Below are 72,089 nucleotides of genomic sequence, written 5' to 3'. Positions count from 1 at the left end.
AATCTTTCTAAACACATTTACATTCTCATTTCTGAGACGCTATAAGTGACTGATTGTGCTGACAGTGACGTCTTGTGAGTTTACTGTGTTGGGACAGATCTGTTGTTTCAACCGTTCATTCAAACGAATCCGTTCAAAGGAGTCAGTTTGCGAATCGGACGCGCTGTGTTCTAATCCAGGCTGAGCAGCGCAAAACTGTAAACAAAGTGTTACTGTAACAACACAAAAACATTTCCTTTGTGGATATGATTTGGTCTTCCGACCTTTCGCCATCGAGTCAGTTTTGTTTTGAGTAATAAAAGCAGGGAGACAGAAAGCGTGCGCGCGCGGCTCTTCTCTCTCTGTCACGCAAACAAAACTCATCATCACTCATTAATCACATGAAATGAGCCTAATCTTTGCACGGACAGTGCACCGCGAGACATAAGCCCGTCGCGCTGTTGTACTGGCTGCTTAATTCGCGCGATCCCGCCATCATTTAGTAAAGCTGTTTGTGAACAAGGCACGGCTGCACACACACGAGACGGGAGCGATCTGCTTGCAGCAAGAGGCAGCGTCACGAGTTCTACAACAGCGCTTAAGTGCCCCGCAGATGCGCCTGCCTATTAATCGGCCTAATTTTGCAGCAAAATCGGCCAAGGCCGATTTTTTAAAATATGCCAAAAATCGGCCAATTAATCGGCCGGCCGATCAGTCTGCATTTGAAAGTCAATCTGCATCTAATCTAGCTAAATCGAGCACTATTACTCAAAGTCATTTTAGGATGCCATAGTCAAGTTTAATCATATAAAATGTATTTTACCAGCAACAAAATTGTGGCCAGTGAAAATGCTGAGTGGGTAGTAACTTTGGAAAACAACTAGCCACTTTGGCTGGTGAGCAAAAAAGTTATTGTCAAGCCCTGTACGCAACAAACAATAAAACTCACATTTGAAATAAAAAAGCTCATAACACAAAAAGACATGATGAGAAAACAGCAGTAAGGCTTCAATGTAAATGTATGGTTATTTTGTCAGACAATTATAAATCGAGTTTATATATCAGGATTTCAGCAGAGTTAAAGGAACAGCTGGTTGGATTAAACTCAAGGTGTGACTGGATCGTGTTAACTCACTACTTTATAGTCGACTCGTTTTATGTCTGACAACAGAATAGATAATAAAAAAAAACAGGATTATTCACTCCAACAAATGCATCATTTAAAATTTGTTTATCATATAAACTTATTATTAACTAACATTGACGAACAATGAATGAGCAAATATATATATATATATATATATATATATATATATATATATATATATATACCTACCCAACCAACCCCCCCCCCCCCCCCCAAAGCTGTAAACCTAGGGGAAACACTGTACGCCAATGTCATTCTAGACCAGGACTATTCAAATCTTACCCTGGATGGCCAAGCACTGCAAAGTGTAGATTCAACCCTGATCAAACACACCTGAGCAAGCTAATCAAGGTTTTCATGATCACTAGAAAATCACAGGTGGTTAAGTTTGATTACGGTTGGAGCTAAACTATGCAGTGCTCGGCCCTACAGGGTAAGATTTGAATAGTCCTGGTCTAGAATGACATTGGCGTATCTCCATAAACATGGCCGTCATCAGCCAATGAAGTTTGAGGACTGATTTGACAGGGTTAAGGAAGGTTGTTCGTATACTGCTCCTGAAGGTCTGTAAGAATTATGGTGTCATTTGAATAGCCCTGTTCTAGAACCTCATGAAACAGACAAATACAATAGGTTTTCACTTTGTGCTCGAAACCCTAATTACAGATTAAAATAAAAGTAAGAATAACCAATAGGCTCCCGCTCTACAGGTGGCGACAAGTCTGGTTTGCAAACAACAAACATCACAAGAAGAAGGTCGCGCTCATGTTTGGCCAGCTGTTGGCAAACCAGCTTCTCAGTGGCCATTTCTCAATGTCAAGGATACTTCCATGGCTGGACTAGTCCTTACAAGTCACTTCCTTCAGAGGCTAGGCGAGGCTCCTCTTTAGAATTTGGAAAACACGTAAATGGAACAGGCTAGTAAGTGCATGTTATTGCATCATTACGTCAGTAAAAATGTGTGCATCATTTTAAGTGAAATGATATCCTCTTTCATTAACAATAATTTAAGGATTATTAGCAAGATTTATGTGTGGTTAATTACGTGACGATGTGAAGGGGGATGAGATTTATACGTGCGTCAGGTGTAGTTGATAAAACACTTCCGCATAGGATACACTTGTATCCTTGCTCATGACTCCTCAGAAAGCCTCCTAACTCCTCGTTCCTCACCTCCTCGCGGTGCAATTAAAGAATTAAGATGTCCTACATGATGGAGGAGCTCGATCAGTTTCCAAGTCGTAGGATTTAGGACGTAGCGAGGAGATGAGGAAGCATATTGAGAAGCACCCTTTGTCAAACAAGGGACTCAGTCCTTGGTTGCATTTCCGAGGATCCTCAACATTGGAACAGTCCTTCGACGGATGTCGTTGATGTAGCATCCTCGAAATTCTGGCTTCCGAGGATCCTTCCTTAAAATTGAGAAACAGCCAGTGCCTCCTGTAGAACAGGAGCATTTAATACGCTATAATCGTGTTGTTAATAACTTTCAATTTCTTGCAAAATCGATTTGCTTCACAAGATGTCAATATGTCACCAGGAGTCATGGGGATTACTTTTATATAGCGTCGCTGCCCGATGAAACTCACGTATGTCCAAAACGGTTACTTTTCAGGAAGTGAAAAAAAACACTGTATATCAAAAGAAGTTAAATGTAGCGTTGTCATACTTGGTACGGCATCTTTACATGTAACCATATTCTTGCCAGTGTAATGATATAATCCTCATTTGACCAAAATTGAGTTTAAATGGACATGCGTGCATATTTTACAGTAAAGGTGGTCGATACGCGTTCTTCCGATAATTAATTAGAATGGCCAAGTCGCGTTTCATATTGACAGATGAATATGCTCAGTTTATATTAAATAGCCTTAGTTAAATACGCTTAGTTTATTTTATATTAATTATAAGTGTATTAAATGTCTCTTGCAAACCATTAAGGGACAATGAATCAATACACTGACATGGTAATGCTAGACAGCAGGGGCGTCAGTTTGTGTTGAAACGTGGTGGGAAAGATCAGATGAAAAACATTACAGCAGGACGGGAAAAAAATATTGAATAACGGCGCATCAAAAATGGGCATAGCGTTGGCCAGTCAACAACAAGAAAATACCCAGCATAAAACCCTCAACAATGTCGACTGCACACATGCAACAAACTCCCTGCAACACCAGCTCAACCAAACAATACCAAAGCACCATACCATAGAAAACAGCACCGCGTTTAGTCAATGATTAATTACATTACATATGTAAAAGAAAACACACCATAAGCATTAGGGCTGCACGATTACAGGAAAAATGATGATCACGATTGTTTTGCTCAAACTTTTGATCACGATTAAAAATTACGATCATTCTTTTAGTGAAGAACTTCTATTTACTTCTGTATTTTTAACACATTTTACAGCCATGTGTATAATATTATATATATTTTATATCCCTATATTATAAAATATTTTATTGTTTTGTAATATCCACAGCTCCCATTCTCTTATATCTTTTTAAAACAAGAAAAGAAATGCAAATGAAATGTGCAGAAATAACAGAAAAAGAACTCCTTACACAGATTCCTTACAGCTGTACTACTATTGCAGCAATTAAAGCAGTTCAGTTTTAACTGTCAAAATCATAAAATATCTTTTATTTCTTACATTTTAGAGCCTTTTTTGTTTGTTAAATTAAGGTTTTTGATAATGACCAAGCGGTTAGCAGCCGACAGCTAACGTCATTTTGACGACTTGTTTGATCAGTTAAGCCTCTCAAATCAACACTTCACTTGCCTACAATAAGATCTATATAAAATATATATTTTTAGCATATAACAATGTTAGTTTAAATGTTTATTATCAACACACTATTTTTTTTTAAAGCGGAGGGAGGCTGCTCTGTTGCTCGCAGTTGCGGCGGGGTGCAGAAAAATAATGAATCAAAACAAAACGAAATAAACATGAAACGAAATAAACATGCAGGTTGCCTTACCTTACACATTCGCTATGCATCAATTAAAATTCAAGGCTTTACCATAGAACATGGTTATTCGTGTATCCAACAGTTAAACTAAGAAAAAAGTCTCTCAAACAAGAAAAAATGACACCACATTTTTACATGACTACAGAAAGATGTCTTTTAAACATTATGCGCAGTATTTAAGGTTTTAATTCAGTTCTCCATTTTTTACATGACTACAGAAAGAAGTTTTTTATAGATTATGCGCAGTATTTAAGGTTTTAATTCAGTTCTCCATTTTTCCTGATGCACTGAAGGTCCTGCTGCTGGCGGAGATGCTAAACACCGTTGCAACAGGTGCATTGTGAATGTGCGTAGTGGACTCGTGCAATAGGTTAAACGTCTTTTAAAATGTATCAATGTCTCAACATTTCTTTTAAGTAAATTAAAATATAAAAAGGTGGAGAAGCCTAAAAAATCCAGAGGCCTGGCCGCATATCAACTGTGATGTTAAAATTTGTCTGAAACCCGACCCGAGGGGCGTAAAAAGGCTGAAATGCAGGGCTCTAATATACATATTTATATCAAATTAGAATTAAACTACAATAAAAACAAATTGTGGCAATAATTTTTTTAAACCCCTTGCTGCTCACGGTGCTTATTGACACATATCTTTGGCTAATTTACATGATAAGCGATCCCTTATTGTTTTATGTGTCGTGGATGGTCAGGGATTTTTTTATGGTTGCGGCTTAAACTTTTGAAACTTTTGATATTTCACGTTTGGACGGAACAGGATCACAGTTTGCACAAGACGTATCTTACCTGATCAGCATCACTTTCCTCAAATCCGAAATATCCAAACAATGAGTGCGTTTGCATGCACAGTCTTACGCCGATTATGCTTAATAAACTGATAACACGTGGGGTCATGTAAACGCGTAAATCGGTTTTCTTTAATCGGGGAAAGCCCATAAACGGCGTAAGCAAAAAACGATCGGCACAGGTAGTTTTTTGCTTATTACGCCGATTTCGCGTGGCATGTAAACACCTTAACCAGCTTTCTCACGGTTTTGTCCATGTGCGCATGTCTCCGCGTATGAAGGATAAACGTCACACGCGGAAGTAAGCGCAAAGTAACGCATAAAAGTCTCTGCTCGACTAAAGCAGTTGGCAGAGAAACTGTTAAAATAGCAGCTCACGTTACATTTACAGGTTCTGCAGACACAAGAAGAGATACAACAGTACAGCTTAAGACAGACATGCCGTTGACTTTTTGAACGCCTATTGTGTACTATAGGTGGTGACGTCACTGCCTGCGAGAAAACTGATAATTCTGCAAGTCCCATGTAAACGCAGTTGTCTGCATAGCCGGCTTATTGATTTGCATGTAAACGCATGAAAACAGTTTTCTGTAATAAGCAGATTTTTGATAGTTATCCGCTCATGCTGTGCATGTAAACGTACTCATTGTAGGTAGGCCTATATGACCCTTTTTGGGAAATAACCATACATATTTCTGGACTTTCTTCTTGTTGCTCTGCCTTTATTCTCGTTCAAGGTGAATGACCGCAAATCTTGTGATGCTAACGTATTTCTACCATAACACAAACTGCGCTTGCAAAAACACTCGGTTTACTCTGACTCCGCCCATAACAAACACATTGCTTGATTCTAGACTGTCTGTTTTGTGCTTGGTCTTTACACATTAATCGTGACGATTGTCCTTAATAATCGTGGGGCACGCATATCGTTATCATGATAAAAATACGATTAATCGTGCAGCCCTAATAAGCATACAACACAACATATGTGACCCTGGACCACAAAACCAGTCTTAAGCATCGTTTGATTTTCAGAACATTTTAACCAAATGCTTTCAAAAAGTGGTGGGATGTCCCCAGCGTCCCCGGTGTAAATAACACCTATGCTAGACAGATACTTTGTTTGCACAGTCCTACCGTAATTTAGTCACTCCTAGACGTACGTCTGGCATCAGGGGGAACGTTTACCTCGATGAAGGAAAGTCATTGTGTCACCAGGCCATGTTTATTCGGCTATATCCAGTGCTGAGCTTCGATGAAACTTTACGAGACGGCGAGATGCTTCACAGGCGGGAGATATGCGGCATGATTGGCAGCTTTGACATCAAATGGATATACGTGAAAATCAGATGACATGATTTCACAACTTTTCATTGGCCATTTAGGTATGTGACGCATACTGTATACGGAAATGAACCTGGACATTCAATCCGTCGGAAAATCTAAAAATCGGCAAATTGGACATGCGTGGTTTTCATCGGACCGCGACGATAGGATATCTGCTTTTGTAAAACTTGCAGCTGTTGACTGAATTAACGTTTATTCATTTTGCAGATTAAAACTTTAAATATGGAACAACTTGTTTATTATTATTATATGCACAATAGGAATCGTTACACAGGGCATCTGTTTTTGTTAATTACATAAATAAAGTTTTGTCCATTGCACAAATAATACTCTCTTTTCATATTTACGTTCGTCACTATTATACGTTATATCTGCCGCGTGCGAATACCATATGGGTCTGATGTCGGTTGCTTTCATACAGACAGTGTTCTATTCAGTGTTGGGTGTAACTAGTTACTAAGTAATTAGTTACTGTAATTTAATTACTTTTCCCTTGAAAAAGTAAAGTAAGGGATTACTCTTATTTTTCTTGTAATCTAATTACAGTTACTTCTGATGTAACTAAATACTGTGTATGGACTCTAAAACAATTGTATACTATAATACAATAGTGGATTTAACATGGTTTAAGTTTACAATTTTCACTATTAGCTTGATTATTAGCATTAATATTAATGAGATGCTGGCTGTCTATTTATACTTAAAAGCACATATTAATGCCTGATTCTGCTAAATCTTACTCTACGTCCTTAACCCTCCCCATTTCTACCAATACTTAAAATTAACAACTTCTTTACTATTAATAAGCAGTAGTTGGAGTATATTGAGCTTCAAAAGTAGTTAAAGGCGGAGTCCATGATGTTTGAAAGCCAATGTTGATATTTGAAATCACCCAAACAAACACGCCCCTACCCCAATAGAATCTGGACCTTCTGTTGATAGACCCGCCCCACACATACGCAACCCGGCATTTGATTTGATTTTATTGGCTATAAGTGTGTTTTGGTAGTCGGCCCGTCTCCTTTTCCAACGCGTTTTTCAAACATCGTGGACTCCGCCTTTAATAGTTAGTTAATAGAGAGAATTGGACCCTAAAGTGGGACCAGAACAAATGATGTACTTTTATACATTATTTTTTTCGAGCCATTTCAAGCCTATCCTTGTATCATGTACTAAAAAGGATTTAGAAAGTAATTAGTAATAAGTAATTAAATACTGTTTGGAGAGAGTAATTTCTAAAGTAATCTAATTACATGATTGAAGATGTAATTAGTAACTAGTAATTAATTACTTTTTTTGAGTAACTTACACAACACTGGTTCTATTTGTGTCTGTAATTTGCTCTCTGAAGCAGGACATTTCCAGACTCACACTTGTAAGTAAATGCAGTTGTCACTACCAAAATAGACCTTTGGCGTGTTTGCAAACAGAGATGACGATTTTTGTGGGCGGAGCCCAACTGGTGGCAGAAAGTGAATGCTTCTCAATAGCTGTGTGAAGTGTTTTAGCATTAAACTGTGATTTTTAAGGATCCGGTGTTCTATAGAAGTCTGTTTCCCCTATATTTCTCTTAAGTGTAATGTTTCTTATAACGTTTTCACCAAGTTATGTTTATTTTTTAAATCAATTAAAAGTTTAAATGGCTTGGCTACTAATTGTGTGCATGTATGTAATGTACATGTATTGTTCTTTATTGGTAAATCAATTATTTACAGTATGAATCGCTGAAGTACTTATAAGAGCAATACTATCATGTATTCTGTATAATATCATTTATTTAATATTTCAATATTTTCCTGTTTTCAATTTCTTCCTTATGTTTATAGCCTACGTGTTTGATCTAAAACTATTATGTTTACATACAAATTAATTTTTATAGGCCTGTTTATATATTATTAACACTTTACATCGTGTGTGTGTGTGTGTGTGTGTGTGTGTGTGTGTGTGTGTGTGTGCTATGTTTATATATTTATTAGTAAACACCATAATTTAGAACAAACAGGAAGACATGGGCTAAGATAGAAGGTAAAAAGAAGTAATAGAAAACGAAAAAAATACGAAAACTTTAATAAATGGTAATATTATTACTAATTCAAATCTTTAATCTTTCTAAATAAATTATAAACGTAACGTGATGAAAACGCTATAAGAAACACATAGAGGGATCAGACTTCGACAGAACACCGGATATCTTCTCTAATTATTTTCTATTCTAGTTATTAAAATATTTTTAGATGATTTCATCACTCCAGTCTGTCCGGTTGAGGGCTTTTATTGCAACCATAAACACCTACGTTTATCTTCAAATGGTGTCTTTGACGACGGTATACTATGAAAATGAAGGTCATCTATTTTGGCATTCCTATTCCGACACTCAACAGCACAACAAAACATTTTCTAGTGAGTTATATTGTTCGTTTCACTCGTGTTTCATTCATTTCCACTGTTTTTCTGCCACCACATACGCGCGTGACGTAACTGTGACGTCGACTCGCAAAAGGTCTATTGTGCCGTGAGAACGCACCCTACGTGTTCAATACACGCCCTGCGTTCCAGTTTTTTTTTTTTATGAACTTCCCTCGCTAACTTTCGTCAGCCTCGTTCACTCGGATGTACTTCATTGCTTACGTTGTACAAGTGCCCACTACTGCTAGAACACTTGAAGTGGGTTCAAATGGATCGCCCTAAGCCCTTGATCACATGGAAAGTGGAGACCGCCCCCTCCATGTGCAAAGCGCAAGTTGCTGAAGTGACGTCACAATCGTGTTGCATTGTGGGATATGAAGCTATATGAAGTGTACATATGAAGCAGACTCGCTCCCTCTGTCAAAATGTTGACAGGGATTCCCCCGAGGGGAAGTGCTTAGGAAAGTTTGCGAGTGTGTGTCTAAAACTGGAGTGGAACGCACCCAAGCTCTTTTTACTACCTGCACTGCAGCCGCATAAGCTCAGTTAAGACGCATTTCAGACATGAGACGCGCAAGAATCGACAAGGTGGTGACGTCAAAGTATCGCGACAGCGAGTCAAACTAGACATCTTCCTATTATTTCTCTAATTGCTCTCGCGGTACTTTGACGTCATGACCCTGTTGGGTCTTGCAGTGCCACAAAAAGTTAAATAAGTCATTGGAAAGCAGCTACCCCATAGGACGTCATAAAGCATTTTAAAACATAGTTCATTGTGTGATCTAATCAGCATTATCAATCACGATTACATAAGGTTAAGAATAAACATGTATGATGTTTTGCCATAGTCGTGCAGCCCTACCGTAAGGGTTTTAATATTGCCAATAAATGTATTTATTAATAATAAGTAAAATGAAGAGTACTCCCTGCTAAAGGGAACGAGTGGATGACTTTTATGTATGTACATTTTGGGCCCTATTTTAACGATCTGAAACGCAAGTCCGAAGCGCAAAGCGCAAGTGACTTTGTGGGCGGATCTTGGGCGCTGTTGCTATTTTCCCGGCGGGAGAATTAAGTCTTGCGCCGGGCGCAAATCAATAAGGGGTTGGTCTGAAGTAGGTTCATTATTCATAGGTGTGGTTTGGGCGTAACGTCAAATAAACCAATCAGAACGCTATCCAACATTCCCTTTAAACGCAAGGGCGCAAGTTCCATGGCGGGTTGCTATTATTATGACGGATTTGACAGGCGCACGCCAGGAGCGGTTCACAGCCGAGGAGACCGACGTTCTTGTAAGAGCAGTCAAAGACAGAGAAGTTGTTTTGTATGGGGATGGGAGAAACCCGCCCAAATCAGCGCCGGTTAAACAGGCGTGAGAGGAAATAGACGCAATTGTCTCATCAGCTGCGCCAAGCACTACAATGATGTCAGGAGACGGGGGGATCCCAAGCTTGCCAGCATAAATCGGGCACGCCGGGCACACAGGAGGACATCGCTGCGTCCACCCTCACCGCTGAAAGGGTTTGGGGGCTTTGAAATCGGACACAAGAAACGCAAGCAAGGTCCAACCCCAAAGTACACTTACAAATCAAGTTCACATACATGAAGGTTTCTTATTAAAACATTTTAATTATTATTTAGATAAAATAAACGTAATACAGCCACACAACAAACTTCTGAAAATATTTTAATCGTTATTTGCATGAGAATTTTTTTAACGCTGCCACACAAAATAAATAAAAACTATCACCACAATGCTCACCACAATGATTTCCCTTATCTCATGTATAGGGCTTATTCGCAAACACCGGAAGTCGCTAGCCGCGGCCATCTTGTTGACATGACATCTGTCCTGCCCCTAGCCGCACATAGATTTGAGTCGAGGGGAGCAGTAGCCTAATGGCTCAATCTCGTCTGTATTAAGAGAAGATGAGCTTGATTATTGTGGAACAATATCAAATAGACCCAATAGGCTTAAGTAAAGATCCGTCCTTATTGCCAGCCGTAACTTATCCGGATATTTATAGCTATATCGTTCATACAGTATCCGCATTCATCATACAAGCACTGAAGCGCCGTTCACATTATAACGATAACTATATCATTGTCCACATCACCAAACAATACGTTTATGCTAATTCGCTCACGGCACTCGCGCAAATCACTTGCCTTTAATAGTGCTTGTAATAAAAACTTTTGCAGATGTCCTCAACACGCTGCGTTTCGAGTAACTCTAAACAGTGAATCTAATAGTTTGTGTAATCTCTTACCTTTTGGCATAACAGTTAGTTAATGTAATAGATTAAAAAGCATTACGTAGTCAATTTTCACAGCAACTGGAGGTAATCTAATGTTATAGAGCTCAGCAATGAGCTTCACTGTCATTTTAAGTGGCCGTGCACTTGAAGTTCAAATAGATTTTAATGCTATCAATGGTTTATCCTTCATCAGGTGGGAAAATCGCTCAGAAAGTGATCCCAATGATGTCGTTCATTGTATCTGTATCGTTATAGTTTTGGTGTGAGCTCCGCTATTCTGTTTAATATAAAACGATTTTCAAAACTATGTGAACGGCCCTTAATTCCCTAACTAGTATCAATGCCAGACCTATTATTATGTTCATATAGTTATTAATACTAATTTAATAACACTCTCAATTTATGGCAGCTTATTTGAAAGAGCAGTTTCAGCCACTGCTTACAGCTAACCAAATGTGATCAAATTATGGGGACAGACTTTGCTGTTGGGAGTCTCTCCTTCGCTGGTTCAACTCCTCTCCTTTCATGTTTTCTGACAGTCGGTATCGCATAAAAAGTAATTCCGGGGTCTTTTTGCTGTTGTTAGAACATCCGTGTATTACACCACACACCATCGCGCGGTTTAAAAAAAAATTACACCGATAATACCATGCATAATACCCACGCTGCCTCGCTTGTCAATTGACAGACTGGCAGTTTTATGTCAACAATATGGCCGCCGCGAACATTGATGACGTAGATCGAATAAGCCCTATTAATATTTTTTATTGTAACAATTTATGATTTAATGATTTCCCTTATCTTATATTTTTTATTGTAACAATTTATGATTTGCAAAAATAACTGTTGCATCTGTGTAGATTAGATAAGCAATGCGCGTTGTGCACGCTATACATTATGGTCAAGCATGTGCCCTTAAAATAGCATAATGAACCACGTGCAACGCGCCACTGACTTTAGACTAGTTTTTTTTGGTTAGTAGCGCAATTGTTTTTTGAAACTGCAAAATAGCATAAGAGATGGTTTGCGCCGGAGCACGCCTCCTTTTTTGCGCTGAACCGCCCAGAGAGCGCAAGTTCATTCCCTAGTTTGCCGACGTGCGTCTGTGAAGGGAAAAACCGCCAGTGCAAAATACGAAATGATACATGCGTCACTGACAAAGTCAATTGAGCTGGGTGCAAGATAGGGCCCTTTGTCTTTATTTTAGTTGACCCTCGACATACTACTAGCTACCAATACGACTATCGGTACAATAAATCCGACCACTACAAACATTATATCAATCAATCCAGTAAAATAAGAACGAAGCAAAACGCTTACCAGGTAAAAGCCAATTTATACTTTTGCGTCGGGGTTACGCCGTAGGGTACGCCAGACGCTACGCACGTAGGCAACGCCGTCATAAGCATTTATACTTCTGCGTTTGTGTTGCTCTGCAGTTACACCGCCGAAATGCGTAGGAGGAAACACAATGCATTCACGCCGACCAATCACAGATCTTGCGGTCCGCGTCGTTTTGACGTGTAGTTACATTTTTGAGGAGGTGCACGTCAGGTACTGCGAAGGCTACGGCGACAGGGTTCGCGTCTATGCGTATGTTACGGCGTACCTATAACGCGCACCTAACGCAAAAGTATAAATTGGCCTTAAGCCTTACCTGCTTCGGCGTTTGAAAACTTTGAAATATTGCAAACCACGCATCATGTTGGCTGGAATGGATTTTCTTCTTCTTTCATTTGGCGAACTGGTGATCTGAGCACATAGCGCCACCTACTACTTATTCCCAGCAATTAATACATCCGTAACGATATGATTTCCCACATAACTCTTCATATAGGAGTTGACTTCACAGCTCCTAAGCATATTCTGAGCGCTCTATAGGCCTACTGTATCTTGTCCAGCCGATTGAAAAGTGTTCTTGATGACAACATAAATTATAAAACCATAATCCAGCACTGATCTTATTAAAGTTTGATATATTGCCAACAATGCTACTCGTTCTGTTCCCCACTTTTTGCTAGCTATTGGATTTAAAGTCTTTCTACATTTATTATCAATTTCATGATAACTGCTAATGGCTACGGGGTTTCTTCTTTCTTTTATGGATTTATCTGCGGGTCGCATACAAACTTTTTAGTGCATTCCGCCACCACCTGGGCTGGAGTGTAAAGTGACTTCAGCCTAGGCCCTATCAGGGCTTGACATTAACTTTTTGAGCAACTTGTCCTTCGGACAAGTAAATTTGTGTTTCACTTGTCCATGCACAAAAGTCACTTGTCCGGATAAAGATTTATAATATAATGTATTTTTTATACATTATTTTATTATAATTTTTATTTTTATACTTTTAAGTATTATAGCGTTAATCACAATGATGTATAACATACAATTGCTACCATACTTGAATTTTAATGAAAATGAATTGAGATTAACATACAATTTATAGTCATAATTCAACCTCATGTTTTTTTAAACTATTTAATCAAATAAAACTTTTGAAATTTACTTTGAAACCAGGATTTATATCTCCCATTGCTGAAAATATAGAGACCAGAAAATCATGTGAATTTTGTAGGCCACTGAAATGTACTAAGATTCATTTGGCTGCTTCTTGCTACTCTTTCTAAAGAATGATGCTATATCTGCTGCCTTTCTCTTCATTTTTCCCACATTTCAACGATTGTAGAAAAGTGTCACCTTTAATAAATGGACTAATCCTGTCACCCCTGTTATTAAGTGCGAAATGGGCTGTTCCAAAACTTTCCGCTAGAGTCTGCGCAGTGTCGGAGAATAGAGCAGGTGAATGATAACGGGAAAGGAGATCGGCTGAATAGTGTAAATAGTTATAGTTTAAATAAGCAGGATTGATTCAAATCAAAGGAGGTTTTGTGGACTGTGCGTGCATTATACTAACCACACATCTATGCACATTTAATAAAGTCAACGATTTGAATACTTTGAGTGAGACATACTTGTTCTAACCGGACAAACTGTAGCCTTCAACCAAACCCGGACTAGCAATTAAAGCAAAATAATAGAAGATTTTTCAATGATTGTCTGACATTAAAACACTAAAGCAAAACATTACCATGTTTTAAAACTTATTAGAATAGATGTATCTAGATTATCTGTTATATATATAAAATCAATCTTAAACCTAGCATTTACGCTGTAATGTTCGTGTGGGATTTTTAATGTACAGTGACGAACTCTGTCAGATTCAAATTGTCTGTCGCGCAGCGCACACACACATATAGGCGCGCTGAAAGAGATTCTCGTTATAAACCAGATTTTTAAACAAGATTTTAAGCCCATTATGTGTTTTTACCGAACGTTAGAAAAGAAAAAATATGGACTTAAATCGGCTTTTTTGACACACAGTGAAGTCATTTATATTCACGCCGGAGCCTGAAGAAACATCACTCTCCACTCCACTCCATGCCGTCCTGCGACTCCCGCCCCTTCGCATTCGTCGATCAGGTGCGCGCACAGCTTGTTTAGTAACAATAACAGTACATGTAAACGTGTGTGTCGGCGTGCCGCGCTCTCTGTTCAATATTCTGCTCTGTGTTTGCGCTGCGCGTTCTGCTCTGTCGTTAACGGCACATAACGTTAAGTAACATTGATTGAAATTTAACTTGTCTAATTTTTTCTTACACTTGTCCTACAAAAAAATCCACTTGTCCCGGACAAGCGGACAAGCCTTAATGTCAAGCCCTGCCTATACATACTGTATGTTAAATGATGTCTTTATTCAATCCTTAAGACCACCAGAGGTGTAAAGTACTTCAGTAATTTTACTTGATTACTGTACTTGAGTATTATTTTTTTGGGGGGATTTTTACTTTACTTGACTACAATTAAAAATCAATACTATTACTTAATTACATTTTTTTAAGAAAAAAGTACTTTTTACTCCTTACAATCTTATTTACAGTCAAAAAGTACTTCTATTTTACAGATCTATTTTCCCTTGCTCTATCAAACCAATTGAATTGCGCTGATGGCCAGTTTAATTTAAATGTTATTTATTCTGGAGTCTTTGGACCACACTAAGGAATTGGCCAACAGTTCATCTAATGATAAAGATTTGTTCGCGTCTTTGAAACAGACAACACATGAAGTGTGACATGTTCCCTGCTATTTGCAGCCTCTCTATCAAGACTAATACCTTGTTCACACTGTCAGTCCAAAACTGATTTTAGGGCATTTCTAATTTGACAGACTCACTGTCCACATTGTGTATAACAACTGTTCAGATTCGATCTGTGCGTCCTGTAGCCGTTTTCCGGATTATCTGCACTTTCTATGGCAATGACGTTGCGTTGGCATTACAATCTGCCTTGACATCTGACATGTTTTATGTGATTGACAGCATGACGTAACCAAAAAGCTGCACAAATGGGATCAGGGTGGTCAGACTGAAATTGATTTCTGGAAATGCGATTTGAAAAGGATTTCAAACCAGCTCTGGATGTAGCCTGAAATAGATTATAGAAAAAAACTGATTTCATGTGGTTTTTGGCCGTTCACACGTTCTAAATGTGATTGAATTCCTATCGGATATGCACCAAAATCGGATTTGGACGGACTGTATGAACAAGGTCTTATACACCTCTTCCTGCACCGGCTGCCTGTGAGAGGCTTGATAGAGCTTAAAATTTAAGTTAAATTCGAGGTTTTACAACTTTGAGTAGCATGTTGCATACTGAAATTCATTGTCACGGATCACCGCATTTTTCTGTGTCTGTACCATGGACTTTCTTTTCCGTGTCAGTTTCATGTAGTGGTTACTCAATTGTTTTTCATATTTTCTTACCATTTTCGCGTGGGTTTGGGGTTAGAACGACTTTCTGTAACATAAAATTACATCCAAACTCCCAACCCTAACGTCAGGTGACAATTTTAAAAGTCTGGAAAAAATAGTATAAACCAATAGTTAAAGTGACATCCTAACCCAAACCCCAAATCTAACCCCAAACCCACGTGAAAATAGTTTAAAAATAGGAGAAACAATTAAATACGTAAAACTGGAATCAATACGTGAAACTGACACGGAAAAGAAAAATGCGGAGATCCTTGACAATGACACGAATAAATGAGCAAAAATTTCTGTGATTATCCCACGGAAATTTGTGAGATCATGTTGAAATTAGGTAATAGTTTGATAATGAAATACAATTACATACAAACAGTTGTAAAGCAGGATAAAACCTTGTATGTGGTTTATTCACTTCATGTTTTTAGAGATTAAAAGCTTAAACAAGAATCTCTCGTTTTCATTCTTCCTGTTACTTTTACTTTTTTAATACTTAAGTACAATTTTAATGTGGTACTTTTTTAACTTTTACTCAAATATAATTTTGCCCAGATACTTTTACTTTACTTTCACTCGAGTAACATTTTTGAGTACTTTTTACACCACTATGCTTAATGCATTTTAATGCGGACCTCACAATTTAATATAAATGTAATATGTTTTTGATTGTACATTCCCTGTAGCTCTCTTATTAACTCATTCCTTTCCTGACAGAACAACAACACATGCTAACCGGTTTCTTTTACTTGGCCTATTTCGCATTATCTTGTACCATGTAAATAAAGTGCCCATATAAGTAACAATATAAAGTTTAGAATTAAGTTTTGTATGGCCCACCCTAGTCTTGTTACAATGATGTTGGCTGGACCTTCTTCAGTTATTTATTGTTGGACGTCAGTTCATACAGCCGTCTAGCAGAATAATTGTTATACACCAAAAGTCTTGACAATTCACAAAATCTAATATTGATTTCCAGATAAAAACAATGCCTTCTTTAGGGAATACCAAAATAAAAATAAAAAAACAATACTTTCTTTAGGGAATACCAGCAAGTGCAAACCGTCCTGTCATGAAAAATGTAAACCAAGTCTTAATAGGCAGTACAATTTACTTACATACATTTTCTATATTATGTGGGTGTACCAAAATATACACAACATTTTTAAGCTTCTGGTTTTAACATTAGATCGCTGGAGTGTGTGTGAGTGTAGAGAATAAGAGACTGCCATGCTGTCATGTAAATAAGATAACATATGTCTATTAAGTTTAAAGTTTAATAAAAGAACAATGGATGGACCTCTTTTATAGGTAACGAAACCTTAAATGACTTCTGTTGTGATCTGGTGCTAAATAAAAAATAAAATAAAAATACTTTTACTTCACCTTTATGGGGGGTCTGCAGTTAGGGGGCAGGACGCCCCTTAACATAATAAAATGGAAAACACCACACCTAAATAAAATTATACACTCTAAAAAATTGTGCTAAATAGTAGCATACTAAAAGCACGTAACCAAGGGAAACATTTATCGGTATAGGTGATTTAGTACTTAAAATGGTTTCCATATGATTAAGAGCAAGTGAACAACTTTTAGCACCATTCTTTTAGTGTGTATATCTGAATCAGTGTTCATTCTTCTAACCAACCAAAAGCATCTGTTAGAAAATAAACTGGCCAACAAGTATAATCTATTTGAACAATCCAATTACAACACTTTTATTCATGAACAATTAAAAATATGTAAGGAATAATTGACGACGGGCCGATGAATTATTGGAAAATAATGCACAACTAAGGTTACACCACGGGTGTTTCAGAATTTTCAAATAATTCAAAGGCCCGGAGTCAATTATTCTGCTTATCCCACAGTGACCACAAACATTGCTCTGGTATTTATTTTAAAGGGATAGTTCACCTAAAAATTCACTCATCATTTACTCACTCTCATGTTGTAACCAAATGTATACATTTCTTTGTTCTGGTGAACACAAAGGAAGATATTTTGAGTAATGTTTGTACCCATACTGATCATGAGCCCCATTCACTTCCATGGTAGGAAAAATAATACTATACACGTTAATGGGGCTCATGAACAGTTTGGTTACAAACATTACTCAAAATATCTTCCTTTGTGTTCATCAGAACAAATACGTTTATACATGTTTGTTATAACATGAGTGTGAGGTAGTTTTGGGTAAACTATGCCTAAGACATTTGAAAGGTTAGGTGTGCGTTTCACAGAAAACATAGACAGATGTTGTATAATCAACATCTGTGGAGACTGGAGACTTATCTTATTTTGGTGTTTATTTTCTACTTTTCTTGGATACAAAACTGTTTATTAAATAACATTTTACTCACATTATTTTTAACAAATGTTAAGAAAATTTTTAAAATGTTGCACTAGATGGCCAAAACTATTACCCTATAAACTATAAAATTATAAAGCCTCAATTTACCAAGTGTGGCTTTTTAATTTTAAATAGTAGAACATTCTATTTTAAATAAAAAGAAGATACTGCCCAAACCTAAAGCAGCTGAATTACTAGATCCCTTAATAAAATTAAATAGTCAATAATTATGGGACTGCATTGTTTTTGCTATTGTATTTTCAGTATACTCAATATTGCAAACTATTTCAAATATTCTTAAATTAGCATGGACGCAAAATCCAGGAGGCAGCTTTACACAAGGCAGTGGAAATGTGCCAGGAGGTCACTGGCTGAAAGGAGCATCAGAGAGCGATTAAAATGCAACCCAAAAACACCCCAACAACTTCAAGATCTTAATAACTTCACTGAAAGAAATCACCATGACAGGAACATCCGGAGTGCTTTTGAGTGTGGAGAGATTGGAGTCAGTGGAGTCTCAGACGAAACATGTAGTTCGGGAAAAGAAAGTGTGGAACATAGGACCAGTGAAGAAAACTGCAATTCAGGACACGAGGGTGGAAGTTATGCAGTCAGTGAGGAAAACTGTAGTTCAGGACCTGAAGATGTGGAAATGCCCCCAGCCTCACTTACAATGTTTCTGCAGGAGTGGAGTATGAAACACCTTATACCACATAATGCCATTGATGACCTCCTGAGGGGACTTAAACATCATGGCCATCCAGAATTACCATTAACAGCAAGAACCTTGCTGAGAACTCCAAGGCAAATCGAAACTGTTAAAATGTCAGGGATGGAATGTGTTCACTTTAACTTAAGAGAGAGCCTAATTGAACAACTAAAGCACTACCCAAAGGAGATGACCGAACAAATAGGAACACTGGAGATATCATTCAATATAGATGGACTGCCAATTTTCAAAAGCAGCAGGGTACATCTTTGGCCCATTCTCTGTGCCATTCATCTGACACCAACCAGAGTCTTTCCTGTGACTTTGACACTTGGTCCTTCCAAACCTACAAATCTGGATTTCATTGAGAAAGCTATAGGAGATATTCAGGAACTCATTGAAAATGGATTAAAGGGAAAACAAATCACAATTAGATGTGTTGTCTGTGATGCCCCCGCAAGAGCAATGGTTAAAAGGATCAAGCAATATTCGGGTGATTATGTGTGTGACAAATGCACACAGAAGGGCAGATGGATTTCTGGGCGCGTGACCTACCCGCAGGTGGACAATCTCATCTTACACACCAATGAGACATATCGTGCTGAAATGGCCAGACGGCAGCAAATTGATGACATTCCAATGTCTCCTTTTTTGAGGCTCCCACTGGACATGATAGATCAATTCCCAATTGACTACATGCACCAAGCCTGTCTGGGTGTGATGAAAAAACTCATCACAGAGTGGATTAGAGGAGACAGAAAGGTGCGAATGTCTGCTGGTCAAACACAAGCGGTAAGCCAAAGGCTGCTGTCCCTCAAGGCGGCCATTCCAAGCTGTTTCCCCAGAAAACCAAGGGCTTTAGAGGACATAGACAGGTGGAAGCCAACTGAGCTGCGTCAGTTTGCTGTGTACACTGGCAAGATTGTGCTAAAGGGAATACTGTCTGACCAGCTGTATGACCACTTCATGGGATTCAGTGTCGCTTTGAGCCTGCTTCTTTCACCCAGCTTGGCAGTGGACTACAACAGCTACACCTCTGACCTGATGAATTAATTCGTCACAAAAACAAAAGACCTATATGGCGAGCAATTCATGGTGTACAACATCCACTCAATGACACACCTTCCAGCAGAAGCGCTGCGTTTTGGCAGTCTTGATGCTTGCAGTGCATTCCCATTCGAGAATTTTCTTGCAAAGCTCAAGCGACTCGTAAGGTCAGGGAAGCAGCCACTTGTTCAAGTCACCAAGCGGTTGATGGAGATTTCAGTCTCTCCACAGACCACGTCTGTGCTGGCCACAAAGGGCAAATTGTCAAGACCCAACAATGCCTTCATTCTTGGCCAAGAAAAATGTTGTGAGGCCATTGAGGAGAGGACTGAGTTAAATGAATCTGGATCCCCTGTGGTATTATGCAAAGTGTTCGAAAAATGTGAACCACTTTTTGAAGACCCATGTGATTCCCGGATACTTGGCTGTTACAAAGTGCAGGCAAGGCAATACACAATGAAACTTGTGCCAGAAGAACAGCTGACAAGTCCTGCCATAATGCTGGAAGAAGCACAGGAGACTCTCTCACACACACACTTTCTCTCTCACACACACTCTCTCTCTCACACACACACACACACACACACACACTCACACTCCCTCTCAATCTGAATTACTAAAAGTAACATTTAAACTGATGTCATGAGAGGCTACACAGTTTTCAGCAGGATGGTTCAGTCCATGTAGATTGTGGCCAACCCAATAATAAGCCCTTCAGGTAAGGATTTTCAACAGCAAGGTTTTCCAATGTTAAGTGTCTTCAGTTTTTTGTGTTCCTTCTCTAAGGCTATGTTTACATTAATACGTTTATCCTTTAAAACGCGTTACTTTTGCTACGTTTACGCCTTTCATCTACACTACATCACCGTTTTCGACCCTCATAAACGGATTCGTTCGCAAACGCTGAAGACCCTGTTTTAGTTTGAGAACTCAGACGTTGCTCTGAGTGTAAATGAACGTAGACGGAGTCTTATGTAAACGAACAGCTGATGTTAACGTGACAGCGCATCATTTTCAAAGAAAAAATATTTTTATGCAGGTAAATGGAGGTTTGCAACGGAGGTTTTGCCAAAAATAGTAGGCTAAACATCTACCAACCAGCTATTATAAACGCTATATCGGATTGTTTTAACATGCATCCTTATAGATAATGACAATGTCGGTTTTATATTTATGTTTGAGTATTGTTGGGTTTAATGTGTTTATGTTTTGTTTAAATTTAGTTAGCTTACGAAAGATAGACTGTAATTTTAAACGCCATATAGGGCGTTGCAAAGGCCAATATGAAGGGAGAATTGTAATGGGTCAGACATTATTTTCCAGTTTAATGTAAGTTTTGTTTGCTACTTTAAAATGAATTTCGTTTCAGATAAATTGTCTCTTAATTTTAATCGATGTTTTGTTGATAAGTTTTGTGAATATAAATTAATAAAAACAATAAACTCAACGTCATTAATATAATGCTTGTTTAGGCGCTTGCGCTTTTATTTGTGTGTTGCCACCGGAGGACGTGCACAGACCTCGCACACTTATAAAAATTAATGCAATAAGCATTTCGGGTAGGCTAAAGCAACACTTCACCTCTTACTATGTTTGATTGAAGTTTGCATTTGCTGAAATTTATTTTTGCTTTAAGTTTGCTACTATTTAGTACTGTTCACTTGAATGCTTTCTTTTTAAATCATAAAGACCTTTCTGTTTAGTTATAAAATCAAAATTAACCTATTAATCATATTAATATGTTGTAGGGGGAAGATAGAACAGTATAAGTGTTTATGTTTTGTTTAAATTTAGTTAGCTTACGAAAGATAGACTGTAATTTTAAACGCCATATAGGCGTTGTAAAGGCCAATATGAAGGGAGAATTGTAATGGGTCAGACATTATTTTCCAGTTTAATGTAAGTTTTGTTTGCTACTTTAAAATGAATTTCGTTTCAGATAATTTGTGTCTTAATTTTAATCGATGTTTTGTTGATAAGTTTTGTGAATTTAAATTAATAAAAACAATAAACCCAACGTCATTAATATATAATGCTCGTTTAGGCGCTTGCACTTTTAGCTAACGTTATTCTGTGTTGCTAGCGGAGGACGTGCACGGACCTCGCACACTTTTAAAAATTAATGCAATAAGCATTTCTGATAGGCTAAAGCAATACTTCACCTCTTACTATGTTTGATTAAAGTTCGCTACTGTTTAGTACTGTTCACTTGAATGCTTTCTTTTTAAATCATAAAGACCTTTCTGTTTAGTTATTAAATCAAAATTAACCTATTAATCATATTAATATGTTGTAGGGAGGAGATAGAACAGTATAAGACTTTCCCAAACACATTTCTATAGGTTCAAAAATAGTGTCTGTTATAGTTGCTAGCAAAGGACCCATGTATGACTTTTTGTCAATATCGCACACCCCCTAGGCTGCGTAAACGCGCAAAGGTAAGCTATTATTAGAGTAATAAGTTATTTTACACTTTTATGCGCATGCCCAGTTACATGATTGGTCATGTTTCATACGTTTATGGTGGTGTATAGTGTGGATGAAGATTCTTTTTAAAATGCCAGTATAAACGAGGATCGTTTTCATTTTAAAATGCCGTTTTAAAACGCAAATGCTCTAATGTAAACATGGCCTGAGAGTGCAGCTTAGAGTTTTATTCCCCCCCCCCAGATCCTGATCAGTCCCAGGTGTGTGGGAATACTGATTTATTTGAGGGGTGGAGTTCCCGACAAGCCCAGCAGATGAAGCCATAGCTGTTTGTGATTGAAGCCATCTCAGGGAAATGCACCATCCCTCCAGGACACAGCCTCTAGTGACATCACAAAACAACAAGCAAAGATAAATAAATAAAAGAAAAATTAGGTAAAACAAAGATAACACATTACTGTTATGACACAGAAAATTGTATTGTATCAAATTTACGTTAACAATTAGTTTTAGTGAACACTTTAGTTTAAACATTTAAATGTTTAATGGGGGTTGGGGTGGGCATGTAACAATATATTTATATTTACTGGTTGTTAATGTGGTTGTCCCTTAGCTACAAATTCTGCATCTATTAATGTCTATTCTGCTTTTTAACCAAGAATAATCCAATGTTTTTCAATTGAGGTACAGCTTTTAAATTGAGAAAATATGGGGTTCATTTTGGGAAAATATTTATTTTGATCATTTAATATTTGAGGACGTGTAGTTTTGTTTCTACAACTTTTATAGTGCAATGTGAACAGAGTCTGTCCTTAGGCCTGTCTCTCTCTTACTCCCTCTCTTTGTCTCTCTCTCTCTCTCTCTCTCTCTCTCTCTCTCACACACACACACACACCACGTCAAACAAACAAACTACAAAACATTGTGAAATTCCCATTTAATGATACAGAATTCATCATGGGAATCAGGTAGGCCGATACATTCAAGCCGTAACAATAATGTAATTATTTTCAATTTTCAATGCTTTTTTCAGTTGCTTACAAACATTGTTCAATTCTGATTTGCTTTAACACAAACCAATGGAAGTATTGTGGCAAGTGTGTGACCCGCTCTGGCGAAATGAGTCGGAAGTCGCAATGTTCCGTTTTAAGATATGAGCCGATAATGTGGAAAAACAATGAAATTATCAAAAAAAATATTTTTAGCTAATATCAAAGAACAGACATTAAAAAATAATCTCCCAAAGTTTCGTAGTCCAAATGATTGAGTAAAGGTGTTTAAATGACTATTAAAGTTGAAACAGTTTTACTAAATTCGCTGGAAATGAACATTGCTTTTCTCAAATCCTCCCGTCACCTCCAAGCATTTCCCGAGGATCCCGTGAAACGTCACTATCTCTCCAAATATGGTGTTACACGTTGTTTTAGAGCCAATAAGAAATCTTCATAAAGGCTGATCATTTGTCAATGGGAAACCCCGGGGCACCTGATTGGTCCAGCCAATGCAGCCATCCTCCTGTCATACTCGCAGCACTCTCCTCTCCTATTTAACTCCTTTTTGAATTGGTTACACTGTTATTGTCAACTAGCCTACACAACGATTGCTTGTCTCTCTGCCTCTCAATTTCTCTCACCCGCAAACGCGCACGCACGCGAACACACACATGCGCGCACACACACACACACACACACACACACACACACACACACACACACACACACACACACACACACACACACACACACACACACAAACACACATTGTTTTGTGGGGACATTCCATAGACGAAATGTTCTATTCCCTTCCCCTAACTTAAACCCCAACCATCACAGAAACCTTTCTGTTACTTCACATTTTCAATAAACATCATTCTGTTTGATTTATAAGCTATAGTTCCTGGTTTACTGTAATGGCATTTATATTAATGTCTTTGGTCAAATTAAGCTGTAAAATAAATCATTTATCCATTTAAAAATGCAATGGATTTTGAAAGATATCTACAAAAAACGGGCAAAAAACTGTAAAGGCGTTTTTCTCAGGTTTTCAGTTGGAAAAAGAGGACAGACAACCTTAATTCAAATGTCTATATAATTAAAACCATTCAAGGTATGACTTTGACTAGGATATCATTTGAAAGCTTCTCCATTGATACCAAAATCTCAATTTTGAAATTTGGGTCACTGTGACTCATTTTGCTGGATCAGGTCACATATTTTGATAAGTAATGGAGATTACACAATTGATGGTATCCAATGAATTACATAGAATTTGTTTTTCCTACTATGGAGGTCAACGGTTACCAGCAGTAATTTATCAAAATATCTTGTTTTGTATTCATCAAATTATGACAAATTTTCATGGGTTTAGTGTTTCTTTAAGGCATCATCAAGCTTTTAATGTAACTGCACAATGATAGTTATCTAATCATATTTATTACAGGTTTTTTTCCGATTGCTAAACGACAGTGAGCACAACTGGAGCTACATGTCAAAACTTTAAAAACTCTTTATAAAAACCTCATCTGTTGTTTTATCAAGAACAAACATTCTATTGATGCAGTTGTTGAATGGTGCAGATTTGGTTACACCCTCAACTTGTTTAATTCCCCTCATTTCAAAAAACAATCACTTTCACTTCTGTAAACAGTGTGATGAGTGCAAAACAGGACATTATTTGGAATAAATACAATTTAATTTGCTAAAAATTTGTCATAATAATGACTACAAAATGCACAAAGTTTGTTTTGAACCTAGAGTAAACAATTGGTAAATATGCAGAAAAATTTGTTTTGTATGAAACCAGTGAAAAATGATTTACAGTTTTGTCTGCATAAACTTCTGTTTCACTGTCTGTCACTGTGTGTGAAGAGTTTTGAAAATGTAACTTCAGTATTGACTCCAATGCATGTTAGCAAATAAAAAACAAACAAACTATAATTGCTTTATTTATTTGTCTCTCAACAGATGGAGAAAAAAACTTTTGCAGTAACTGAATTTGCAGATGACAATTCAGTAGAAATTGTCCCAAGTACTTGGTTGGAGGAAACCACTGAAGTATGCCGTCTTAAAAAAACTTTAAAGTAACATAACTTAGATTATTGAAATCTGATCTAATGCATTTTTTTACAGGGAACATTTTGTTTCTGGACCTTCACCAACACAAGACAGCTAGTAAAAAAAATGCCTTGCCTGACAAACAAAAGTGGAGGCGCTTCCCTGTAAAAAAGATTTGGCTACAAACAAGTAAATGTTACAGTACTAAATATGATTCTATACTGTAGTATGATTCTATATTGTAGCATTTCAGGTTTATTTAAATGGTTGTATTGCCCATGACTCATAAAGATTGTGTTGTATGTATCTGAGATTTTTATAAATTTTAGTCCTGGTGGTAATTTGAACATTTGATTACACTTCTAAATATTGTTACAATAACTTTATAAAACATAATATTTTACAACAAACTTTCCAGACTCATATGAAAAGGCATTCCATAAATGCCAAGAAGCAGCTGAAACATCAAATATCGAAACTGACACATCCCTTAAAAAGAGGCCACACAAAAAGCCCAAAAGATATGAGTCCGAAACTGACATTTCATCAGATGGTAAGTGTTCATAGTATTTGCAATAAAATATTTTTATAAATATTACTTCTTAGTTTTTACAATTACAATGTTTTAATTACTTTTGTACACTATACTTTTGTATAAGAATTACTGTAAGTAAAAACCTGACATATAGGGTCTCTGCCAATAAATGCAGCTCAGTACAGCATAATAAATCCAAAATCAAAACTCTGCTGTGTAAAAATCAATTTGAACAGATTATCCATGTTCTTGTTCTTTTACAATTAGACTATTGCAATTCACTTTTTTATGGAATAAATCAATTGTCTTTAATGTGCCTTCAGGCAGAATGCAGCTGTAAGAGAGTTGACAGGCAGAAAAATGTTTGATCATATCTCTACGATCCTCATTTCCCTTTATTAGTAACCAATTAAATCAATAATTATTTTTCAAATCTTTGTTTTCAAACCAAGCACCTTCTAATATATTCGAGCTAATCAGTGTTCACGGGCCAAAAAATCTTTAAAGTCTGGTGACCTTGGTCTCCTTATTGTTCCTAGCTGGGCTTTGCCACAGAGGAGATTGAGCTTTTGCTATCTCTGGTCCGACCCTATCAAATAAGCTCCCAATGGCTGTTAGAGCTACACCCTCCCTACCAGTTTTTAAAAACCTGCTTAAAAATCACTTATTTATTTCAGGATTATAGTAACTGGGAGAACAGGTTTTTTTGTCTCTTTATATATATAGTTGTATGTTACTCTATGTTACTCTATGTTACTCTAAAAAGAAATGGTGCTAAAAACTTTAAAAGCTTGTAAAATGTTTGAATGTTTGGAAGGGAAACTGGCTTATACACAGTGGTGGACAGTAACGAAGTAAATGTAATTCGTCAAACCACCAATCAGGGTACAGCACGCGCTTCGGTTTGAACTTGTTTTGGTTGCCGCGGTGGAAGGCGGCCCACGCAAGCGACGCGAGCGCCACAGCCAGCCCGCCGCCCGGAGAATGAAACCGCACTCAAAAACAAGGGAGGAGACAACCGACCCGCCACAACAACAATGGCCTTGTTTGCGCGAGTTTTTTAAGTCCTGGAATAAAAGAACGAGTCATTCGTGTCTTCTCTGCCTGCCTTGAAACTGTGCTATTTCTTTTAACAAGAATACTCCTTCAAATCTAAGGAAATGCGTAGAGGTAAGGCATTTTTATTCTGGTTATATTTTTAAATGAGCAATCTTAACAGTAGCTTGCAGAAAACTGTTTCATTGTGTAGTTAAAATATATACGACATTATCATGAATGAATTTTAAGCAAGTTAGCTATGCAGGCTGGAGCTATTTTTAGCCGTATAGTTAGCTGTTTCACTTAAGTTCATTGTGAAGTACTCAGTACTGTGTTATTGTGAAATGACAATTAATCGCTATCAACAGTGTTGTAAAATATAAATGACATTTTGACTAGCCATGCAGTGTATGATGCTTAAACAGACAGGTGGATTGGAGTGCTCCTTAAAACTGAGATTGATATTTTCAAAAGTTTTGCTTCCAAAATATATGAATACATTTATTTATGTATAACAACAATATACATATGACATGCTGAAGCACATGAAATGTTTCTTAAATTATATTCTGTAAGGCTTGTTGTTTTTGTCAAAGAAAGGGAGACTGATTTCTAGATATGTATTTAATGTTTTGAATCTTTTCTTTTGCAGAGCAAAAGCATGGTAGCCACATTAAAATCTATGTTTCTGTAACAGCATCAAGGAAAAGAAAACTGGAAAGTGAGGAAGTTTTTACTACACTTAAACTGTTAAATTATTCAACAAATAAATCTTGAAATGAGACTTCCTGCTCTCAAATGCATTTGGTGCTGAAGGAAATCAAGGTAAACTTTATTATCCACAAGTAGGAAATTCATATGGTAACCTTACATGCTCCAAACAGTAAAAAAATAAATATAAATGCAGAAGACATTAAAACATTTAAACATTGAGAACATTAAAAAAAGGAAATGTTTTGGCTTTAAGGTTTTAGGCTTATGATAATTTTAATAGACATCAGTGTCTGAATAATTAATGTCCTTCTATTAATAGAGTTTCGTGACAATATGATGCAGACATAATAAATCACAGTACTTTTGTACTTAAGTACATTTTGAGGCAGATACTTTTGTACTTTTACTCAGGTAAAAATTTTAAGGAAGTACTTCTACTTTTACTTGAGTAATATTTTACCCTGGGTATCTTTACTTTTACTCAAGTACACGATTTGTGTAATTCGTCCACCACTGCTTATACAGTACTGTTTTTGAAAGGGCCCCATTAGTGTTGTTTATTCTAAGCCTATTTGCGCTTACTTCACATTATAGACAATACCAGGATAAACTTTGAACGGGGGTATCGAACACATCATGCACTGTTTTTTCTTAGAGTGTTCTGTACTTTTTCCTGTCATTTAATTTATTACATAACTTTTTATGGGTTGTAACAATATGATTTCTTCATCTGTTTAAATTTTTTTGATAGTGTCTGGTTAAAATTGTGTGTCAATTGCTGCACTGGAACTGTTTATTAACTAAATATACCCGTTTTCTGACACATCTAACATTAACAACATATTTTATGATTCTATGAACTACAATTGGTCATGTATACAATTTTTTGTTTTCTTAGATGACAGCGGACATATTCCAGTTTCAGAAAAAAAATTGTCAAAACCTGTTCCACCCAAATGTAAGTGGTAACATGACTTGCATAATCATTAACATTATGTTTTTAATTTCTACTATTACATTTTTTTACCGGTTTTATGTTCTTTTCCAAAACTTTTAAAAGCAAAACATCCTACTGAATGTCTTTTCATACTTCTGTTGTACTTTCAGATCAGCCATTGCCCAAAACCGTCCCGCAAGACAAGGGTTAACAAAATATATTTATTTATGTGTATTTATGTCACATAGTTATTTATATGTGTATAAATAGTTAATATTTATGAACTATTTTTCTGTTTTGCTCACAGTACAACAAATGACAAGAACTCTTGATGATGTTAAAAAAAATGTTACAAAAAATTTACCATGTTTATTTGTAGATACTTGCATCTAAAATTAATTATTTCTTACAGCAGATGACTCATTACCAGAGACCTCACTGACAAATGTGTCACCTCTACATCAAGGTAAGTAATACAGTTTTATTGTGCTATATTAATTGATATGTAATCTTTATAAACATATATGTGAAACAATTAACTTTTTTCCACAGCAGTGTCAGATCTACTCGTAAACGAGCCAGAGAACACAACTGAGGAAGCCACAAAAAGTAAGCTACTGTAACAGTTCTTGGATGCAAACATGCATACACAGTGTTTCCCACAGGAACACTGCCAACACACATTTATGTTTCAAACACCTTGTAAAAGTGGATTTTGCATAAAAGGTGCCCTTAAAGTAAAAATAAAGATAACTATGTCTGTCTTTTTTGTAAATACAAATGATTTAATTAATGTAGGATTTGTAACATACTAAAAGCTATTATTTTACTACAGGCTAGTCAGTGTATTCATTAGGTTGCTTCAAAGGCGTAAGGTATTGTAAATACTACATAGCCAAAGCAACAATAATAAAGCAATCAGTTGACAAAGAATGTACTTTTAATACTTACTTTTAAAGGGGACATTTCACAAGACTTTAAGATGTCACATAATTCTTTGGTGTCCCCAGAATACATATGTGAAGTTTTAGCTCAAGATATTACATAGATAATTTATAGCATAATTAAAACTGCCCCTTTGTAAGTGTGAGCAAAAATATGCCGTTTTGCCACTAAATGGCAGAGTCGTGGTTGGATAGTGCAAGTTTAAGGGGCAGTATTATTTTAATAAGATCCCTTTTTGATGTCACAAGGGGAGACAAATTTCAATGAGTTATTTTTTACATGCTGGTAGAGAATGGTTTACCAAAACTAAGGTACCTGATCATTTTCACATTTTCTAGGTTGATAGAAGCACTTGGGACCTAACCCAGCACTTAGACATGTAGTCAGATTTTATGTCCCCTTTAAAAGAAGGTTCTTCTGCAATTTTACTTAAGAAAATATTTGTAATGGATCTTAGTAACTCCATTACTTGTAATGGAGAAATACTTGACCAGTAAGTAATAGAGTTGTTTACCTCTGTTTTCCATAGACTATCGCACAAAAGTGCTGCAGAAACTGCAGGAGCGAGAACTCCTTTCAATGCAGCCACGGATTTTGGCTGCTGTAGCTCCAAATGTTGACACAGATGAGGAGCTTCTTGATGGACCATGCCAGACATTAGAAGCATTTGTGCAATTCGACGCAACACTAGAGAGCAGGGAAAAAAAAGATGGTAATAAATATACATGCAGCAATATACATAAGCTAGGCATGTGCCAATCCTAAACTTTCAATATAGTTAATGGACATTTATATTATATTTCACAAATAATGATTTATATGCATAAAATAATGATATACTGACTGCTTAATAATATGTTCTAGACTTTAAAAACGGTTGTGTTAAAACAAACCCAATCAGTGTTATTTTTGGGACACATTTAGGGCTCTATCTTACACCCGGCACAATGCAGTGCAATGCGCGACGCAAGTGTCTTTCGCTAGTTTCCACCCTAATTTCACGTTTAGCGCCGCGTTGTTTAAATAGCAAATGCATTTGCGCCCCCTTTTGCACCCATAGGCGTTCTGGTCTGAAAACGAGGTGTGTTCAGGCGCATTGTTGGCGCGTTGCTATTTTGAGGCAACTAAAATAGACAACGCCATTGACCAACTAAAACCAGGTCTAAAGTCAATGGCGCAATGTGTTTTATGTTATTTAAAGAGCGCATTAGAAATATGCGCCTATAAACGGGAGGACAACGCGGGTTTGCTTATCACAAAGTACATGAATGCGCACCAGCACAAAAATGCTTTTAAATATGAAAGATTAAAGGATTGAATGTAAAAGATTATTATTGGGTCTCTTGGACATAAATGAGGACTAATTATGAGATGTAATAAGGTGCAAAGAGCTGCTTCACATGTAGCTTGGTAAGTAAATAAATGCTTTGAACAAATGCATCTGTTTTTAAATGATTTTTTTAATGCTACCTCAAGGATTTATTGTATATGATGACTCTGTACCTGCGGATATGGTGAGATGAGAAACATTTTTAAGTAATGCTTAAAAAAACTCTTTGCTAAAAAAAACGCTGTCTAAAGTGCTGAAACGTGCGGAGAGACGTTTGTAAATCTTTATCTCCTGTTTGTTACAAATAAAGTATTTTTAGAGTACAAACCTTATCTTAAATTCTTGTAAATTAATTTTTGATGATATTGGATAGCCATACATTTAAAGCAATTACAAGCCCGCTTTTTACTTCCATGACTAAAAGAAAACGGGTTTTAAAGGTTTTAATAAAAAAAAAAACAATTTCAATACAAGTGAAAAACAACACATTTATTTAACATTAATCTTAAACTGGGGGTCTTCTTCCTCCACTTAGTTTTTCAGTTTACAAAGTCTGTCATCTAAATAGGGATTAGACATAGTTTTGGAGAGAGAGAGAGAGAGCGCGCGAGCGAGAGAGAGAGAGAGAGAGCGCGCGCGAGAGATATAAAGATGGGGGCCGGGTGACAGCGTGAAGATGATGCACGCGTCATAAACTCATCATCCAGCGCGGCAAACTGGATCAACTGCAGCGCATATTGAGGTAACTGAGCAGCCAGGGAACTACACTGCGACCAAAATGGTCGCATATGCTTATGTGCATATGTGTTTATAGCATCCAAGTTGGCTTCATTTTGCGTGCAAGCACGTTGTGTCTCTCCCGTTGAGTGTCCGTTCACGTGCTCTCTGTTTCTCAATGAATTGGGTGCGACGCGAAGCAACCTCAGTGTCACATTGTATCCTTTCATGTTTCTGAACTTGAGCAGAGTTTTAACATTAGAGGTCTTTCTTCACTGAGGACGCGGGACCCGTATGGTTCCAGGTTTATATTTTAAATGATCAGCCGGGTCGGTCCTAGTTCATTAATTCGGGTCCCAAGTCTGATTAATATTGTGTGTAAAACCCGAGTCGATCGGAGAACGGCCGCTAGGGCAAAGCTCGAGTGCTGTTTCAGCGTGCCTCCGGTTTCTTTGGCGATAACAGCTGGCTCTTGTCACGACCACGCGCCGCTTCATTTTTTCTTTATCCCATTTTTTTATAATCTTACAATTAATAGACCATATCTTTACTAAAATCTAAACAGTTTGCACAGAGATTGTAGCAAAAAGCAGTGCTAATACTGAATGAGCAAAGCTCTAGCTGACTCAGGATATAAAAAACGCAAAGCTGTAATGTAAAGTCTGTCATCGGGACAGCAAGTAGACTTTTAAATCTGAAATAATGAGTGGATTAAGCTTTTTTAATCGGCAAAAGAGAAATAGAAAGCAGAAGCAGTAAAAGTGCCTAACTAGAAATTATTAACATTATAACATCAGTCATAACATCAGTCACATTTATAATCTATAGACCTGCACTGTCTATTAATATACTGTACATAGTATTGTTTATAATTGAGTTTGATAAAAGGGGTCATCAAATTGCTTCATATATCAGTGCAAAAACATAAAGTGTTTTCGTGGTGCTTTAACAAACAGTGTCAGCTTTGTTTATGGCAAAGAAAGTTTGGGGTGGTTAGATTAATGAACTACAATGTGAAATTAATATTAATGTTTAATAAATCAAAGTATTGTGTTGTGTCACACATTATTAGTTCTTTGTCACATGTATAGTAGACCATTTTTTGTCGGTGGATATAATGATTGCCCTTTTCACGAGCTACCACCACAAGTAAGTTTCAGATCTGTGGGAAACACTGTATATATATATATATATATATGGCTCGTTGGTGGGGAGTATGGTAGGCTTGGTTTTTAAATGGCACTGTATTAATGCCTTGGGCATCGCGTTAATGTCCCGATGTATTTTTTTTATTCTGAATCTGGGCACCAATTAATAAAACTGTATAGGCTAAGACCCAAGGTGTATGAATTTGATCCTTATATAGCACTGTATGAACAGTGTGTCTGTCCGCATAGGCCTTCTGAATGAATAAAAACTATTGAATAACGTTTTTTATTAATAACCATTATTAAACATTAGCTTTTCACCATTAAAAGCATTATAATATTTCTTTTTGTTTTGTGTTTTTAAGCATTATTTCAATAGGATTTCATGCTTGAATTCCACACGCCTGAAAAACAACCATTAATGTTTATAATAGCTTAGAACTTGATTTTTTACTGTTTTCACGTTAACTGTTAAATGCATCGTATTTGTAGCACTGTGCCATTATGTAAGAAAATACAAAGTATTACAACATCTTGCTGAGCTCATTATTATCTGTGCCCCACTAGCGTTTGCGCAAACGTAGCAAAATTAGCTAAATTATTTTAAAACTTTAATCTTCATCTAAGAATCAGATATTCGTTTTAAAATTCAAATAACAGTGCTCTGTTATTAAAAAACAAAACATTTTTGACAAACAGTTCAAAAGAAGCCAAATAAATGTAATGAAAACGTAATAAGAAACATTTTTAATTCAAACATTTTAATTGTTATGTACTATTTTTATGTTAATCCCAATTCGTGTCTTTAGTCCTAAAACAGTAATTGTTTTTCACGGAACGCAAGTTATTTTCAACATTGGTTGCATTTACAGGGGGGGTTGGGAATCGAGAATCTGTGTTTTTCTCCGACCACGGCCGAATGACCTGTATTTTTGAGTCGTGTGGTCATTTAATAGCCGTCCGAATCCACATCTCTGACTTTTTTAGTGCAAAAGTTATTATGCACATAATTTTAGATAGCTGCAACTCATTGCATCAGTCTTTCTTTGTATGCATTTTAAATATTGCGTGCATTTTAAACATCTTAACTGAAATGATAAGAAGTATATAGAAACAAAGTTTCATCATCGACCACTACAGTGCCAGCTGATATAAATAAAGAAAATCACGAAAACGTTTAAATGTCTATCGAGTTTATAATTCGAAACACCAATAACTCGAACCACCTATTATATATGAAGAGTTTCATTGCAAAACGAGATAAATCCATTTTTTAACATTTTTCTCAAAACATGTTTATTATTATGTTATCATGTCATTATTTTGTTTTATGGTGCTACTTAGCTGTATTTTTTAAGCTATGAAGGTTTTAATCAAAACAAACCAACTGCAGTTCAATTTAAAGTAATTGAAATGCACAACCAAAAAACGAGATTTCTGAACAATTAAAAAAAACGGTGGTTATCTCGTTTTGCAACGAAACTCTTCATATATATATTAGCAATATACAACCAAAAACATCCAAAAAGGGCTATAGCCTATTTGTTACATGCTTTTAAAATGTGTATCCACATAACATGCCATCATAACATTATTTCTTTTTTATTTAACTTACAACTGCTGAATATGAAAGTGACGGATGTAAAAGTGTGACGGCAGGAACGTAAAAGTGTGGCAGGTAGCGAGGCAGGCACGTAAAAGTGTGGAAGATAGCGAGGCAGGCACGTAAAAGTGTGGCAGGTAGCGAGGCAGGCAAGTAAAAGTGTGGCAGGTAGCGAGGCAGGCACGTAAAAGTGTGAAAGGTAGCAAGGCAGGCACGTAAAATGGTGAGAGTTAGCAAGGCAGGCACATAAAAGTGTGACGGGTACACCGGCAGGCACGTAAAAGTGTGGCAGGTAGCGAGGCAGGCACGGAAAATGGTGACGGGTAGCAAGGCAGGCACATAAAAGTGTGACGGGTACACCATCAGGCACGTAAAAGTGTGACAGGTAGCGAGACTGGTGTGATGGGTCGACTGGCAGGCGCAAAAGAGAGTGACGGGTAGCGAGGCAGGTGTGACGGGTAGCGAGGCAGGTATGGCGGGTCGACTGGCAGGCGCATAAGAGTGTGACAGGTAGTGAGGCAGGTGTGACGGGTAGCGAGGCAGCTGCCTCTGCCATGCAAAGATTTTACCCCTTCTGGTATTTTATTGAAGTGTTATCTCTATCATTTTGCAAACAGCCAGTGGTCGATCACTTGAGTTGTTGCCTGAGTTTTATCAATGGGATATCTAACGACAGTGATTTAAAAGCAGTTCTGCTTACCGCACTTCCACACGCTTCTCCCTCGTGTCTAATTTTAACAGATGCACACTGACACTGCCTGCATGCTCCCAAAGAGCATGTAATTGGGCTATCTAAATGTCAAATAAAAAAGAACCAATGGACTGCTGATTAGGTGTCTCTTGGGTTAGGTCATTGGCCAATTAAAAAAATCATATTATAACGACCAGCCCCCAAATGTGTCAGCCCACCGGGCATTTGCCCCGGCCAGATTACCAGTCCCATAGGTCCAGCCCTGATCATGAGTAGATAGCTTACCTGATCTGATGCAAAAGTATTCTTAACTTAATTTTCAAACATTTAAAAGTTTAACTTAAAAAAACTGTGCCTACAAAGTGAGGGCACAGAAAATTTCAAGTGAACAAAGTTAATTTATGCATTTATGGTTTTTAAAGTGCTATGTCCTCCGCGATTTCAAAAAACATGGTTCTGAACCACCATACTCAATCCCACAGCGACATCTAGCGGTACATTAAAATAAAAACTCGTTTCAATCTGTATAAAAACTGTACTATTGCAGCATTAAACTTTTACCAACTTGTAGCAGTCGAAGTAACAAAAAAAACTTTTGAATAGATTTATTCTAAAAATACTAAGGTAAAAGAGAATCATTTGCTGATTAAATCAGTTTTTGTAGAGAAAATAGCCTACTTTTAAAGAAACCATGTGTAAAAGATAGCATACTTTTAAAAATTATGGTGTGAAACTTTTTTACTTTTATACACGTTATCATAATGGGTTAATTACTCTGCTTGTTTGAATCTATATATATATATATATATATATATAGCCTATATAGTTTAAAATAAAATGTCGTAAAGAATCTTTAATTTTAAATGATCAAAATTACTACTAATATCCTGGCGCTGAACTTTTTCTTGTTTGTATGTCTCTTGTTTTTCAGTATACCAATGAAATATTCTTCTGATAACCAAACTGCAGCATACTAAATATATTTAAGAAGTTTTACGAAGAAAACGCATTTCAAATCTGTAGATGCATTTTTATCAGACCATTTGACGCGGTCGTGCAACTTAATGATAATACTTTTGTCATTGAATTGTTCATCTAAATGTTTAATCTAATGTTACTCTAACTTGCGTTGCCTTTATTGTTTGTTACTTTTGCAGATGGGAGAGATTGCCGTGGAGTTCCGAAGTTCATTGTTTAAATGTTTTGGTTTTTAATATATTAAAATATTTTTATGATAGAATGTTCTACATGTTTTTATGTGTTATGCCAATGTTATGTTTTATATAATCAAATTATCTACCCTTTATATCATTATCTAACTCTATAAGTTCCATAAATGTTCCTGTGATTAATGATGATTTTGATGATGATGTCTACAAATAAAGAATGGATCAACATGGATTGTGTTTTCATTTAAATAGATTATATACGAATAAACTTAGTTTATATAGTGAAATAGTTTTTTTTTTTTTTGATTATTTAATTGTGAATTTTTTATTATTAATGGTGCCTAAATATAGGGAATAACTAGAGGTTTGGAGAACGTCCTGAGGACCTTCCGGGAACGTTCTGGCAAGGTTCTCCGTAACGTTCCGAAAAGGTTAGGGGAACGTTCTGAGAACCTAAAAATAACGTTCTATTTCCATAAAGAAAACTTTCCTGGGGAACCAACAGGGAACGTTTCAAAAATAACTGGGAACGTTCTGGGACTCCCACGTCGAGAAAACTTAATAGAAGTCTAGAAACAAAGTATTAAAGTATTTCTAGCCATGTCACTCATCTCATTACAATATGTTAACTAGATAACTGGATACAACGGATTGTTTAGTTTAATAAAATAATGTATTTTGATTATACAGATTAATTACGACCTAACTATACAGTAGGTATTTTATAACTAACTGCTGACCAGCTTAGGGAATCTCTATGGCTAATTTATAAGATATATTGTTGAATCAGTATGTTGTTTTTCTTGTTAACCGAGTCTTTTTGGGTAGTCTATCTTATGCCTAGAATTAGTCAAGGAGGTTGATTCTTATAACTTCCTTCAAAGTTTGATCAATTGTGCATAATGACATGTGCAACAAATGCATATAGGGTGTCAGACTCATAGATTTGCATAATTTAAAGTTCAGGTTTTAAAGTTTGGGTCAACATGTGGCACAGCTTTAAAACTGAAACTTATAAAATCCTATCAGAGGTCCAAAATGTCATTGAAACACACCAGCGGCTTTGCTGTCATCAGGATGAAACATTTTACCCCTCGAACCCTCCCTCCCAACAGAGCATCCCCACAAAACAAATCCCAATTTAACCCCTGTACATATACTCTATATATTCTCATTATTTTTTAACACATCTGTAGTTATGCGCTGGCACAGAGTTAGACTCTTTTGACTCCACACAGAAACAGCAATGCGTGCGGCATGACATAAGGAACATCCTGGTTCTGTTTTTTTCGCTCTTATTTATTCTTTTTTTATGTATTATAGAAGTATCAGATCGGGACTCGGTATCGGCAGATACTCAAAATCAAATGACTCGGACTCGAGGGCAAAATAACCTGGACATCCCTACCTAAAACATATCATAGTGATGTCGTCACACTTGTGCCGTTTTTGTCGGGTGGCACTGGATGCCCGTGATGGCCATCGTGAATGCCCCTCTTGCTTGGGCATGGCTCACTTATTAGAGGACATTGAGAACCCCTGTACAGCTGCGCTAGGGCTGTCTACGGAGGTGTGTGCCCTGAGAGCCCAAAGAGCAAAGAATTCTGTTCAGGCTTCAGTGGTACAGCCTTCACTGGGTGACACAGGACGTGTTTCAAAAAATCACTCCAAGAAACGTAAACGTGAGCACCCCCCTGAACACAGAAAGGGGCAAGGCTCAGATTCACAACCGGACCCTCAGTCCCAGATCTTAGCTGCCATACGTGGTTTGTCTGATCGTTTGGGAAAGATTGAGGCTCAACATTCTGTGGCGAGGCCCACTTCAGAGGCGGGACCCTCAAGGGTTTCCTCCCCTGACAGGTTGACCTCCTATCAACAGGGAGATGAGGATCACCCTGACGCCCTCTCTCTTTATGCCCCAGCCTCCCGTTTTGGAAGTGGTGGGCAGGCTAAAGAGGCCGTTGAGTCTGACCATTTTTAGATGGACTTTCCGCTTTGTACCACCCAGGTGACAATGAGTCCTCCTCACCCATGGATATTATCTCCAAGGTTTTGAGTGCGGCAAAGATTGTGGGTCTTCATGTTCTGACTGTGCCCCCTGCTTCGGTGGAGGGAGTGTGGGCAGGTATTTCCCAGTCCCAGCAATCGGTTTCGGTCCCTGTGGCTGGGGATTATTTGCAGATGCTAAGAAAGGCATGGAGCGCCCCTAGTGGGGCCCCTCAGTTCAATGTGGGCTGCCGAAGACTGGCTAAAATACCATATGCTCCCGACACTGGTATGGGGGATATGCCTCAGGTTGAACGGGAAATGGCAGCTTTGACGTCTCTGGGCCTGGAGCGTGTGACGGCTACTCCACACTGTCCGGTTAAAGAGTGCGATAAGACTGACAGTCTGGTGTGTCGCACCTACAATGCCGCCACAAGGGCGGCTCGCTCTGGTAACGCGCTTGCCATTTTGTTGGCGGCCCTTAGGAAGACTGCCAATCCTAATGACAAGGATACTATGAGTCTCATAGACTCCGCCCTTGTTACCCAGTCTCGGCTAACAAGAGATATTGGGTCTACAATGGCGTCAGCCATGATGTCACGACGGCAGGTTCGGCTAGCGCAAACGTCTCTACCAGAAAATGTCCCGAAGAACTTTTGCAAATGCCAGTTGTCCCAGGGCAGGTTTTTCATCCTGACTCCCAGGGGTTGTTGGACAAGGCTAAGCAGTCTCGGCGAACTAGAGATTGCGTCCAACGCACTGTCGGCAGGACTGCTGTTGCCAGGTATATGCCCAGAGGCTCCCGGCCACCGCACCAACCCGCTTGGGGGTATTGCAAGCAGCAGACTGTGGCGTTCTCACCTCGCGATGGTGGTTATGGACAACCACCCCAACGCAGGCAAGGTTTTCGGCCCTACCCTCCGGCCAGAGGTACTCCTCAGAGAAAGCGCCCCCCCAGAGGCTCAGGGCCTCATGGGGGTCACCCCTAGGGGTATGGGGGTAGCTGCCGGAACTCGTCCCCAGCTGTGCCTAAGGCGGTTAAACACCTTCATGAAGGTTTTGCCTTTCAAGATGCTGACCACAAATCAGGTATTGGAATCTCTAGAGAGAGGAGAGTGGTTCACCTCCATCGATCTAAGAGATGCATACTTTCACGTGCCCATCTTCCCAGCCCACTGGCCTTTTCTTCGTTTTGCCTTCCAGGGACAAGTATACCAGTTCAAGGTCCTGCCATTTGGCCTGTCCCTCTCCCCGAGAGTGTTTACCAGGGTGGTAGGAGCTGCCTTGTCTCCACTCCTACTGTCAGGGATGAAAATCCTTCCCTATCTGGACGATTGGCTGGTTTGCGCCCCATCTCCCAGCCAAGTCTCAGAGGACACGAGGTCACTTGTCTCACACATCCAGTCCCTGGGCTTCACAGTGAATGTGAAGAAAAGCAACCTCGAGCCAAGGCAGCAGGCAGTCTTTTTGGGTCTCTGCCTGAATTCTGTCACAATGTCAGCGTCTCTCAATATGCAGAGGGTGAAATCGATTCTGACCCTCTCGGACCAATTTCAGCTGGGCAGGCGGGTGAAACTGGTTCAGTTTCAGCGGCTGCTGGGCATGATTTCGGCTGCTGTGGCTGTCGTTCCCTTAGGCCTTCTCAGGGCTCGGCCGCTGCAGAGATGGCTGAATGCCCTCAAACTCCACCCGAAGGTGGACAGGCACGTAAAGATTCGTGTGTCACGCACATGCCTCCAAGCTCTGTGTCCGTGGCGGGACCAAGCACTTTTGGTCCAAGGAGTCCCTCTGGGGCTCATTCCTTCACGCCGAACGGTGGTGACAACAGATGCCTCCCTGACCGGGTGGGGAGGAGTCTGGGAAGGCAGGATGGTGCGAGGTGTGTGGGAACCACCTTGGACGGAAGCACACATCAATGTTTTGGAGTTGAGGGTGGTTCACCTTTCTCTGAAGGCTCTCCTCCCTTTTATTCAGGACAAACATGTCCTAGTGAGAACAGACAGTTCCTGCACTGTGTATCACATAAATCACCAGGGAGGCACCAGGTCTCTACAGTGCCTCCAGGTCGCACAGGAACTCCTGTTTTGGGCCATTCAACACCTGGCTTGGCTCAGGGCGATTTACATTCCAGGAGTTCTGAACCAGGCAGCGGACCTTCTGTCCAGGTCTGGCCCTCCCCCAGGAGAGTGGAGACTCCATCCAGAGGTAGTGGCCCTCCTGTGGACTCGGTTTGGCAGGGCACGGACCGATCTGTTTGCATAAACAGCGACTACCCACTGCAAGATGTGGTTCTCCATGCTGGGTCAAGGAGGTCCCCTGGGCCTGGATGCTTGAGAGTGGCCGGAAGGATTATTGTATGCTTTTCTTCCATTCCCTCTGCTTCCCAAGGTTCTCGACAGGGTTGCCATCGGCCATTAGAAGGTGCTACTGATAGCTCCTCGATGGCCAAGAAGGCATTGGTTCCCTGCACTCCTTCGCTTGGTGTATGGGGAGCCTTGGGCCCTGCCAGTCAGAGCGGACCTGCTTTCTCAGGCGGAGGGGCAAATATGGCACCCAAAGCCAGCCATCTTGCAGCTCTGGGCTTGGCCCCTTCTCAGCCCCTCTCTCAGGGGCTAGATAAAGGGGTTTTGCACACCATAGATAATGCCAGGGCTCCCTCCACCCGTTCTAACTATGCCCAGAAGTGGAGGGTGTTCTCAAGATGGTGTCGCAGTAGGCAGGAGGATCCAGCAACTTGCTCTGTCCAACATGTTCTTCGCTTTCTTCAGTCACTTCTGGACTCAGGGAGGGCGTCTAGCACCATTAAGGTGTATTCTTCTGCAATATCCTTTTCCATAAAACTGTAGAAGGTGTTACTTTAGGGAGACATCCCTTGGTGTCCCAGTTCATTAAAGGCGTGTGTAGACTACGCCCATACAGGTCCCCTAGATCTCCTTCATGGGAGCTTCCCTTGGTGCTGAAGGCCTTGACTCAAGCTCCTTATGAACCCCTAGAACAGGCTACACTTAGATTTCTGTCTCACAAAACAGCCTTTCTCTTGGCTATATGTTCTGCTAAGAGGGTTAGCGAACTGCATGCTCTATCCGTTAGTGAGGACTGTTTAAAGCAACACTATGTAGTATCCATGTAAAATTGACTTACAGCTCCCCCATGTGGTTCAAAAGCGCAACAGTGCCTGGTATCAGACACTCTTCTGCAGGCAGGGGGAGGGGAGGGGCTGTGTTTCCTACCCTCCACCGCCACTTTCAGAGTGTGCTTTTAGCAGCTAGGAGGCTGCTCAGGTTGCAGCAACAGTACAATTTGTCTAGTTAAAAGTTGTTCCATCACTGAAATAATTTTAGAGACATTATTTAAAGGTAAAAAAACTACATAGTGTTGCTTTAAGATGGAAGGCCGAAAACACTGGTGTGTCTCTCTGGCCAAACCCCTCTTTTCTGCCTAAGGTGGTCAACCCTCAGACTCTTAACCAGGTGATTGAGATAAGCTCTTTTCAGCTTGACCCGGCTCTTCCACCTGAGGATGCAAGCTTGCTTACTTTATGTCCAGTGAGGGCGCTGCGGGCTTATCTTGCCCGCACTCAGGCTCTGAGACGCTCTCATACCTAACTTTTTGTTTGTTTTGGTGACACGAAGTTGGGGCTCCCTGTGTCTAAACAGACCTTGTCCCACTGGATTGTGGACACCGTCTCTGCAGCCTATTCTGGACAAGATCTCCCAGTTCCAGCTAATCTGGTGGCCCACTCGACCAGGGGCGTGGCCGCTTCCTGGGCTGCTCTTAAAGGAGTTCCTCTTTCAGAAATTTGTGCTGCAGCAACATGGACTGTTCCCTGTACTTTCTCAAGGTTCTACAGAGTGAATGTGGCAACCCCTACACCATTGGGTTCAGCCGTTCTCCTCTCGGCCTCGGGGCGCGTTTGTGACGGGGCAGAGCCCCCTGTTCCTCGCGACCCTGATGGTACTTGTCATCCAAGGTAAGACCGTGGTGATGGTCTGAGTGAGGTCAAAATAGATCATAGGTTATGACTATAACTATGGATCTATGAGACCGAACGATGACCGTCACCATCTCTTGTCGCTCGGAACGGGCTGAGGCGTTCCAGGCAAGAGGAAGAGGCGTGGCCACCGGGGGGGGGGGGGGTTTATAGACGGCGGCCAGGCCTCCCGAGGTCACATGACTTTGTTGATATAATGTCTCGAGGATAGGTTGACGGATTGCATCATTCAAGGTAAGACCGTGGTGACGGTCATCGTTCGGTCTCGTAGATCCATAGTTATAGTCATAACTTACGTTCATTCTCCTCCTTCTTTTGTGGACGCGCTCAGTTCGTTTCCATGGTTTCTCGCGCTGGTTTCGCTGCAAACTGCACGTAGCCAATTGGCGTATGAAACATCATCACGTAGCATTACGGCACAGGGGGAAATGTGAAATGGGAAATGTAGGAAGTACTGCCAGAGGGATAAATGACAGAGAACAGAGCTTTATGTATCATGCATGCAATGCCTCATGCATCACCGGCCAAACAGGCTAGTAAGTTTTTATTAACACCCGCCAAAATGAAATTTAACCTGCATTTGGCGGGTTGGCGGGTGTTAATTTAGAACCCTGGTACAGTGTGATGCATTTTAAAGTGGCTAAAGGCAGCGTAAAACATGTTAACAAGCTACATATAGCAGATGACCATACAAATCTTCCTATATTGGTGGATTTAATTTGTCAAAAAACATTGTTTATATAACTACATAACAATACTACATTCACATTTTGATTTGATATATAAATACTGTAAAAAAATGCGTTTCTTGACTATAAATTAAGAAAAATCACAGCTCTTTGACTCTAACTCAATGTATTTCAATGGCTCACTATGGGCTTCTAGGAACTAACTGAAGTCTCCGTGAATCACGTGACGGCCGAGCTTCCGGACTTCCGGTGGCACAACTGAACTCTGTTTGTTTATCTATGGCTCTGGCTAAAACATGCACATAAAGATGTTTTGTTGGGTAAAACAAGAAGACAATAAACGCGATTTGGATTATATATGGTGCATCTGTGTGTTTGATTTTGCAATCCGAAGCCACGGCAGCTTAGCCTGGTCCAACCAGACTCTTGTACATTCATTTCATTTGTACAGAGAGTCTGGCCACGCTCCATTGCAAAGCTTTACTTCCCTTAAGGAGGGTCCTCTGTTGAAGTTTAAAACTATTGGATCTGCCCAGAGTCACTCAAGATCTGCCATTGGCGATCGCTAACATTTGGTCGTGACGTATATCATGCACCGAAACCGGCTGGAAACAACAAGTCAGAATAATCAGACAAACAAAACTTAGCAAACCTGGTTCTTGCTCCGGCTTTAACTTCTGTTTATTCAGCAGTTTTGCAACAACGGACCGAATAGCTTTTCTCACGTCTTTCTCCGCTGCCATTACTGAACTACAACTCAAACTGACGCACGACCTCAACAGCTGTGTCCCAATTCAGGGGCTGCGACCTTCTAAGCATGCAACCTTAAATATGAGCACTCGGTCTTTCAAGGTGGCAGCCTCAGAAATCCGCGAAGAGAACTGAAATGAGACGGTCTAACCTTCGGACGACCCATAATTGGCGTAATTGGCTGTCAGCAGGACATAGCGGAAACGTTTCTGACTTATTAAAATAAATATGAAATCAGAAAAATATTAATTTAGTTTAGAAAATATGACACGTTGATGTAGATTAAACTATTCAACAATATATTAAATTAAATTAATCAACCTTAGAAATATATGCATCATAAAAATAGTAATATTAACACAAAACAAAAAGTTTGTCACTGTTTTAGTATTTAATACTAAAACAGTGACAAACTTTTTTTGATAAATACACACTTTTATTTAATGAAGGTTTTAATTGTTTATTTTAGAATATCCAGCCGCCGTTGCAGGCGCGCAATGAATCTTGGGATATCCTCGGCTGTTAAGGATCCATTCGTTCTATCCTTAACAGCGCGGAGAAATGAGGACACATTTTGAGGCTTCATTCTAAGCATCCTTCGAATTGGGACGGCCTTACCAGCCTGAAGTCGCGCTGCTGTGATGCAATCGGTCTTAAAATACGTCCTTAGAAGGTCGCAGCCCCTGAATTGGGACACAGCTACGTCATCGTTCTTAGCCACCCCCCTCTGTTCGCTGATTGGTCCTGCAGATTTTTGCAGGAGAAAACGAAACTCTACAGAGCGGTCCCAGACCTAAGCCGTTTCTCAATATGCGTTCTTGTCTGTACTTGCGTTCTTGTGGACTTGTGAAACGTCATCAGTCGCGGCCCAAGTACTGTTCCAATTCAAAGTTCGCATCAAGCTCAAGTTCACATAAAATCCCCGGATGTGTTCTTGATCCGCCCATTTTATTGAGGATGCATCAGAGGAGACTTGTGTGGACTTATGACAGCGAAGTTCGTCATAATGCATTTCGCGTCAGGAGTTCGTTCTTCCGAGTCTGAACTTGCAAGTTCGAACTACGAAGGACACAAGTCCGAGTTTGGCGTACTTGGTATTGAGAAACGGCTCTAGTACTGAAGCGAAATGAAAATTAAGCGAAGCACGTAGGAGGGCGGAGCCAGGCTAACCGCAGCTCACATATGGTTATTTAAAACACTCAGCTTCTGTCAGTTTGTAGCAAAACAAAATTGTTTTAATCCCACCAGTTCTCCTGTTTTGATGGTGTGCTAAGTTAATACCTGCTAAGCTAACGTGCACCTGCTAACATTTAGATATGTAAAATAGGGTTTAGGAATGATTTCAAGTGGTAAAGCTCATTGAAATGTAAGAAAGGAGAAAAGAAAAGAAAGGAATTTGACACAAAGTCAAAGAGGTGAAGATATTTTGGGGTGGTTTCCCGGACAGGGGTTAGCTTAAAACAGGACTAGAACATAGATTAATTAGGATTCAGGAAATATAACTGAAACATGCCTTTCTAAAAACATTACATCTCTGCATTTTGAGGCAAAACAAATGGGACTGATCTATTTTAAGATATGTCAGTGCAAGTTGTTTTCAGTTTGGACAGCTCTTAAAAAGGTTTTAGTCTAGGACTAGTCTAATCCCTGTCCGGGAAACCGCCACTTAATCAAAGAAAAGAGGGATAAAACACTGTTAATAGACCGTTGTCAGAAATTATAATAATAACAAAGAATGATAATTAGCCAAATCCAGTCTGAAGACTTCATTTTTGTGATAACTGTTTCAAAAACCAGTTACCAACTACACTAGTCAACAATTAAAGTGGATCAAAACCTTTTCTAAAAGTTGTCTTAAAACCAATACCAATACCCGTTCTTGTCTTAGGACAACTTTGATAAACGTTTTTGATCCACTTCAAATGTTGACTAGTATAGTTTACCACTAGGGGTAGGTGATCACAAATGAGCAGTGTCTAATATGGTTTAGGTGAACTTGGATTGGTTTTATTAAGTTCATAAAACATCCTTCTGACTGATAACACCATTTTGCCTAGTTTTTATTTATAGACAGATTTAATGACAAACATGTGCATAATTAAAAGAGGGTAAAAGTCTTAATAATGATCTGTTTGCCCTAAAAAAACTGAATACCCTTTGACTTAATGGCTTTAAGTTAAGTTAAATCATTTATTTTTCCTAAAAACATGTATTTTAAAAAATCTTGCAATTATTGTGTAAAAAGTGCTAAATGTTTGAAGTGAGATCTTGTTGCTTTTATGTTTTCGCCAGCAGGTCTTTCGAGCTCTTCAATCATTTCAAGTTTATTCTAGATTCATTTAAGGCCAATTGCAATTATATTATCATAAATATATATTACATGTATTTCGTAAAGTAATGTACTTTTAATCAGCTCTTAACTTTACAACAAAAATAGTAGCCAACAATGATAACAGAAATAGCTGCAGAGTAGCCGTTTACATAAGATTACCACAGATTTAAATAAAATAAGTTAATCAAAATGTCTTGATGATTGAGAGAAGTCATGCAAATTAAACTAAAACACAGAGTAAAGAAGGGTATATTTTAAGGTTTAGGTCAAGTGTACTTATTTATTTGGGTTAAAACAGCATCAGATTTAACATTGTGTCTGATTGGATTTACTACGTTAACTCCCAGTATTTTATACCAAGGTCAAGGGTTTGATATTGCATATGAAAAACATGTACATAAGTAACCCAAGTTAATCAGTTTGATCAAATAAAAAAGTAAAAAAGCAGATTAAAACATCTGCTAAAGAAAAGTCTTCCATATTCAATTCAATTTTATTTATATACTGTAGCACTTTTCACAATTGTCAAATTATTTCAAAGCAGTTTTACATTAATAAACCTGACTCCCTAAACTCCTAGGAGAAAAAAACCCTCGAGAGAGCCAGACATAGCTGATTCTATAGAGAACTTACTATATATTAGATACTTTATTATACAACTTTAAAATATAAAAACATTAAGAATTAATTTTTTTTATGTGTTCAGGGATGAGACAGGATCTGCATCAGACGTTCAGCCAGCGGTCTGTGTTCATGAAGTCTGAAATACAACCTGAAGATGAGAAAGAAAAGAAATGTCAACATTTAATTTTTAGTCATCATATTTATATCTAGAACCTTAAAGCCACAATATCAGTGGCGGCTCGTAACTGCTCATCCGAGGGACGCTAATTGAAAATAAGTGTTTGGAGTGTCATGTGAGTTGCTTGCGTTTTTTAAATATTTGTTTGTTGCGTCATGTGATCCATGTGCATCACGTGTTTTGTCAAAATAAGTGCCTGCTGCACACGCGTCAAAACCATTTATGATAAAAGAGACGCTCACGTTCACAAAATACACGCAAGACACTCCCTTAACAGTAAACTTTGATTACGCACGAGATTATGCGATTATAGTTAAAAAAGCATTCATTCATACCTCCTTCAAACTCCAAACTCCATTCCCCTCTCCTTCAGTCATTCAGCTTCATCCTTTTCATTTTTGTGTGGATGGTGCCCTGTAGTGATGAAAATGTACATTTAAAACAATCTTACTATACAACTAACTACACAAAATAAAAAGCATGTAATCTGCAAAATGCAGTTTCCTTCTTGAAAAGGTCTGTTACCTGATTTTGTATACGAGTAGCTCTTCTTTGTCAGACTCAGTTTTAAACCAGTCATGATCTAAGATCTCCTTGAGCGTCGGACGATCACTTGGATTCAGGGCCAGGCACCAACTTAACAGATCACAGATTTCTGTACAAGATTTAGGAGAGAGCTGGTTAGTCATCATGACACACAAATGACAATAATGATCACGGCATAAAGAGACGCTTTTGTTGTCATTTTTGTTGTCTGTCTATCATCTAAAGGGACCCTGGTCACAGACAGACAGTACCTCAGGTTAAGATGATGGCACAGTGATGTAATACATCGGCGAGCCACTAAATGACTGTTTAGCTAAACCCAATAAAGTCTATCATCTTACCAGACAGACCGTGTCATCTGATAATATTAATTGTGGATTTGATCAGAGACTTTGTGTGTGCATGTTGATCAGTCATTTTCACTCACCCTTTGATAAATCCTTCTCATTTGTCTTCAGATACCCGGAATCAAAGTCGTTTAAAGGACAGGGCAAAGATCCAAGCACCATGAAGTACAGCACAGTACCTAAGGCCCAGACGTTTGCTGGCACGGCGTGGAATTTCTCAGCCTTTTTGATCTCAGGCGGGGTCCAACATGGAGCTCCTGTACACAAAACCTGCTGTTTCTTTTACAAAATGACTCAACATGATGTTTCAATACTCCGCTATATTAAAAAAATTCAGCTCACCTACAAAGTCGAAGGTCTTATATGCCTCATGCGTCAGATAATGTCCATCCCCAAAGTCAATTAACTTCAGGGTCATTGTTGATTGCTGCACCAAGAAGTTTCTGGAATGGATGTTGGTGTGGAAAACTCCATTATCCAGACAGTGTTTCACTGCCAGTACCGCCTGACGCATGAGATGTCTTGCTGTATTTTCACTTAGTCCTCTATGATTTGTAACAAAATCCCACAAGGATACGCTGTGCAGTGGGTACTCCAACACGAGCGTGTAAAAGTGTTTAGTCTCGTACCAGTCATACATCTCTATGACATTGGGGCATGAGGGCGCTTCTCCTAACTTAAGCATCAGCGCCACTTCTGTTATAAGTGGTTTGGGGTATCCAGGCTGGAGAAAAAAATGGTCAACAAATTACAATTTGATGAAACAAATATCTTGTATTGGTGCGTAATCGCTATACTGTCTATTTTTTGTTTAGTTCACTTCATCAAATTTTATGACAACTTACAATCTGAAGAGTGCTTTCATACTTTCGTTTGTTTATTTGCTTGATGGCAACCTGTAAAGAGAAAAAGCACAAAAGTTAATTTCTCTTGAGCAGACTAAAGCGGCTCACCTGACACTGCACAAATAACTTTAAGGTTTGAGAATCTACAAACTTTAAAACATGGTTTAGATCAAGTGGACATACAAATTTCAGCAAACATTGTGTTTAATATAAATACGAGTGCATTACCGGAGTGTCATCCGATATACGGATCCCTTTGTACACTCTGCCACTGCACCCTTCCCCAAGCACTTGATACAAAAGTTGATATTCAGAATCAAAGGGCTCTGAAAAACACACAGAAAAATGATGAGGTGACAGTACATGTTAACACTCATATACTCACAGATGAAAGGTACAGCATACATTTCCAGGTACAGAAGAATATGTTAAAGAAACCATTTCACTTATTGGTGCAAAGTAGGAGTAATGAAGTCAGTACACTCACCTCTAAGCAATGAGCGATTAGCTCGTTTCTTCTCGCTTGGCGGTTTAAAAGCTTGTTGAACAACATCTATAACTTTTGGCCTGACAACTTTATCATCTTCTGGCGAGGGATCTCTGGAATTTTCAAAAGCTTTTGGTGTGGGAATTTTAAATCTACTTGGTTTAGGAATCCAAACACGTCTGGGATTTTCAAAAGCTTTTGGCCTGACAACTTTATCATCTTCTGGCAAGGGATGTCTGGGATTTTCAAGAGCTTTAAGAGCTTTTGGCCTGGGATTTTTACCACCTTTCGCCTCAGGATTTCCATCTTCTTTTGACCCAGGATTTTTTGCTTTATTTGGGTCAGGATTTCCACCACCTTTTAACCCAATATTCTCTGGAATGGCACCTAACGTCTGTAGCCTGGCATTGGCTGTAGCGATGCCACCAAAACTGGCCAGATCCACACCATCCATGGCATCAGGAATAGCTAGATCGGCATCTTTTTTCACTTTACTCTTCCCTTTTTTACTCCAAGTGTTGTGAAATGAGCGGCTCTTTGAAGCCTTTTGTTTTTGTTTCTTTAAGCCAACACTCTTCGATTGAGAATCTGCCAGATCAACAACTTCCCTGGCATCAGGGATAGCTGGATCGGCCTCAATCTGTGAAGTCGGCATCGACTCCACTTTGCCCCTCCGGAAGCATCCAAGGAAGCGTTGCTTCAATGTCATGCATTTATCCGGACGAATCTTTGGTTTTGATTGGGGGCCGGCCAGAGCAGGAACATCCATGCCAACAGGAATATCTGAAATAGCCTTGGGCTGTTGAGTTGGCACAACAGTCACTTTTTCTCCCTGGAGGTTAGATTTGCGGCTCTTTGAAGCCTTTTGTTTCTGTTTCTTCGGACCAACGTAGGTCTTTGACTGTGATGCAAGATCAACAACTTCCCTAACATCAGGGATAGCTGGATCCGCTTTAAGCAGGGGAGTCGGCACTGACTCCACCTTGCCCCTCCAGAGACAGTCAAAGAATGCCATTCGTTGTTTTTCCGGTTTGATCTTATTGTTTAATTCAGAGCTCGCCAGACCAGCATCATCCTTTACATTACATATGCTTTAGCGCATAAACGCAATGTCAATACCTCAAAAAAATATATATTTAAAAAAAATAGCTTTAACGCAAATAAATGTGATGTCACATGATAGATCTTCATCACACGCAACCTCTGAAGGGCATAACAGCAAACAATAGGCGCTCTTATTGCAGCCTGAGACTTTCTGTTTTGATTTGCAGAGTCGATCCTCCATATACACATATGGAAGAAAATTAATGACAAATCTTTTTGAATTAAAACAGCCTGTTGAATTGTACTACCTGAAAAAAATGCATTGTATTGACCGTACTTGAATTTTAATGCATTGTATTTTTATGTTTTTGAAAAGAAAAAGCATGTAAATTGTACTACCTGAAAAAAATGCATTGTATTGACCATACTTGAATTTTAATGCATTGTATTTTTATGTTTTTGAAAAGAAAAAGCATGTAAATTGTACTACCTGAAAAAAATGCATTGTATTGACCATACTTGAATTTTAATGCATTGTATTTTAAGGGCTTGCATTTTTAAGGGCTGAAATTCAACATGATTGCATATTTAAGATGTGAATATTTTACTTCAAAACATTTAAAACACATTTTCTGTATTAAAAATTCAATAGTCCATATTCATGTTTCAGATTTTTCTTCAAAATATTCAGTCTGTTTAAAAATACAACGTAAAATATTCAGCAGGCAATATTCTGTCCATTTAATTTCACGTCCACAAATTCGCGTCCAAAAATTCAGTGCTTCAAATTTCAACACTTCACATCCGGGAACTTTAGGACAAGCAATAGAGTACCGAGCATAATCTTCATCTGCTGTTAGTAGACCTCACCAGCAGGTGGTGCCAGAGCGTGTTGACGAAGAGCAGAGCAACAATTAAGAGACGACGAAAGGCCTTTACAAAATCTCATTTGCCAAAATGGACCGAGCGGTGAGTACATATTATGATATTCTGGGTCACTATGTATTCGATGCTTTATTCATTATTGTAAATGCCATGTTGTCATTAATATAAATCCAGAAAACTCTGTCAATGTCGGATTTGATATTAAGTCTAAGTAAAGTAACTGTAATACGTTCAGACATAGAGACTGCTTTGCTTATGATTCTAATGACAGGATACTAAACGGTTTTTACATGATTACCGATTATAAATTAAAAGTTACATCTCAACCAAGATATCAGTTAATCTCCGTCATATATTGGTCGAGTAGAATTGTGATTTAGTTCTATAATCACAGCTGTGGTTAGGCCAGAGGCACGAGGCTGCAGTCAGAGCCATGATGATAGATTACAGGTGTGAAAGATCACAGTTGATCCGTGATCCGTACGGATAGACTAATACCAAGCTTAGATCTTACTTAATGTGCAGCTTTGTTCTTTATTTTATAAGTTTGTAATTTTTTGTTCTTAGATTTTCCAACCCCTCTTTTACTGCTCCTAAAAATGATCCAATTCGTGCCCCAAAACCCATAATGTGATCTTTCTGGGTTACAAAATGTAGTTTTAAGATTAGTTCCGGAGATAATCTATGTATAATATTTAAATCTGAACCGATTACAATGGCCGGTTGCATAAACATAGCTGTGACGTTAAGACTGCGTCTTAAGAATGATTCTGACTAACTGGCATATCAATATATGAATGTTAATTAAGCCCATTGCACGAGCAAAGCTCAAGCTGACTATAGATATAAAAAAAGCAAAGCTCTAATATAAAGTCACCAGTAACTGGCACAGCAAGTATTAGACTTTTGAATCTAAAATAATAAGTGGATTAAGCTCTTTTAATCTGCAAGTGAGGAATTAAAAGAGAAACTTTTACTGCTTCTGCTCTATCTAAAAAAAGGAAAGAAAACTACATAAACCATTATAACACACCGGTCACTGGTGGCGTCTTATTTATATATATTTTTTTACTTTACCATACTCTTAACATATATTTGCCTTACTGTGAACCATAATATTTACAATCAACTTTTTCTTAATTTGTTGTAAAAGCTTTAGGCTACTTTAAAGGGATGGTTTACCCAAAAATGAAAATAATGTCATGAATGACTCTCGTGTTGTTACACTCCGTTCACCTTTGAAAACACAGTTTAAGATTTTTTATATTTAGTCAGCGAGCTTGCTTGACCATTCATTGAAAATGTATGTGTACTGTCCATGTCCAGAAAGGTAATAAAAACATCATCAAAGTAGTCCATGTGACATCAGTGAGTCAGGTAGAAAGTGTTGAAGCATCGAAAATACATTTTGGTTCAAACATAACAAAAAATACGACTTTATTCAGCATTGTCTTCCGGTTCTGTTGTGAATCGTGTGCACAAGATTGAAGTCACATGACTGTAGTGACGCGGCTGACATGTTACCTGGTGCGCCCCAGCTGTTTTTTGTGTCTGAGCTTTGTTTATAGTCTGAGGGAGATGCATGCTGTAAGTTTGAAAAAAAAAACTTCACAAACATGTCTAAGGATAACACGTCAGCAGCGCCACTGCAGTCTAGGATCCGATATGCTGGATCGGTATCAGGCCGATTGATATGTGCGTTAGCCGTGGTTGTTACTGACAAGCTATTAAAAAGACAACGTATTATAAAAGCACTATAAACGTTATTATGCACTATATTCAAAGTCTTTTAATACACTCAATAGATTCATGTGAAGGAACAAACGCACATTTAGAGAAATTTTAGTTCACAGAAACACTGTAACCACAAACTGTGTTAATCCGCTGGTGAAGCGGACGGATGAAACGCGTCATTCACACACGCACACCCAAGATAACTGTAGGTTATAAACTTTCCATTGCGGTGTGAGGATTCCCATGAGAGGATTCAAGGGCATCAATTCTGCACCCAGAAACCCCATGAACGTAGCGTGTTATGACTTAGGCGCATCAATTCTGCACCCCGAATGTGCATAAAAAGTCTGGTCAAACGCATAATTTCCAAAACAACCATCTGCACACTAAAGCTTTTTTACTATGACAGTTTTAAGCAGTTAAGAATTTTTTTAGCATACTTAATTGATCAAATATACCTAATCTATGTTCTTCTAAACACTGTCATGATTAATATTTACTAATGTTCTCTGTAACTTGTAAATAACTTAAAATTATTGGTTTTAACATTTTAAATTATACTAGATGTAGCAGAAAGCGCTATATACATTGAATTACAATAGTATTGGGCATATATCCATATAGGCTGATATACGGAATTCTGGTATCAGAATCAGTTAGGAAATGAAAAGTGGGATTGGGACATCCCTACTGCAGTCTTGTGCATGCAGTTCACAACGAAACTAGAAGAGAAGACAATGCTGAATAAAGTAAACAGAGGCTCCAGATAAAAAGAGAATGATTGTTTTTATTGCACTATTCTCCAAGTGAATCGGTTACACTATGAGACACATCACATTCCTTAAAAGTTTACACACCAATAGATCTGATCTTTGAAGGGAATAGGGCATAGGGATGATCAAGTCATCCACTGATTTACGACAGGTAGTTTGGGACACTGAAAGTCTTTAAAAACAGCGTTTGTGCAACTAAATGTTAGAGCGTGTGACCATCCGCTTTGTTGGCAGATTTTTCCAGTTACAGATGTATGCTTCACGTCTCCCTCACTCATTATAAAATCAGCAGTGGCGGAATGACACATAAACGATGCGAAATGGTGAAGCAGTTACGGTGACGATACTGGTAGAATATCTCACGGCTATCAGACAATTACATTCAATAACTAACCAATAAGAATTCTTGTATAAAATAAATAGGACCTGTCTATCTATCTATCTATCCATCCAGGGTATTGTTTCTCAAAAATATCATAGGCCCAAGTAGATATCACCATTGCCACCAATGGTCTCTATGATCAACTTAGCTTTTGAAAAATGCAGCCCAGTAACGTTATCTGCATTAATAATTTGTCACCTATGATAAGTGTGTAAGATTAAAATTGAAGGAACTTATTCCTTGGTCACAACTTGGCACAACCCCCTGTGCTGATCAAAGACTATTGTTACAGCTGTTTATCCAATACAGTGGGGGTTAAAGATGGTCTTCTGATTGGTCAGTTGAATGTATTATGTTGGGTTTGGTCAAGTACAGTGGGGGTTAAAGGTGATCTTTTGATTGGTCAATTTGAATGTATCAAGTTAGGCTTAGTCACATGGTCAAGAGATAGAGGATAAAGGTTAAGGTTTTTATGAGCTCTGGGCCTTTGCATTTTAGCTTTTGCCTTTGCATTGGTCTTTTCCCCTTTCCTTTCTTTCTTCACCTAAGTTCTGGGGTTCGGGCCATTAGGCCTAGATTTCAGTTCTCAAGTGTGAATCTCTTTCTTCTAAACTTTCTTTCTCTGTTCTCTATCTTATCAGGTAATATCTCACATACATTGGAAACAGTCAATTGTTTATATTATTTACCATTTCATGCATTTATAGTGTAACCATTTCAACTGTAACTTTAAGTCAGTACTGTAATTAAACCTCTTCATTTACAAATCTGTTGTTTAGTTTTGATTTAAGGTTAATACCTTAACGCTCCATATTTCGATACAATATATTCGTACTCTAGCAACGCTCTCAGACATATTGTGTCCGAAACCGGGGAACGATTGCAGTTTTGTTCTCCTTCCGAAACCTGAGATCCCTTACAGTTTGGTGGCCCGTACGGGGATCCCTTGCGGTGAGTTTTCTGAGTTTTACTCTGATTGATCAACTGAATGAGGACTTTATCACAGTTAATCCTGTGAATGGATTAAAGGCCTTCTGACCACACAGTGGGTAAGTCTGTTTTCATTGTTTCATGGCATGGTTAGTGAAATCTCCATTTGCTTGAATTGTGTGAAACAGAAATAAGAAGGACCTTAAATATCCTATTTGTTGTACAGTTAGAGATTATTTCAGATTATCTCCTCGGGGATGGAAGGGAATAACTCCAGTAATGATATATTGTTTGATTTATGGAGCGAGAAAGTTGAACCTACACTTTCTAAATTATATAGAAAGGGTCTGGATTACTACGCTAATGATATTCTCACATGGTGGCGCATGGTTGGTAGTGAACAAAGAAAATCCAAACATGCTGAAATCATTGAGGCTTTGAATTACATGAAGTGCTTGGAGCTACGTAAAATGGATGGACAGGTTAAGTCTATCCTGAATTCTAAGTGTGATGAATTGAATATCAAAAATGCTGAATTACAAAAGTCAGAGGCAAAGATCCAAAATCTTCAAACTCAGATAGATCAACTATCATCTGAGCAGTTAGCCCTGGCCAAACAGTGTGAGAAGTATAAAGACATTATTGCAGATGTAAGGGCTAAACTAATTGTGCGAGACACTAAGTCTCCCCAAACGCTTAACAGCAATGGGACTAAAAAAGATGCTACTTGTACTAAAGAGAATGTATTTTCCAGAACCCAGAAAAGTGTTCCTATTTCAGCAATTGGGGTGATGCATCAACATGCTGTAAAAGAACCGCATGATGTGAAGGAAGCATTAGAGAGTCACAGACCTCCTGAAGCTCCAGTAGAACCAAGCTACAGACCCGGTGGCAAAATGAACAGACTTTGTAGTTCCTGTCATAAAATAGGCCATACAGAGGAGAAATGCTGGTCACTGGGCAGGGGCAGACCTCCACCTTATTATTTGAAATGTAGGAAATCACTTTCTAAGGGCAGATGTAAGCAATCCAGTTTTGCTGGTAAAACTCTTACTGAGTTAACTGCATTGTTCATGCAAGGACTCCAGCTGTTAACCTCACTTGCTAGTGGCTTAGCAGCCAGTTAGCATGTGTTTAACATTCTCATTACAATGATCCTGTTTGCATTTTCTGATTTGTAATGCTTGTAATGCATTGTTTCTATAGAACACAAATTCTAGTTGTTTGTTGTACTATACGTACACATAGGCTAATGAAGTTAATTTCTTGTAACACTTGACTGTTTCCATTGTAAGTGTTTGACAAAACATTTAAGTGAGAGGTTGTTGAAGCTACATGTATTCTAGACCAGTTGTCTCGTGTTAATGAAATAACTTTTGCTCTTGAAATTGTCTACCAGTTTCAAGTTGTATGTGTTTCTATGTTGAAAGATTTGTCTCCTAAGTGGTAAACTCTGCTATTCCTTGTATAGCTGCAGTAAGACCCTAAAGAGGAGCACAAAAATGCCATGTGGCTACATTGTGTTATATAATTACATTAATGAAAATGTTTTACTTCACAACAGGATCCAGTAGCACTTTTACCATGCTTAACTAAAAACACAGGTGTGAGAAGATTTACAGAGCCAGATTACAATCTCATACTTATATCAAAATGGCTCCCTGTTTTCAACAACAGGACTAAATTTGCATCACAATTTTATCTTCCTCACCTTTGTTGCAGCATGGTATTCACACATAGCCTCAGTTAAATTCACACATAGCAAACACAATTCGCCTCACATCAGTCATTATGTTAAAATGTCTGATGTCAAGCATCGTTTTGGTTTCTTTTCAAAAAGTTTGATTAGTTTTATGTCTCAAATACTGAAATCTTGATAAAGAGTTATTTTTTATGTGTAATAATTTCATTAATTTTGCTATTATGTTTTACATTTAATTTGCTCTTTATCCAAGACATTTAAAACTGTCATGTTCTTTGTTCTCATTTTGTTCATTTAATTTATAATGGTTATACTGGAAAATTAAGATCTTTAAATATCATGTATTTGGTTACAATATATTGTTGTTGTTGCCCCTACTGACAAACTGGGTTGTTAAAAATAACATTTACTAAGTTAAAAATGCATTGTAGTGACATGTTTCCAAAAACAATGTAAGAGCTTTTATTGTTTTTTTTTCTTTTATTCTCACCTTGACCATGTTTTAATGTATTTGACAGGGATTTAAGGCTGAAGACCAATCTGACCATTTAAAACTTCAGTGACAAATGCCATATGCTTTGCTTTTTGTTTTGCCATTTGCTTGAATCACAGGATTCCTGCTGTTTCACATCTTGGGTGTTGCCTCAAAGAGAAGGACAAAAGTGAAACCCCCTTCAGGGCCTGTTCTTGTGAAAGTGTGAAGTATCGATGGACATCTGCATAACTATGAAAAGTGCAATTCCATTCGGTGAAGCCTTTCATGCAGGGCTGAAAGGAGAAGGACGTCTTCAAGTCTCATCAACCAGCAACCAGTTTGGACAATAAGTCTGAAGATGACCACTGCACACAACTGAAAGCATAATCTTATGAACTGTGTCATCATGGATCTTCTTACGTGTAGCCCATGTTGCCAAAGGGCGGATTGTAAGATTAAAATTGAAGGAACTTATTCCTTGGTCACAACTTGGCACAACCCCCTGTGCTGATCAAAGACTATTGTTACAGCTGTTTATCCAATACAGTGGGGGTTAAAGATGGTCTTCTGATTGGTCAGTTGAATGTATTATGTTGGGTTTGGTCAAGTACAGTGGGGGTTAAAGGTGATCTTCTGATTGGTCAATTTGAATGTATCAAGTTAGGCTTAGTCACATGGTCAAGAGATAGAGGATAAAGGTTAAGGTTTTTATGAGCTCTGGGCCTTTGCATTTTAGCTTTTGCCTTGCATTGGCCTTTTCCCCTTTCCTTTCTTTCTTCACCTAAGTTCTGGGGTTCGGGCCATTAGGCCTAGATTTCAGTTCTCAAGTGTGAATCTCTTTCTTCTAAACTTTCTTTCTCTGTTCTCTATCTTATCAGGTAATATCTCACATACATTGGAAACAGTCAATTGTTTATATTATTTACCATTTCATGCATTTATAGTGTAACCATTTCAACTGTAACTTTAAGTCAGTACTGTAATTAAACCTTTTCATTTACAAATCTGTTGTTTAGTTTTGATTTAAGGTTAATACCTTAACGCTCCATATTTCTATACAATATATTCATACTCTAGCAACGCTCTCAGACATATTGTGTCCGAAACCGGGGAACGATTGCAGTTTTGTTCTCCTTCCGAAACCTGAGATCCCTTACAAGTGGAAATCTTGTTAAGCTACTCTCCATGTCCCATACATGTTGTGTTTGTTTCACAAGGGAGACAATGAAGTGCTGAGATCAGCAAGGCACCTTTTGTCACTCTTGACTCAAGAAAAAGCTGCGTGTTCAACAAGTCAGGGAACAAACAGGTAATGCAATATTTTTTATCAAGCATTTTAACAATGGCCGCACACACATTATGATAAAACTTAATCTTTTTTGTCAGATCATCTAATGGTAGAGTCCAAACTCAAGGGCCATCATCTTCTGTACAAACAGAAATGACCAGGTCAGTAGAAAATTGTATACTGCATTCCTGGTTATGAATTGTTGGTCTGCTCTGATCTACAAAGTTCTGTCCTATACATAACATTTTTACAACAGGTCCTTTCCTGGATTATTTTCAAGTCGCAGGGAAAACGCCGCTTTACTGGAGCATGCCCTGTGCCCATTAAACCAAAACCATTTCAGGTCATGTTCCACCTGCTTCCAGCCCAATGTGAGCGGTCCCCTAGTGGTCCAGATCAACTGGTCCATACACAGGCAGGACTAGGACGCAGAACTGCCACTCTAGATGAAAATATGACTCATGAAGAGGTACAGATACACTTCATGTCAAAAAGAACCTGTTAATATAATAATCTTTGTGAATGGTCACACAGAGCAGTGGTTCTCATTTTTTTTTTTTTTTTTTTTGCTGTGCGGCCCCCTTTATGCTGTTCATACTTTCAGGTGGTTGGGGAAGTCGGAAGCTTGCTGTAGTGGCACCTGCAGACTGTGGCTACACAGGCAGGCTTATAAAAATGAACAAAGTAAGAGAAAGTTCAGTCCTTTATATAGCCCCTCTCCAGGAGGAGCTTGACACTGCTCCCTTGCCACCATCATCGGAATCATTTCGTGACATGCCAAAGGCAGTATGCAAACAATGCAAAAAGTCCTTCCCACTTCAGATCCTTACAAATCACATTAAGACTTGTTCTGATGTTGTTGTGGTTGAAGATGAAAATCAGGATGAAATTAACAACACAACTGAGTTGTCATGTTTGGATAATGAAGTGAACGACACTGAATTTTCATACATGGATAATGGTATTTACATTGTTTCCTTCCTGGCTTTTTTGCCAGTTTCAAGAGGGTGACATGACAGTTTGTTGGCATTATGTTCTATTGCTGAAGTTATAAATAAGTCTATATTTGAAGAGTTTCGTTGCAAGACGAGATAACCACCGTTTTTTTAATTGTTCAGAAATCTCGTTTTTTGGTTGTGCATTCCAATTAATTTCAAAGCAACTGCAGTTGGTTTGTTTTGATTTAAATCTTCATAACTTAAAAAATACAGCTAAGTAACACCATAAAACAAAATAATAATGACATAACATAATAATAAACATGTTTTGACAAAAATGTAAAAAAAAATGTATTTATCTCGTTTTGCAACGAAACTCTTCATTTATAGTCCATCATGAAAATGTTACTACTATTGATGTGCAACATCTTGATATTTTATTTTTTATATCAGATTGGAAGACCCACCCTGATCCAAAAATGGCTGCTGACTTGTACAGAAAGGAAATTTTCAGATTGCATGAGACAGGGAAACCGCTTTTGATGTGTATGGACTTAAGATCAGGTGTTGAAGAACAAGAGAGGCAACTGATCAACTTTTACAAGCAAAGACACGTAGAGTGGGCATGTCCGGTTAAATGTCAACTTCAAGGTACAGTCTAAAGAAGAATAACTGTGTGCAATAAAATATGCAGCTCATATAGTCAACCTGTGATGTCAGCTTTAATTATTGTACGTAAAATTTTTTCAGGGGATGCCGCAGTTGGTGACGGAGTGACTAGGCACTTTTTTTTTACAGTTCTCGAAAAACTGAAGTATGGTTTCAGTTTGAACTTGGGTATGCAGTCATCTAATAGTTGCACTGCAAAATTTATATTTTGAATAATTGCTATAATTGGATACACCTAATGCTTATTTGGAATTAACAGGAAACACAGGAGTTACTTGCCTCTTCGAGGGGGAGCCTGACCACTTGGTGCCCTCATCCTCACAATTCCTCATTGAAAGCGATCTCTTCCTAGTTGCAGGGAGAATGCTAGGCCATTCCTTTCTGCATGGTGGCCCATGTTTTGCAGGGCTCAGCAGAGCTTTTGTTCATGTTCTGCTTCAAGGTTCTGAAGATACTGCCACTTTGCAACTGGAGGACTGCCCAGATGTTGACATACGAGAGACCATCGACTTGGTATATATAAAATGTTTTATTTTTGTAGATACTTGATTTAGTTTTGGAAGATGCTTTGACCTATTTGGAATTTGTTGTTGTTGACATTTTATATATACACAGATCAGCCACAACATTATGACCACCTGCCTAATATTGTGTAGGTCCCTCTTTTGCCACCAAAACAGCCCTGACCTGTCAAGGCATTGACTCATTAAACCTTTCTATCAGAACCAGCTTTCACATTTTCACCGATTTCAACTACAGTAGCTTGTCTGTTGGATCGGACACTGACCACTGCAGACTGGGAACACCCCACTAGAGCTGCTGTTTTGGAGATGCTCTGACCCAGTCGTCTAGTTATTACAATTGCACTAACCCATTTTTCCTGCTTCTAACACATCAACTTTGAGGACAAGTGTAGTTGATGTGATAGAAGCAGGGAAAATGGGCGGATCGACTTTGACAAGGGCAAAATTTTGATTGCTGGGTCAAAGCATCTTGTGGGATGTTCCCAGTCTGAAGTAGTCAGTACCTATCAAAAGTGGTCCAAGGAAGGAAATTGCTGAAAAAGTGAATGCAGGTTCTGATTAGAAGAATTTAGTGCCTCAACGGGTAAGGGCTGTTTTGGTGGTAAAATGGGGATCTACACAATATTAGACAGGTGGTCATAATGTTATGGCTCATCTGTGTGTGTTTGTATATGTGAAATTATTTATATGTAGTTACAACCCCTAGCATAAATTATGGAATCAACACACACTTTTTACATTTAATGATGTTCACCCAGATGCTTCACTTCAAAGCAAATAGACAAATCACAGAAACCTTTTTTTTTTTTGTTCTATAAATACGCAACTCAATCTGCTGTATGACTTTTCTGACCCCGGCATGCGCAGTGGGAACCGCCTGTGACGTGAAGGGGTCTATTAGTCAGCAGTAAAAACAATTGAGTGCTTACACACCTTAACCAGCTGCTGATCTAATTGAAAAGAAACATTGCCTCAACAAGAGAGTTGTCAGTTGAAACAATGGAAATGATTTTTGGGGATTTGTATATTTGCTTTTAAGGGAAACATCTAGGTAAACATACCAGAGCAATGTTTGTGGTAAGCGTGGTATAAGAGGAATAATTGACTGCGTTGAATTATTTGAATATAAACACACCGCTTCACATCGTGCCACGTTACCACCTTGACTGTGCGTTAATTTCTTATAATTCAACGGCCCGTCGTCAATTATTCCACCAAATATTATTCAGACATTTTTTTTTACATTTTTACTAGAGGGTGTATGACACTGTAGTTCTTTTATGTAAGTTAGGGTTAGCAAAATAAAGTTAAATACATATCATTAAAAAATCTTCATACAGTGGACTTCTAAAAACTAAAAATTTGGAATCAAAAATTATTTGGACACTTTTGTTATATTTGTTTTATTTATTTTTAGCTCAGTGGACATTCTCCATTAAATGAGGACCAGTCGAGTAAAGTACTGGAACTGTGTTTGTCTTGGGATCTTCCTGGTCCAACAGAAGGAAATAGGAGGTGGCTTTATGAACGTCTGCTATCACATGCGGTAATTAAAATTTGTGTTTGTGACAATGTAAATTGCCCTTATTTTTATACATTTCAATTATCTTTTGCAACTACTTTTACTTGAATACTTGTTCATGCATTTTTATCATGCTTCTTATGGCACTGTAATACAGGTGTAAGAGAGATGTCAGCATTTATGATCTTTCACACTAAGCTATATAATGTAAGGATGTTAAATTCTAGAATAACAGCAGGATAGTAAGAACATGCTCTGGTGTGAAAGGTTTTTTTTAAAACCAAAAACCTTTAGGTACTTGGTCTGTCTGCTTTCCGACATTGAAATTTGAATGTAACCCCCCCCCCCATTTCTATGTAGGTTCTTGGTAAAAGAACACGACAAATTAAACAGATAAGACGAGGACTAAAAGAGACTTTTGTTTGGAATCTTCTAAATGAGAGGAAGGATGTGGCATTTTTCCCTAAGGAATCAGAGGACTCGTGCACTCCAGAGGTAAGGCTTCCTTCTCTTTAGATGACTACAAACATCTTTTTCCTTAAACTGAATGTCAATATCTCTTTTCTTTGCAAACATAACATAAATACATAACTGATTATAGACTCTCATTCTGTTACTTATTTAGATGCTGCTTTCCCATATCTCCTGGCATAGGGGTGATGATGAAGATGATGATGATGACGACGACGAATACTCGCCTGATATAAAGGAACGAATCACTGGGTATTTAAAGCAGTTTATTGAGACAGGTATGTGCTTCAGAATTTGAAAAGTATAGCTGTGTCTTCCTAGCTAACAGAAAAAAGTTCTAAGAACGTTCCCTGAAAGTTCCCAAGGTTTCCAAAAACATTCTGCCAGCGTAAAAAGTGTCCAGTTTTCTTGACGTTCTAAGAACGTTTTTGTGTTGTCTGAACGTTAGAGGAATGTTACATTTTACCTTTATTAAACGTTATGACAATGTCATGTTTTAATGTTCACACAATATTTAAAACAACAACTGTTTATTATATTGACTTGTTTGATTGTTATGTAAATGATAGAGAAACATTGCATTTCATTTTTTATAAAACATTATTTCTTAATGTTCAGTAAATATATTGCTGTAAAAAACACAATTCACTTACTAGGTATATATGTTGTTTTGTTTCATTTTAAGTCACCATTATTGTAATTAATGCAGCATTTCACCCGTGGAAACATTAATCTTTATTAAAAGTGGATCATATTTGTAGTCAAAATTAGTGATAGACCGATATATCGGCCGGCCGATATATCGGGCCGATATTTGCGAGTTTTATGTGTATCGGCATCGGCCGATACATGGCTGCCGTGTTTGCCGATTTTTCCGGCATAATTTACAGACAGAGTGCTGGAACCCGCAAGCGATTGCAGGTCATGTGACTAAAAACAACCAACCTTTTCACGACAACATTGAAAGCTCGGCTTAACAGCTGATCATAGCTGAACAAAGTGGGTTTTTTTTTCATCTCTATGGGGCGGTTTCCTGGACAGGGATTAGACTAGTCCTAGACTACAATAAATGTAAGAACTGTGCAAACTAATAACATCTCTTTTTAACAACATGCCATTTTTACATAATTTTTATGATGTAAATTGAGTGAGCAAAACCAGTTTTGGCTCCAAATATCGGCTCAAGAAAATCGGCAGCCTGTATCGGTCATCGGCTAAGGCTGATGAAACAAAAATCGGTATCGGCATCGGCACTGAAAAATCCATATCGGTCGATCCCTAGTCAAAATGTAACATAAATTTCGAATTTGGTGCCTATTTGACCGAGAAAAGGGGTGTTTGTAGTCTCACCCCCTCTACAAAGATATAGGACTTCCTTCTTTCAATGATGCAAAATGATGATTTTTACATCATTGAAAGAAGGAAGTGCAACACTGAAATCCATCATGCCTCGGTGGAAACAGAGGAAATGATGCACGACCATTCAAAAACATGACTGGGGTTCTAACTATACAAAGCTTAATGCAAATGGGTGAAGTGTCCCTTTAATGTTTGTTTTAGTTGGACTCTTGACCCTTGACTTTTTGCTTGCTAGGTTTATTCCTGGTTGTGTTAACTTTGTGTTAATACATCACATTTGTTATAAACATGTAAAGTTAATAGTGTAATTCTGTGGTGGTTGGTACATAATGGTAGAGATCATCACCTAATTAATTTACTAATCAAAAGTTTATTTTCTGTCAATAATGTATATAGATCCAGCTCTTTCACAGCAGTTTGTCATTAAGGAGTTTTAGAAACTTATCACAAAAAATATCTGCTGTATAATTGGGATACACAACCCTCAAGAATCAGAATATGAATCTCAACCATGGTGACAAATAAAATTGTAAAAAAAATCATTATCAATGCTGCAGTGCATGCTGGGAGTCCTGAATGAGATTTGTAATTTGTTGATACCCAGCATGCATTGCAGCATGAAGTTTTTCATTTAATTGTCACAATGATTGAGATTCATACTCTGATTCTTGATGTTTCTGCGTACCAATTATACAGCAGATATTTTTTGTGATAAGTTTCTAAAACTCCTTAATGACAAACTGCTGTGAAAGAGCTGTATCTCATTTACATTATTGACAGAAAATAAACTTTTGATTAGTAAATTAATTAGGTGATGATCTCTACCATTATGTACCAACCACCACAGAATTACACTATTAACTTTACATGTTTTTAACAAATGTGATGTATTAACACAAAGTTAACACAACCAGGAATAAAAAAACCTAGCAAGCAAAAAGTCAAGGGTCAAGAGTCCAACTAAAACAAATGTCACAAGTCGGGGTGGACCCAGATGTAAATAAGGTCACGCCCCTTTCTCCACCTCGAGGAGATTCCCAAAGCCACCCCAATGACCAGACACACAAGGTAGACATAAATTAAAATGGACTTTATTTAATTTATTTAAAAATAATAAATAGTGCAGGGAAAAAGGGGAACTTAAAATAACGGCCCCTCTAGGCTCTCTTCACAGCTCGGCATCTCAGCGTTCACGCTAGCTCTCCTTCTCTCCACAGACGTCTGCTGGGACACAAAGACACAGTGAATCGTTTTCCAATGGTTCTCTCACCTCGTCGCTGACTACAGCTTTGGGTAGGTATGGCTCTCTTCACAGTTCGGTATCTCAGCGCTCACGCTGGCTCTCTCTCTCCTCTTCCACAGACGACAGCTTGATTCATACGACACACTCCTTTTCTCTGTTGATCGGCAGATTTATCAGGTTACGTTTTATTTAACAGGGTGGCGGACTTACGATGGCTGGCTACGCGATGCGTCAATTGGACAGTGGTTTCCTAGGTGGCGCCGGGGGCCAAAACCCTCTCGGCGAGCTCGTTGGTCTACAGAGGGGCGAGAACGTCACGCCGGCACACCGGGTCGAGCGCTACCCTTTCCTCGAGACCCGTTGGTCGATCGAAAACTGGACCGGGGCGCCCTTTCGTCGAGACCTCGGGGCGGCGGATCTCCTTCGCCTCAAGCTCTGTGATGATCAAAAGACACAGGTAAGGTAGCAATATTATAGGTAATACTCACACACCGTCAATAGCACAGTTCTTCACCGCCACTCCTAAACTCAAGTCCGCCGAGCGTTTGGCTGGGAAAATACTTCGAGATGCCACTCCGTGATTTTAAGACTGAAACACACTCACAGCATAATCATGTACAGGTCTTACTCTAGGACCGTTTTTCCTCTTCGTCGTCTCAGGAGCGAGTGACTGGAGGCGGGGGTACGTCAGACAAAGACAACAGCAATCCCACTGCAATACACAGCATTACACAGCACCAATTCAAGTGAAAATTTCTACATCCAAGACTCACCCACCACTCAGTGCACACAATAGATGCCCGTCTTCCTTTACTTCGCTCTGGACGAGAATATGGAGATGGTAACACGGCCTAGTGTTTGTTTTCGTCACTGGAGCTGTTTCCACACGAAGACCCACACGAAGACAATGATGCGTCTTTCCTTCCTTCGTTTCTTTCATCCAAGGTCAGTACTCGTTTTAATTCTTCTACCTATAAGGTCTTCGGTATCTTCCTCAATGTAAGTCTGTAATCCAAACGAGAGAGAGAGCAATACAGCAATCCAGAATAGTGTACCCGCCCTGGTGAAAAAATAGTATGCTAAATATATTTAATTTTGATATACTTAAGTATACTTGCAGTCACACTAATGACCAGTATACTTAAAGTGTGCTATTGATTAGTTTATTTAAAGAGTGCTATTTTGGAACAATTAATTTTGTACTTAATATATTTTAGTTGTATATAAATTGTAACAAAGTACAACTTTAAGTGTATTTAGTGTACTTTTGTGTGCTAAAGTGGAACAACTTTAAGTGTATTTAGTACAATTTAAGTACATGACGGTTTTTGTGCTGAATTCATGCTTGATAAGTGGATTTAGAGTGTGTTTTATTTATGTTAGGAGTACATTACAAATGTATTATGAGTGTCTTGCAAACATACAATCAGTATACCTTAAATAGACTGTTTGCATACATTCTATATATTTTTGGCCAATCCAAAATTCTAAAAACTGCCCTGGTGAAAAATGAATATGCCAAGTACATTACATTTTGTATACTTTTACATACCTGCAGCTAGATTAGTAATGAGTATACTTCAAGTGCGTTAATAATTAGTTAACTTAAAGAGTGCTATTTTGGGAATAGATTACTTGCTGGTAACATAACCAACATAATTTTTTCCAAATAAATAAAAGCTGATTAAAACAGTCAAAAACAATTCATTTTAAATATATTTAAAATATAGTTTTATTCACAGCATTCAAAGTGTACAGTATTTGCCTAAAAATTGAACAATTACTCATTGAAGAATGTCAAGATGATTAAGTTTACAACATCTTTCTCTCCCAAATCAACTTTAGTCTGGCAGGTTTTGGTTCAGCCTAAGGAAATCTGAAAAAGATAGACAATAAGCTCAATTAAAAAGTGTTTAATTATAAAACATTACATTTATTTAAGACTTACCGTATTAAATCTATAGTTTACTGGCAGAGATTGTATAGCAGATCTATTTTTACCTAAACTAGAGCTTGACTAAAATGTCATCATATATATTAAGGGGCGGTTTCCCAGACAGGAATTAGACTAGTCCTAGACTAAAATAAATGTAAGAGCTGTCCAAACTGAAAACAACTTGCTCTGACATATCTTAAAATACATCAGTGCCCTTTGTTTTACATCGTGATGCACATAGGTGGTGTTTTTGGTGGGGCATGTTTGTTAAAACTATCCTAATTGAACTGGGGTGTGGTCCTGGATGGAGCTGGTCCCTGTCCGGGAAACCACCCCTAAGAGTTTTCATTATAATGACTTGCCTATATGGGCTGCAAAATCCTCCTTACATAAAATACTTCAGCTCCTAAAGAAAGATTTTATTGTATTAAATTTAAATGTAAAACTTGTCAGAAAGAAAATGCAACAAGCTGACAATTGGGTGGTTTCCTGTAAAGGGATTAGCTTAAAACAGGACTAGGCCTTAGTTTAATTAAGAAATATAACTAGTTTCAAAAAACATGCCTTAATAAAAACATTACCTGTGTGCATTTTCAGGCAAAACAAAGGACACTGGTGTACTTCAAGATATGTCAGTGCAAGTTGTTTTCAGCCTGGACAGCTCTCACATTTATTTTAGTCCAGGACTAGTCCAATCCCTGTCCGGGAAACCGCCCCAATATGTATATAACGTTATCTAAACTGAAGCTTGATTTACTACTACGAATGAATTATTATATCTTAAGAGTTTAAAATGACTTACCATTAGCTGCAAAGTCCTCCCTACAAATGTCTTTGAAAAACTTTAGCTTCTGAGGAAAGAATGCAGCATCATAATACTAAATACAGTTAAGTTAGGTAATAGCCTTACAACCTCAAACAGTCAATAAATGGTTAACTTTCACGCTACATTAAAAAAACAGATTTTCTGACGCTACCTTTATTCATTAACATATACATACACACCAATACATATATTTAACAAAACAATCGGGTGTACTAATTCGATTTAACAGGCTAACAGTGCTATCTTTCAAACCTTTAACATTAGCTATAAGCTAAGCTAAGCTACACAGCAGCTTATCACTAATAGCGAGTTAGACACCGCGTTATTGACAACATTTCGCATTCGAAATATGATAGTCTACTGATAAACTTCAGAATGGTCAAACGATAATCAAATATATTAATTTTAAGATATTTTAACGTACCTTGGGACTGAATCCGTCCGCCTTGAACGATTGGTAAAAATCAAAATACGTGCGTCGTGACGTCATCCCACACGTCAGATGCATTATTCAAATCTCAGAATTCACTTTTCTCTGAAATGCATTTACGAAAACTGTTTAAGTTAATTAATGTTTACAGCTAAAAGCGGTATGCAATTGACTCAAAAACTACAAAAAAAAAACAAACACTCATATTCCCCTTACGAAAATGAATGTTCCCTTTCAGTCGGTCACTACGACGTCACGTCGTGACCGACGAATTGGGAACCGCTCCGCGGTGGCAAATCTACTTCGAGAAGCTATTAAAAAGGCCAATGAAATTGGCATGCAGATTATTTGCACCTGCTGCGCTGCCCAGCCGCGCGGGTATATAATGAGAGGCAGGTGCAGCAATCAAATCAGCTTCTCGCTTCGAAGCCGGCAGCATTCTGCTCTTGAGAAGCAATCCTTTCTGGGACCTCTGTGTGTGTCGAAGTTGGTAGGACAGACAGCACCTCAGCGGAGACTCGCATTTTGTTCCACCTCTTTAATTTCTATCTTTTGATTTTATTTGAGTGTGTCGTTGCCTCTCCCCTGCGTGCTTCATCAACTCACGCATTACATCTAAAGAGTGAATTCCCTAAAAGAGCAACACGAGCTTGAACTTGTGCCTTTGTAAAGGCAGCCGTTCTCTCGTGTCACAGGTCGGGTGGCGTCCTTTTCAGGATGACATTCCGACCGTGTGCATCGTCCGGATGCGGACTGTATATGAATCCTCGTGACGGCCACGATCGTTGCCTCTCATGCTTGGGGCTTGAGCATGCGGAGGCAGCGCTTCGCGACAGTACATGTCAGGTTTGTCTGAACATGACTGTGGTGGATCTGCGCAGTCGGGTGGCGTACCTCCGGGACCGCCGCCCCCCTTCCAAGCCATCCGGCGCTAAGAAGGCGGCCGTGATGCTTGCGAAGGACGACTTGCGCATCACGGTGCTGAATAAGTCCACCGACGGTGGCAGTGAAGTTCAGCACCCTGATCCACAGCCGGAGGTGCCAATGGAAACCGGGAGCGCGTGTTCTACGTTGCCCTCGGGGACCGCTGGCACCACACGGGATTCTGTCTCGTCCGCAGCATCGGAGGGGGGGGCCGTCTCTCTCGGACGTTGAGTCTGACCCTCTGCCTCCTTCGGGACGGTTAGGGGGCACTGCGCTCGACCCCGAGATGACGGCCATGCTCGCTCGGGCGGCGGGTACGGTCGGAGTGGAGTGGCGTCAACCATCTCCACCCGAGCCATCCCGCCTAGATGATTGGTACTTCGGGTCTGCTAGAACAGAGCAGACCCAGCCACCAGTGCCTTTCTTTCCCGAGGTTCATGAGGAACTGACACGGTCGTGGAAAAATCCTTTTTCCTCCCGGAAGCGGCCGTATCAGCCCTCACCCCTCACCACCCTCGACGGCGGGGCCGCTAGAGGGTACACCGATCTCCCCCCGGTTGAGCGTCCCGTCGCGATGCAACTGTGTCCGGCCGGGTCCTCTTCCCATTGGCGAGATCGGCCGACCCTCCCCTCACGGGCATGTAGGTACTCCTCTGCACTAACAGGATGTGCCTACCGTGCTTGTGGGGAAGCGGCCTCTGCCATCCATGCCATGGCATTACTTCAGGTACACCAGGCTAAGGCACTGCGTGACCTGGACGAGGGTGGTCACGATTCAGCCGCATTTAAAGATTCGGACGTGCGATGTCCACTTTGGTGGTCCAGGACCGCCATCTCTGGCTGTGCCTGGCCGACATGCGGGAGCAGGACCGTATTAAGCTCCTAGATGCTCCGGTGTCCCAGGCCGGCCTGTTCGGCGAGAGGGTGGAAAACTTTGCACAGGCGGTTTCCACCGCTCAGAAACAGACCGAGGCCATTGCAAAGATCCTGCCGCGTCGGAAACGTCCATCTGCCCCTTCGACGTCGGCACCTCAGTCTGCCTCTCGCCGAGGGCGTCCTGCGGCGGCCGCCCCCGTTCCTCCTCGGGGCACTTCTTCTAGGAAGCGAGGAACCGGCCGCCAGCAGCCCGCCCCGCCCGCTCAGCAGCCTGCCAAGAGAGGTGGTAAACGTAAGGCTAAACGACCCTGAGACGGGCGACCTGGAGATGGGGGGGATCGCTCTACGGGAGATGGTGAAGGCACCACTCCCCCCACCGGAGGAGGGCCGGGTGGGGAATCCTTGGTTTCAGTTTTTTTCTGTTCCGCCGGCTTTTCAGCCGGCACCCACAAAACCACAAAAAGAGCGAATTCCTCTTCCTTCTCCAGGTCTTCAGAGGAGCGTGAGAGCTACGGACGGGCACAAAGCCCTATGTCCTCCTCCTCCTCTTTCGCCACCGGGTGTGTCACGACGGGTGAGTCTTCTACATCGAGATCTCCCCAGCTCTGCCCCCCATCAGGGGGAAAAAGGTGAGTGGCACACCTCACAACACCTCCGTTGCTGTTTTCACAGAGAGCGCAGCAACCGTTACATCCGCTCCCCTCGCCGCGGGTACTCCGATCATGCCGTTAATTCCCCTCGCTCGGTATCTGGGGGCGTGGGAAGCGCTTCCCAGCCCGTCGAGATGGCTTTTACGCACGATTCGTCTCGGCTACGCGATTCAATTCGCCCGGCGCCCTCCCAAATTTGCGGGCATTCGGTTTACTACGGTGAAATACGCCGACGCGCATGTTCTCCGTGCCGAGATCGCTGTTCTTTTGGCGAAAGATGCGATCGAACCGATCCCTCCAGCCGAGATGAAATCTGGGTATTACAGCCCTTATTTCATTGTACCCAAGAAAAGCGGCGGGTTGCGACCGATCCTGGACCTGCGTTTACTGAATCGAGCGCTTCACAAGTTGCCATTCAAAATGCTGACGCACAAAAGCATATTTCAATGCATTCGTCCAAACGATTGGTTCGCAGCCATCGATCTGAAGGACGCGTACTTTCATGTCTCGATACTTCCTCGACACAGGCCGTTTCTCCGCTTCGCGTTCGAGGGGCGGGCATATCAGTACAAAGTCTTACCGTTCGGGCTTTCTCTCTCTCCCCGTGTTTTCACGAAAGTAGTCGAGGGGGCATTAAAACCCCTGAGAGAGAACGGTGTGCGCATTCTAGCGTATCTCGACGATTGGTTAATAATAGCCCAGTCCCGTCAGATGCTTTGCGATCACACGGACCGTGTGTTAAAACACCTCGCCCGTCTCGGTCTTCAGGTCAACTGGGAAAAGAGCAAACTTTGCCCCACGCAGAGGATCTCTTTTCTCGGTATGGAACTGGATTCGGTCAATTTAACCGCACGTCTAACAGAAGCGCGTGTGCAATCCATTCTGACTTGTCTAAATTCATTCAATGGCAAGAGCGCGGTCCCTCTGAAACAATTTCAGAAGCTCCTGGGTCATATGGCGGCAGCAGCGGCCGTGACACCGCTCGGGCTGCTCCATATGAGACCGCTTCAGCGTTGGCTTCACGACCGAATCCCGAGGAGAGCGTGGCTCACCGGCGCGCACCGCGTAACGATCACACCGACGTGCCGTCTCCATTTCACTCCGTGGTTAGACCCGTCATTCCTCAGAGCAGGGGTATCATTAAAACAGGTCTCCAGGCATGCCATTGTGTACACGGATGCCTCCAACACGGGATGGGGAGCCACGTACGACGGGCATGCAGTTTCGGGTGTCTGGACGACATTCCAGAGACGCTGGCATATAAATTGCCTCGAGTTGTTGGCTGTGCATCTCGCTCTCATTCGTTTCAGCAACGAGCTTCGAGACAAGGATGTATTAATTCGCACCGACAACATTGCGACTGTTGCGTATATCAATCGCCAAGGCGGTTTGCGCTCTCGTCACCTGTCGCATCTCGCCCGTCATCTCCTCCTTTGGAGTCAGAAGAATCTGAGGTCTCTTCGTGCCATTCACATCCCAGGGTCGCTCAATACAGCGGCAGATGCGCTCTCACGAGCGGCGCGTCCTGGCGAATGGCGGCTCCACCCCCAGTCGGTTCAGCTAATTTGGAAACGTTTTGGCAAAGCACA

The 72,089-nt window shown here is 39.2% G+C and overlaps 1 protein-coding gene and 4 long non-coding RNA genes across 10 annotated transcripts; 4 read left to right on the top strand and 1 right to left on the bottom strand.

Moving 5' to 3' along the window:
• The first annotated feature begins 19,210 nt into the window (after window positions 1–19,210).
• LOC129416432 (uncharacterized) lies at window positions 19,211–50,635 on the top strand. Its single transcript, XR_012371992.1, has 5 exons — window positions 19,211–22,699; window positions 25,228–25,317; window positions 25,393–25,506; window positions 25,736–25,870; window positions 47,699–50,635. It is a non-coding gene; the product is annotated as an uncharacterized lncRNA (long non-coding RNA).
• On the top strand, window positions 27,597–28,868 carry LOC141368848 (uncharacterized). Its single transcript, XR_012372273.1, has 3 exons — window positions 27,597–27,715; window positions 28,503–28,562; window positions 28,712–28,868. It is a non-coding gene; the product is annotated as an uncharacterized lncRNA (long non-coding RNA).
• LOC141368847 (uncharacterized) lies at window positions 28,904–30,205 on the top strand. Its single transcript, XR_012372272.1, has 3 exons — window positions 28,904–29,007; window positions 29,094–29,150; window positions 30,016–30,205. It is a non-coding gene; the product is annotated as an uncharacterized lncRNA (long non-coding RNA).
• Window positions 50,636–50,694: 59 nt separating the features above from the next.
• Window positions 50,695–65,748, top strand: LOC129416429 (uncharacterized). 6 transcript variants are annotated; one of them, XR_012371984.1, is made up of 13 exons: window positions 58,080–58,153; window positions 58,231–58,293; window positions 58,389–58,601; window positions 58,737–59,093; window positions 59,524–59,721; window positions 59,821–59,907; window positions 59,999–60,252; window positions 61,681–61,809; window positions 62,146–62,280; window positions 62,411–62,534; window positions 64,833–64,908; window positions 65,055–65,315; window positions 65,519–65,748. XR_012371984.1 is itself a non-coding variant. In XM_073872852.1 (12 exons), exons 1-11 carry the CDS (start codon window positions 50,921–50,923, stop codon window positions 64,859–64,861), a joined length of 1,203 nt encoding a protein of 400 aa, XP_073728953.1. In that variant the 5' UTR covers window positions 50,695–50,920; the 3' UTR covers window positions 64,862–64,908; window positions 65,055–65,748. The 6 variants fall into 6 exon arrangements, 5 of the variants coding, with proteins under 5 accessions (XP_073728953.1, XP_073728952.1, XP_073728954.1 ...); XM_073872852.1 differs by lacking the exon at window positions 58,389–58,601 and adding an exon at window positions 50,695–50,932 and having other exon boundaries at window positions 58,062–58,153; window positions 58,737–58,816; window positions 65,055–65,748; XM_073872853.1 differs by having other exon boundaries at window positions 58,737–58,816; window positions 65,055–65,748.
• Window positions 65,749–66,561: 813 nt separating this feature from the next.
• LOC141368846 (uncharacterized) lies at window positions 66,562–68,269 on the bottom strand. Its single transcript, XR_012372271.1, has 4 exons — window positions 68,045–68,269; window positions 67,597–67,645; window positions 67,157–67,200; window positions 66,562–66,734 (listed from the first exon to the last, which is right to left on the bottom strand). It is a non-coding gene; the product is annotated as an uncharacterized lncRNA (long non-coding RNA).
• Between the last annotated feature and the right edge of the window lie 3,820 nt (window positions 68,270–72,089).

Source organism: Misgurnus anguillicaudatus, chromosome 11 (assembly GCF_027580225.2).
Source record: "Misgurnus anguillicaudatus chromosome 11, ASM2758022v2, whole genome shotgun sequence".
Lineage (NCBI taxonomy): Eukaryota > Metazoa > Chordata > Actinopteri > Cypriniformes > Cobitidae > Misgurnus > Misgurnus anguillicaudatus.
The sequence above is the reverse complement of the archived record's forward strand: the minus strand, read 5'-3'. Positions and strand labels throughout refer to the sequence as shown.

Bases quoted from the DNA above. Each gene is read 5' to 3' on its own strand.
- LOC129416429 (XM_073872849.1), top strand. From the start codon at position 58,808: ATGAACAAAGTAAGAGAAAGTTCAGTCCTTTATATAGCCCCTCTCCAG. The intron at 59,094-59,523 runs GTATTTACATTG...TTTTTATATCAG, and splicing joins ATTTTCATACATGGATAATG to ATTGGAAGACCCACCCTGAT. The intron at 62,535-64,832 runs GTATGTGCTTCA...TTCTCTCCACAG, and splicing joins AAAGCAGTTTATTGAGACAG to ACGTCTGCTGGGACACAAAG.